This window comes from Sardina pilchardus, chromosome 17 (genome assembly GCF_963854185.1).
Source record: "Sardina pilchardus chromosome 17, fSarPil1.1, whole genome shotgun sequence".
Lineage (NCBI taxonomy): Eukaryota > Metazoa > Chordata > Actinopteri > Clupeiformes > Clupeidae > Sardina > Sardina pilchardus.
In genome coordinates this window covers 4,112,333-4,183,736 of record NC_085010.1, presented here as the reverse complement: position 1 = coordinate 4,183,736, position 71,404 = coordinate 4,112,333, and the positions used below count along the sequence as shown (strand labels likewise).

Here is a 71,404-nt window from a genome sequence, read left to right as displayed (position 1 = left end):
CAATCTACACGCAGAAAGTGACTACAGCAAAGAACACAAATAGGCACCTGCCTGTCAGATAAGACTCCCATGAAAAGATAATGAGACAAACAGGCCCTTGGTTCACAAACATGCAAACATTCATGTGAACATGTGAGTGTACACACACACACACACACACACACACACACACAAATATGAACACATGTTGAGTATGGGGAAATGTGAAAGAGTGAGTCTATATATAACCATCAGTAACTGCCCACTCACATCTCTCCAAACCCACACTTAAGCATTCACTCTAACAGCAACACAGTAGAAATAATAATAACTAAAGAAGATTAAGCACTACTAGGCTTAACCATATGAGATGATGAGAAATTGGAATAAGAGGAGATGGCAGGGCAAGGAGGAACGGGCAGTGAGTGTCAGGGTGGCGAACAACAGAACCAGAACAGTGAGGTGAGCTGAAGTGATACATTAGGGAGAGAGAGAGAGATTATTTATTTTCCTTTAACCTCTTGTATGTAATTAAGCTTTGGCAATAATGTTTCTGAAACTTTCATGCCAATAAAGATATATTGAATTGAATTGAGAGAGAGAGAGAGAGAGCAGTAGGAGGAGCAACACAGAGGATTAAATGCCTTGAACACAGCAAAGAAGGTCTATTCTGTCACTGGTCTGATTTCATTCAAAAATCAGTCATGATGTGGTCTCAGACTGCTGGTACTGCCAGAGTGTTTACTGACTTAAATATCTCCTTCTCTGTATAAGTGCTCTCTAATGATAAGGTAAAGCATTTCAGCCTGAGTCTGTTTAATTTAAGTTTTCCTGTGAGAAGGGAGACCTTGCAAGGAGGGTTCCATTACCAAGTTGCGACACAAGTCCACGCAAGCCATCTAGTGGTCAAACAGCAGCATCACAGCCAGTTGAAATCTGCAATAGGCCTACTTCTAATCCCAGAGACTATATCGCCTGATTTACATTCACAGGAATATTCCTTCTCTAATTAGTTATTTTTTTAAAAATTGTTATTATCCATATGAAGTTAAGATATTGTGTTTACATTGACATGTATTCATTTGGCAGAAGTTTTAGCACATTCATATAGCACACTGTATTTTCCGTGAGGCATCATCTACTCCACAGACAGATAGGTTTGTTTACAACGACACAGAGACACACTCTGCTGATCAGAATTCCATAAGGAGTGAAGTCCCCACAGAGTAAAATGACGTAATTTGTTTGGAGAGCAGGAAGTATTTCCTGTCTATATTTGGCCAACGGATCGAGCTCTGAAGGAGCTGAATAGCAGAAAGGACCCCTGATACACATACCCAGTAGCAAGCTCTCAGCATCTCAAAAGAACAGAAGGATGCCCACTGTCTCACTGTCATGTCTTCAAATTGAGAAGGCAACTTGCCTCAATATAACCATAAAGAAACAACTACTGTAAGAGCAAAGAAGCCATAATGAAAAGTCACAACCAGAAACACAAGAGATATCACAACAGATTATATGAGCAAGAAAGCAATCCATTTTTATGTTCTCAAATTCATTTTCTTTCGTGTTCTGCATGTCAACTACTGATGATAGCAATGTTTTACATTTAAATGCCTTTTTTAGGCCTTAAAACACAAATTCGATACTTGCAGGGAGGCCTCACCCTTACATTTGACCTCTGTTGCCTTGATGGACTCATACAGAGCCTCTGTGCGAGTCCAGCATCAAGGCAGAAATGGAATGAATAGATAAATATGTTTTTTCCATGGTTATGGATATTTGTGTTCTGTAGGAAGGTAGGGAGAATGATAATATACAAGTAATTTACAACATTGCCGCACCGACAACGTATCAAAGTAAGATGAGTTGTTGAGTTACCAACACAAACAAATATTGTCGACCCTCCTCACACAAACAGACCATTTTAACTGATGCATTGGCGAAGTGGGCTGTGAGACTCAGAGAGGAGCAGTGCTGCCATCTCCTGTTAAAGGCGAGTGTTACTTGAATGCAAAAACAATCCAAATGCTAACTTAAACTAGATTAGCATTTTGGATTGTTTTGGCATTCAAGTGCCTTGCAGAAGTGGCAATGACGCAGACAAAGCTAGGTTTCTACAATTAATTGCAATAATAACTTCATTGCTTTTACAATGAATATAAGCAACACGAGTAATTCCCTCTCCGAGTTCTTCACTGACGGGAGACACCAGCCCAAATAAGGGTTTGCTAAGAAGCACACTTCCTGTTTCAATTTCTGGATGGGACACGGGGAAACAAATCAAAACTAGAAAATGTAATAGAGCTCCCCAGTCCCGCCCCTCCTCCGAGAGAGGTGCTTGTCCGGAAGTAAAATTCTCATTCATTTCTCCCATTGACTTCTGGAAAAATTCGGATATAAAGAGTTTTAGACCATGCCTTAGGCTAACCAGCTACGATGTGACTCATAAGCATATAACTTATAATTTCGAGTGAAAAAATGAACAGAAAATGTAAAAAAAGCGAAAGGTACAAGACTGTGTACATATCTTAAATTCCGAGATAGAGAACTCAAATCCCAGGATGCTTTGCAAACATACACACATTTCCAACATTTGCAGCCTAAAGATAGTTTAACATGGTTCCATATTAATCTGAGAAAAGAAGATGATTACTTCCTACCGTTTCCATTGAGTAAATTCAACCTTCAAGATGAGAAAACCGTTATTTTTCGGAAGACCACACATCGGTCCTGATCAGCCCTGCAGCCATTTTAAGTTTTGAAGTTCCAGCGAGACGAAGCTGGACGATAGGCGCGGGAAAAGCTGAGTACAGTTTGTTTGGCATTGCCATGGCAACGGCGATCTCTACCAATCAAAGGCTCTGCTTTCACCAGTTTTACACGTTAGGGTGTCGGGTAGTGTAGTACTCTCTCGTTAAATCGTGAATAAAGCATTGTTTTCTCAAAACAAGGTTGATGCCCCCATTAACTTTTGACATCTATATGAGCAGGTATAATCGCTTAGTCACATCGTAGCTGGTTTTAAGTCTACCATGGACGGTTACGATGTTATGGCTTATTCTCCAATTGTCAATGGAGAAATTGTATTGGATTTTTACTTCCGGACAAGGCTGTGGGCGGGACTGGGGAGCTCTATTCCATGGAAGGAATTAGCCTGGCACGCCCTCCCAGTGATGTAACACCTTCGGCTTTTGCTGTCGCTGGTCTGGTCAACTGCTAATCGGGAAGGATTTCTGAGTTCCCGAAATCTACGGAACTGCCCCCTTTGGTCGAGAACCAATCAACTTTGAGCAGCTCCAACGGCTCTGGGTAGAGGCGTGTTCTGTCAAGGCAGAGGAAAGAGTGTTGTTATTGGTTTAAACTCGGCAAACGCTTTCTGACATCTACCAGTAGCAAATCGAGGCACTTAAAGGAGGCGTGTCAACCAGTGCTTGGAGAAACCGTGTTAGCACAGGCTCTTGGTCAGACTAAAGTCTCGCAGAGCCTTTGAAAGTCGATGGTAATCAGGCTAGGAAGGAAGGCTAGCTTACATAAGCCCTTTTTCCATAAGAATTTCAAGCGAATTAACTCATAAATCGATGTGATTTTGAGCGATATAAGAAGCACCAAAACGGTTTTCCATTCAATAGAACGATTCTAGCGAATCAAAATCGTGTCATCAGAGCCCTGTTAATGCGCATTTTTCTTGTGCGCTAGGTGGTTTTCCATCAACAGTCGAATGGAACACTTTCTAGCGAACTTATCAAAGGTAGCGAATGGTACACTATTGTGATGTGAACGTCTTTGTATGTGTAACAGGGTGGTCAGGGCAACCACCCCAAATCTGTAGCCTGACTACGCCACCCTGGGGCCTAGCGCCTCAGGGAATGTTTAGCTGCTCGGGACCTTTACGAAACAGAGCTGCACAGGTTCTTAAAAGCATATTTGGAGACATGAATTCCTTAAATAAACAATTTATTGAACACAAAAGACAGACATTCAACAGAGACAGACAGAGCTGGCCTGAGGGGGCAGGCTAATATCAACGGTGACCAGTTTATATCAAACACAGCAATTCTCCAGTATGAAAGTGTTAAGTAGTGCAACTCTCCACAGCAAGCAACTCTCAGTACACACACTCTAGTTCCCCAGCAGGTGACTAGGCCCCCCCCCCCATTAACACTCTGCCTGCTCACAAAAGAAAGACAATGGACAAAGACAATCAAACCAAAAGTAACAGACAAAATAGTAAATCAAACATCAAACAAAACTAAAGGAAGACAAGACAGCAGCCTGACCAACTGTAGCAGTCCGGAGAGGCAGGCAACATCACCCCTGCCGTGGTCCGGACAGGCAGGGCACCCAGCTACAGTACATAAAACGATAAACGATAAACATTAACCACAATGACAAAACTAATACAAACAGAAACACTTGAAAAGATGGCATACCTGGTGGAAGGCTCTGGTGTGCTCGCACACACCTTCTCGCAGCAGAGCCTACACTGTTGCTAACCATCCAAGCTCTTAAATAGGCTGCAGAGCCAGTTAACCAATTAAGGGTTATTGCCCCGCCCCTCGTTAGCAAGGCAGGCCAGAGGGAAGACACAGGGCCAACAGTCAGTCTACCCTACTACATTCTTCCCCCCCAAGATGTATCGTCGTCCCGACGATACATCGTTTAAACGAGCACCTAAGGGGTTGGTAAGGGCTCTCTCAGGCACAAGTGCACATACAATAAAATGAAGCAGGTATTGGCAGTAAGGTGAACCCCAGTGCTGCCACTCAACCCCATGACGGGGACGGGTCTGGTCACTGGACCAAACCCCAGATACAGGGGACCCCGCGGCCAGCGCGGCTACCCAAACACTCCAGCGGCATGCAGCCTGGCCTATGGGCCAGTTCTGCTACCCAGATTCAGGGGACCCAGTGTCTCAAGCACTGCTACCCAACCATTTTGGGGACCCAGTGTTTCAAGCACTGCTACCCAACACACAGAACAAGGACACACAGCATGGCCAGTAGGCCAATGCTGGAATAAGGAGAGCCAGGGGCCCCTCAGAAAACCCCGCTAATGGGACCCACCCCATGACCCAGTGATTCTCTGAGGGCATACCCCCGGTTACCTATTAAAATTGGTAAAATCATGACAAACGAATACCCTGACATCCCCCCATAAGTCCATAAGTCATGCTCATCCCACTCCAACATGAATCCTCCCGATCGTGGGTAATGGTCCCTCTATGGGTCGATCCTGACCAACCTACGGAGGCGCCGTCCGCCGGACTGGTCCAAAAGGAGGCACAGAGGATCACCACGGTGAGGGTAGGGACTTGGGATGTTGGAGGCTGGACTTCGGGGGTTCCTGGTACGTGATCTTCTGGTCAGCTGCTGTCTTGTCTTGGAATTAAGGAAAACAAAGAACACAAGCACAACACGAATCTAACAAAACAAAAAAAGAAAAGGAATTCATGTCTTTAGCATCCTGCCGACTACGCCAGAATGTAACAGGGTGGTCAGGGCAACCACCCCAAATCTGTAGCCTGACTACGCCACCCTGGGGCCTAGCGCCTCAGGGAATGTTTAGCTGCTCGGGACCTTTACGAAACAGAGCTGCACAGGTTCTTAAAAGCATATTTGGAGACATGAATTCCTTAAATAAACAATTTATTGAACACAAAAGACAGACATTCAACAGAGACAGACAGAGCTGGCCTGAGGGGGCAGGCTAATATCAACGGTGACCAGTTTATATCAAACACAGCAATTCTCCAGTATGAAAGTGTTAAGTAGTGCAACTCTCCACAGCAAGCAACTCTCAGTACACACACTCTAGTTCCCCAGCAGGTGACTAGGCCCCCCCCCCCATTAACACTCTGCCTGCTCACAAAAGAAAGACAATGGACAAAGACAATCAAACCAAAAGTAACAGACAAAATAGTAAATCAAACATCAAACAAAACTAAAGGAAGACAAGACAGCAGCCTGACCAACTGTAGCAGTCCGGAGAGGCAGGCAACATCACCCCTGCCGTGGTCCGGACAGGCAGGGCACCCAGCTACAGTACATAAAACGATAAACGATAAACATTAACCACAATGACAAAACTAATACAAACAGAAACACTTGAAAAGATGGCATACCTGGTGGAAGGCTCTGGTGTGCTCGCACACACCTTCTCGCAGCAGAGCCTACACTGTTGCTAACCATCCAAGCTCTTAAATAGGCTGCAGAGCCAGTTAACCAATTAAGGGTTATTGCCCCGCCCCTCGTTAGCAAGGCAGGCCAGAGGGAAGACACAGGGCCAACAGTCAGTCTACCCTACTACATATGCGCGAGACAAAGTTCAAATTTTAGCGCTAACGTTGTGAACATTCTTAGTAGGCGTCACAGTAACTTATATCGCTCCAAACCTTTTCCATCACATGTATATCGATTTAACTCTCCTTAATCCACCTCTAGCGAGCATATTAACGTAGCGCGTCGAATTGAGTGTTAAAGCGATATAAGTTCTTTTCCATCACGTGTCGCACTAACTTTTTGATTCGCATCGTTTTTAAGCGAATTAACTTTTTAATGTAAAAAGGACTATAGACTACATATCTACACTTTAATGCAGGTAAAAAGTATACATAGACACCATTGGAATACGGAATACAATCTCAAACAACGCCATGAACGATGATGCAGCAAGAGGTAGGATATCTAGCAAATGTAGCCTAACGTTAGCTTAGGCCAATAGGACTCGGGCACACGCCTTGCATTCTAGGAATATTGCCGCCATTTTGGTAGCGCATCGAACGTAATATCCATTCATTCATATGCAGACAAGAAGCAGAAATGTAGTATTAGTGATTCTTTTCCTCTTGCGATCATGGGTGGCGCTGTTACACCCCACTACACAGCAACATACGACCAAGAAGGCAAAAACTAAGTAACAGGAACACACTAATAGGCGGGAGTAAATCCATAGCAATCCATAGTAAACTAAGGAGTGAGGCTGCCAATATGGCTGTGCCCGCGAAGTTTTCACGTCATGATCCCGAGCCCTATGGTAGGATATTTTATGTAGGCTACACAAACATATTACAGGATTAGCTAGCCTATCTATGTTCTTCGAAGTGTTTCCAAGTGTATGATTATCCTATTAGGAATGGACAATAAGCTGTTAACAAAGATGTTTAATTTGTGAATGATACCGAAAGCTTTAAATGATTGCCTGGCTGGCTGTCAGTGCTAAAACGAGTACTAGCTTGCTAACAAACAAACGTGAAAATGATAGCAAGTTTGTAGGCCTAGGCTACTAGAAACGACTGTGAGAAGAAGGCTTAAACCTAAATGGTGCAACTGGCATGTTGATTGTCGTTAGCTAAATACGTTAACGTTAGGTTAGGTCTTTAGCTATTGATAACGTTACCTAGAGCTAACCGGTTACTTTAATGATATAAGCAAATCAAGTAAGGAGTAGGCTACGGCAGGAGACAAGACAATATCCGTCCGGGTTTACCACAGCTGTGGCATGGTAGATGTGTGTTTTCACAGCTGTAACAGTTTAATGAGCACTACGTAACAATCCATCTTTGCCGCCAAAGCGTCTCAATGTTAACTCTATGGAGTGTTTAACTTTTTTATCGTAAATATCTCAAAAAGTATAAAGTTCACAAATGTGAAAAATATAATCGTCAAATCTCCATTACAAGACCTTTGTAGGAGTGTTTGAATGACGTGAAACGGTTAAGTGGTTTTAGCGTCATTGACCGTTGATTTTGGTCGGAAGATATAATAATAATAAAGAGAAGAAGAACAGTGATAACAGTAGTACATACATGCAATGTAATAAAAGCCCGAGAATCCCTACTCACGGTCATAGCTCACGGTCGGTGGCAGATTAGTAGCCTACAACAGGGTTGCCAACTCTCACGCATTCGGCGTGACACTCACGATTTCAGCATCAATCTCACGCTCGTACGCAGACGCAAGCAATGTCACGCCAAAATCCATTCTTATTTTTCTTCAACCCGTTCATCATCAGTGGGTGACTAGACCACAGCAGAGCATTGTGTAGGCAGAAGACGAATTTAAGGCATGTATAGGCTCTTTAGATCAGCAGCAGGGATAGGTCTAATATCTGTCTACAACGTTCTCAGCGCAGAGAAATTATCTGCGGATAAAATGTGCACCATTAGTCCATTAGTCTCTATCGGATTGCTCACGAAGTTCTAGTCACACTGATATGAATGACACTTGACAGAGCACACTCATTCGATGGTATTACATAGGCCTACTAGTTGCTGTGATAGACGGATCACGAGAAAATCAACGTGAATTCAGGCTACATTGATATAATTAATTTATAAGCCATTACTGATTAATCCCGCTTTTAAATACACATCTCAACTTGTTCTCCAACTTCAGGCTGTATGTGCCCCAAAATAATGAACTAGGCTACTGCTCTTCCACTTGTTTTTAATTTTTTGGACTACATAGAATTACACAGAAAACAAGCATTTGGCTACTTCCACTTAAAGAGACCCTATGCAACTTTCTGCAGGAGACGATCGCTCCTTGTTTACATCTGGAAGTCTGAGACGAAGAACCACGCTTGCAATTTATATATTTTTAAATATAGCCTACATGTATAAATATACACGCTAAAGCTGTCGGGGAAGCTCTGCAGAGAAAATGCAAGCATAAAACGAGCGAAAACGAAACCGAAACCAGAGATGAAATCGCCAATCCTGCATAGTTTCTCTTTAATTAATAACTTAGACTAGCCGAAAAGCATGACTGAAGCCTATCACTCTCTTAAAGTGACAGGCATTACATTTGACTTACAGTGTGATGACAATAAAGATAAATGTAAGTGAATATGACAATTGTGTAATATGTCAAAATCAAAAATCAATAGTCAACTTACTATGTATTTTAGCTAATTACGCAGATCATCAATAATGTAAACTTAATATGAATTTCAAAATGTTTGAAATACAAACATATGATATGAAACCACCTTTTCACTGAGTGTGTTGGGGGGAGGGCTTGTAATGTCTTTGATCTTTGTGGGGGGGCTCCCAAATCAAATCAAGAAAATATCATTTCTATATGTACATTTCTATATGTTGTATTACATGTTGTATTAAAGAAAAGATAGAAAATAATTATTTGTGTGTGCTGTAAAGTGGTTAGAATAAATGAAATCGGAATCGGCTAAAATCGGTATTGGCCAGTCAAATTCTATGAAAAATCGGAATCGTCCAAAAAATTGCAATCGGTGCATCTCTACTACTCAGTTTAGGACTTCGTCAGTACAGTCATTGTCACTCTGTCCGCTACACAAGACCTGCTCCTCCAACTCATCTACCTGCATCAAGGCCAGTATGGACAGTACGGAAGATAGTAGCAAGAGTATGATTGGGAAGAAAAGGAAAATAATGATGTGCAGAGTAGAATTTCATCAGACAGTGGTGATTCAGAGTCTAGTGAGGCAGAATGCTCTGATTCGGACTAATCTTCTATTATTTTAAACTTTACATTTTTGCCTCTCGGATGGTGGACATCTTGGGTTTTGGGGTCAGAACAATGTGCTAATGTCAAAATTATGTCAAAATCACAATCCTTATGGTCAATATACCACAAAAGGTGCTCTGGTTAAAAAGTTAATTTGTATATCAAAAATTATGTTTTCGCTCTGCAGTGTTGGGTAAATTACTTTTAAAAAGTAACTGGTTACTTTACTTTAGTTACTGCTTTGAACTGTAATTGGATTACTTTACTCATTCCTAATTTTAAAAAGTAACTCACTACTCATTACTTCACTTTTTTCCCCACTCATCCTGTATGCAAAAAAATGCACGCTCAAACAAGACAGCCTATTCTTTCATTTAACTTCATTTTTAAACCTTGTACAAAGTGAACATGGTTCAAGGTGTAACTTCGCCGTGTGTAAAATGATAAAAAAAAACACTTATAATGTGAAAAGTGCTACTACATAGGCCTATATAAAGTCTAAGGCATTTGAAACTGCCAATCATTTGAAGGCAAAACTAATTGACGTCTTCCCCGTATATAATGTTGGTTTCCCGTAAAGAAGTAGCCTATAGTTAGCATGTCGGTTGGAGGGAAGCTAACTTTCGACGTCGCATTTCCCGTAATGTTTGGATAAGAAGCTCAGTGAATTGGCTGTTACAGCTCAGTCCAGCCTGCACGAAAACCATGTCGGAAAGTCATTCGCAAGATCAGTGAAAAAGCGTGTAGCCTACGGTAGCCTACTGTTTGATAGGGTAAAGCGAGTTACAGCAATGTGCAGGATGGCTACGTCACAAAGTGAGTACGAGTCTGTGCAGTACTATGGAAAGTAAACAGAATTAATTGTTTCAGCCTCCTCCCATTGAGAACAACGGAGTCTGTTTGTCCATTTCTTTTAGGTCTATGCCAAGATGTCTAAATCTCAAAATGAGATGTATAGGATGAAGTCAAATCAGTCGACAAGACATATTTGCCAGAGAATGGTCACGGAATTACTAATACTATATGCTATTTTTTTGTGATTTTCTGCATATTGTCCGCCATTTTGAATTTTGGCCCTAAAAATGCTGAAAAAAATTGGAGACAGGTTGTTTTGTATTCAATGGGGTCCTAGCAAGTAAAAAAAACACTAGTTGCAAAAATCTATATGAATCGTTCCTAAAATAACACAATTCCCCTCACTAACAATCAAAACTTGACATTAAAGGGTGCAATTAAAGTGTAACTGAACCTTAAAATTTGTTTTTTGAGCTGTTGATTGATTGAAATTACTCATAAGTGGTGACCTACACTATTACCAGGGTTAATATTGAGAAAAAACGTGTTTCCCGAGAAAAGTAACATTTCGTATGATTTTGTATTGGAGATAAAGCTCTCCGCGCCCTCTACAGGTTGAAACTTGCCATGGCATTTTGGTCCAAAATGCTATTGGAATGCTGACGTAGTCCTGCACTTTTCTGCCGAGACTACGTCACCGAGTCGTTACAAATTAGGAATGAAACGCCCCAACACCTGCTGCCCTGATTAGCCTACCTGTGATAAGCCATGTCTGCAGCACTCATTCCCAGATTAACATGAAATCACCATGGTTGATTGGCTGCAGCAGTGCTGCACTACCTTCCAAATTTCAGAACGTCCTGCCCATTTTGAAAGCCTTTTTCAGAAATGTGAAGTGGGTGGAGTTATAGGGTGAAGTTGATCTTAAAGGGGACAGATTATACCTCTTTTTAAACCATTTAGAATGGGTCTATGGGCTATACAAAACATGTTCGTGAAGTTCTTTGCACAAAATCACTCTCACATAAAAAGATTTCACCAGCTCTATTCTTGCCAGTTTCAGTCTCTCCCACATTGAGCCGTTTAAGGGCTCTCTCAGTTTTATGCAAATAAGCTGTTGCTGGTCACGCCACTCAATTTGAATGTTTGAATGTCTGACCTTACATCCATACTCCATTCCTTGAATCCAAGAATATGTCCACTCCTAAATGTACCTGGTCCACAGAAGCTGTGCAGCTGTGTGTTCCCAAGTCCACACGTTCTCGGTCCTATGGGAAGGCACAAAAAACACCTACAGAGGGAGAGAAATAGAAAGATGGTAGAGCAGTGTCTCTTAAAGGTATACTATGCAGGATTGGCGATTTCATCGCCGGTTTCGCTTTCACTTTTCGTTTTCGCTCGTTTTATGCTTGTATATTTCTCTGCAGAGCTTCCCCTACAGCTTTAGCGTGTATATTTTACAAAACACCTCATTCGGTCAGTCTGCCGTGCCTTTTCATGAGACTTTACATGACACTTCCTGGAGTAGAGCATGGGTGCGTGCCCGAGGTCTCCTGAAGTTGCAAGTGTGGTTCTACCGCTACAGACCACTAGGGCGGCCGAAAAAAACACCGTTCGACCGGTAATGACTCATATATAACAGTATGGAACGAATTGATTAACTCAAAAACGTTGCATAATTTACCTTTAAGGGAAGAGCAAAGGAGATCATGCAACCATACAAAATATTTAAACATATTTTTAATCATATTATATCTAGCCCCTTAAGTGTAACTCTTAAACTTAATCAGTACCTCAAGTCTACCCCAGCTAAAGGTTACCCCAACCAGCCAATTAAATCGACCCTAAACAGCCCTTTACGTTTACCCCAATCAGCCCCTTAAGTCTACCCCACATAGCCCCTTACGTTTACCCTAATCAGCCCATTAACTTTGCCCTACATAGCCCCTTACATTACCCTAACAATCCCCTTAAATCTACCCGCCCATCCCCCAAAAGTTCACCCCAACCAGCCCCTTAAATCTACCCCACCCATCCCCTAAAGTTTACTCCAACCAGCTCCTTCAATCTACTCCATACATCCCTTAAAGTTTACCCCAACCATCACCTTAAATCTATCTCACCCATCCCCAACAGTTTACTCCAACCAACCCCTTAAATCTACCCCACCCAGCCCCTTAAGTTTACCCCAACCAGCCCCTTAAATCTACCACACCCATCCCCTAAAGTTTACCCCAACCAGACCCTTAAATCTACCCCACCCATCCCCTAAAGTTTACTCCAATCAGCCCCTTCTACCCCACCCATCCCCTAAAGTTTACCCCAACCATTCCCTTAAATCTACCTCACACATTACCTAAAGTTTACCCCAACCATCCCCTTAAATCTACCCCACCCATCCCCTACAGTTTACTCCAACCAGCCCCTTAAATCTACCCCAACCATCCCCTAAAGTTTACCCCAACCATCCCCTACAGTTTACTCCAACCAGCCCGTAAGGTTTAGCCCAATTAGCACCTTAAGTGTACCCAATCAGCCCCTAATGTTTACCCCAAATCAGCGCCTAAAGCTTAGCTCAATCAGCCCCTTAAACTTATACCAATCAGCCTCTAAAGTTTAGCCCAATCAGCCCCTTACCTTTATACCAATCAGGCTTTAAAGTTTATCCCAATGAGCACCTAAAATCTACCCCAATAAGCACCTTAAGTTTACGCCAATAAGCACCTGAAGTCTTTTTTTTTTTTTTTAAAGCATATTTTTGGGGAGTTTTATTATTATTTGATAGGATTGTGGAGAGTGCCAGGAGGCGAATAGGAGAGAAAGCCAGGCTGGGATCCAGAAAGGACCACGGTGCGGGAGTCGAACCCAGGTCTCCGGTGCACGATGCAGTTGCCCTAATCATCATATTTACCCCAATCAGCCCCTAAGGTTTACCCCAATCAGCCCTATACATTTACCCCAAACCATCCCTTAAATTTGCACTAATCAACCACTAAAATGAACCCCAACCAGCCCCTAAGATTTACCCCAATCAGCCCCTAAAATTGACCCCAAACAGCCCCTAAATTTGCACTAATCAGCCCTTTAGTTTCACCCAAATCACAAAATTAGGTGGCAGTCATCCTGTTCAGCAGCTGGTCTACACGCTGCTCCAGGCAGCTGAAGAGCCCGTCTGAGAGGTCCTGCGGTCGGCTGTACACACTCCGCTTCCTCCATCAGGAAACCCAGCACGTCAGCCTGTGGTCAGACCGGAGACATAAAGAGAGCACATTTAGTCCAAAAGGCTACTGATACATAAACTACATCCAGGAGGTGGTTGGTGAAGAGGCTATTTACCCGCAGCAGCTCCCAGCATTGTAATGCCTGAGGTAGCCATGCCTCGGAGGGGCGGGGCATGAAGGCATGGATCATTTTCACTAGATGATCCAGGAACCCCCCCTGAACCCGCTACAGAAGGGAAGAGAGAGAGTGGTGTAAATTAGGTAGGACTGTGTAATGACTATATGGGCAACAGAGACCGAGGTTGCACAAAACTCACAGGGGCCAGCCTGGCACAAGTCCCCTGAAGCTCCCCAAAGAACACCATCTCAAAGATGACGTCCAGCAGGTTGACATGGTGGATCTAAAACCAAAAGAAATCAATGAATTTATACCTGAGGACATTAGCTTAGGTGAGCTAATGAGTACAGCAACCTGACATACCTGCACCTCCAGAAGCTCAGTCTCAATGGTCTGAGCACTACCAGGAGTCTGGACAAAGGCCACTAGCTGGTCAAAGGCCTGTTGAAATGCACCAGCATCCTGGAAGAAAGTGAAAAGAGGGGGAGGGAAGAGAACACCTGTTCAGTGAATTCTGGTCTTGCCTGGCATACATTTCACTCAGTCACACAATTGACTAAATGCAACCTAAGAATGCTACCTGTCCGTTGAGAGCAGCCATAGTGCGCAAAATCATCTTCCCTGCCACGGTGATGAAGTTAGCATACTGCTCCTCGGCGAGCAAGACCTGATCAAAGCATTAAAACATACAAACAAACAAGACGTTTAAATGGTGAGACCTCAGACCTCATGTGCAAGAAATTGGCGACCAAGACAAAGGACTGATCAAAATGATCAATGTCTGTCAAGGATTAGTACTTACAGCAAACGCTTGTCTCAGGCGTATTAAGCCTCAGAGAGAAGTCCTCCAGACCAGAGGGCAGGAAGAACTGGCTGTAATAACAAATTCAAAAACACTGTCACATTGAGACTGATATTATGTCACTTTGTGTTTCAGATTTTCCACTGGGAAAGACTGCTAGCTAAAAAAGCAAACAGTATCCAAGTTCATGTTTTTAACTCTTTCAAACTCTTTAAATTTAATGTAGTCTGACCAGTGTTAAATGAGAATGATTAATATCCTAGAAATAATACCACAGAGGTAGATAACGGTTGGAAATATAAAAATATAATTTATTTTACATGTATTTCATGGAGAACAGTTTGAGAGCACATGCAACATTTAGTAAGCATTCCCCAGTTAGCTAGATCCACCACAGCTTCTAATCATTCACTTTCTGAGACAGAGCAGGGGGTTTACAACCAAAAAAACACTCACATCAAACCAAAAGATCAAATACACTCCAGGCCTCACAGTGCCAAACAAAAGATTCCAACTCAAGCACATGTGTCACAAACATAAGCCCTGCTCCACCTCCCAACAACCCCATACATACACTAGTCGCTGGGTTAGACACAGACACTTATAGGGAATGGTTGGACAAAACAAAACAAACAAACAAACAAAATAAACCTGCTAACCAGCACAGCAATTCAGTCACGTAATACACACCAGCTGATTCATATATCAGCAATTACCACGGCTGCTGGCTAGCAGAAAGGAAAATACAAGCATATACACACAGTTACACATAATCGAAAGAAAAGACAAAAAACCCAAAAGGAACAGCGATTGCCACACCCAAGCCTCTATGCGGCCTTCCTCCCAGAAGCAATGGCCAAAGATCCCCGTAGTCTCTACAACAGACAAAAGTAGCATCACCAGCATATTCTTACAAAGGTTAATATATAGAAACTAAATAAAAGAAATTCTCATTACCTGCAGACGCTGAAATTACTCATACATACCACCGGACAAAGTACATCTGCTTACATCTGTTACAAGATAAAACAACTTTTAAGAACAGTCACAATCTCTCCAAACAGAGAACAAAAGAGGCCTAGTACATACCTCCCAGCGTGGAGAAAACTCACAACCTCCTTTGGCTGGTTACACACCTGGTCTGAGGAGCAGCAGCACACAGGTGCTGACAATCAGTGGCACTCCCCATTCCTTCCCTTCCCCACTTTATATAGGGAAGGGCCATAATGAGCGCTCATCCCCTCTAGTGGCCATCAAAAATAGTGACCCAAGTGCCACATTTTAACCCCCCAAAATGAATCGGCGCCCCGTCGATGAACTAGAGGAATGGACACAATTGGACAGTTCCCCAACTACTACCCATACCCAACTTATTCACCCTCACTTAGGCCCAACCCATCCCCCATAGTAGATACCACAGGCATAGGGAGCCTAAATGGATTTGAATGTTGACCCGCCGTGTCCCGTCCGGATCGTCTCAATGGGGGTCTTTCCTCTGATTGTGGGTCAGCTTCAGGCACACCTCCAGGACTGGTAGGGGCAGAGTAAGCGACAGACTCATAAGGGTGCTCAAGCACTGCGACAGTTGGCTCACCTTCATCCTCCTCTGGTTCCCAGGTAGATGGTTCGCTGTTTAGCAAGGGGTTCGGTGGCAATGGCAGCAGTGCTGCTCTCATCTCAGTCCTGTGCACTCGCTTCACGGGACCCTCCCGAGACACTGGTACAACAGAATACACCACTCCTCGATCTTCGGGAGCACACATCACTTTATACAGACAGGGGTTCCAAACATCTTGTATTTTATTCCTACCAAGAGAACGATGGTCTTTCAAGTAAACCAGCTCACCTTCTTTAAATCCTTTGTCGTTCACTTTAGAGGAATACTTCTGGTCCCGTTGTGACACCCTTTCTTGCAGCCGCTCTCGAACTTGGGCATATGCCTGCTGCAGACGATCTTGGTGCTCCTGCACCCAGGAATCAGGAGCTTCTTGTTGAGGAACGCAAACACCCCCTAACAAAAAATCAACTGGTAATCGTGGCTCACATCCAAACATCAAAAAATATGGCGTCATACCAGTTGATTGATGCACAGTAGTGTTATAAGCATATACTAAATGCGGAAGATACTGGGGCCACCGCCTTTTCTTCTCTGGGGGGAGGGTGCGGAGAAGATCGTGTAATGTCCTATTAAACCGCTCACACTGCCCATTTCCCTGAGGATGATAGGCAGTGGTGCGGCTTTTCCCCATCCCATAGGTCCGACACAATTGCTGTATCAGGCTACTTTCAAAGTTTCTACCCTGATCCGAATGCAGTCGACAGGGTGCCCCATACACACTAAACCAATGACGCACAAGAACATCTGCAACAGTGCAGGCCTTTTGGTCTCGAGTGGGAATGGCCTGTGTAAATTTGGAGAAGACGTCAGTGAGCACCAGTATATTTTCCCTACCATCACTTGCTGGCTCGAGGATGGTGAAGTCCATTGCTAAGATTTCATGAGGTCTCGTAGCTTGAAGTGTCCCGAGGTAGGTCCTTATTTTAGGCTGGACAGCCTTGGCCAGGATGCACCGTCTGCACTCCTTACACCACCTCTCCACATCCTTCCACATACCTGGCCAATAACAGCGACTCTTCACCAGCTCCGCCGTTCTGTCAACCCCCTGGTGGCCGTGTGCATCATGCAGGCTGGATATTACCTCCTTCTGGAGACACTGGGGTAACAGCAACTGAGCCACCTCCTGATGACCATCTGGAGTGTAGATTAGCCGATACAGGCATCCCTCTCTCTCCACCAGCCGAGGCCATTGCCGGGCGAGCTCTCTCACCGCTCGACCGGCTCCATCCAAATCTCTAGGGCCTGGTGGATGGCCCTCCTTCCACGCAGTACAGATGGGGCCAATGATGGGGTCCAGGGCCTGCAACAAAGCTAAATCTGTCTGTGAACATTCTGGAAAAGCTGATATCTCTGCCCCAATCACCTCAACCTGTTCATGCGGGGGCCATACCCATCCTTCCCGTAGACATGGTGGAACCTCAGTCCCAGGAAAGGTCTTCGCAATGACTTGCCGTGACAGACCATCAGCGTTTCCATTGACCCGTCCAGGACGATATTTTATGGTGAAGTTGAAAGAGGACAGCTGTGACAACCATCTCTGCTCCAGTGCAGCAACCTTAGAGGTCTGCAAGTGACACAAGGGGTTATTATCTGTGTATACAGTGAAAAAATTGCCCAGCAAATATTCCCTGAACTTCTCACAGACGGCCCATTTCAAGGCAAGACACTCCAACTTCATTGAACTGTAATTGTCCATATTTCTTTCCCCTTTCCTCAAACTACGGCTTGCAAAAGCAATTGGGCGCAACTTACCCTCTTGCTCTTGAGAGAGGACTGCTCCGAGCCCATGGAAACTAGCATCTATTTCCAGTACAAAGGGCTTCTGGAAATTTGCATATGCTAAAACAGGTGCAGTTACAAGTCTTTCTTTCAGGGCTTGGAAAGCCTCTTCACATTGACCATCCCACAAGCCGTCCAGAGAAAGATGAGGAGTCTTACCCCTTCGACGGGTGCTGCACAGTTTGGCCACTAGGGCATGGAGAGGTGCCGCTAATTTTGCAAAGCCTTCAACAAATCTACGGTAGTAGCTTGCAAATCCAAGGAAAGCGCGGAGTTCTGCCAGATGTTCAGGTTGCCGCCACTCCCGCACTGCAGCTACTTTCTCTGGATCTGTGGCCACGCCATCGTTGGACACCACATGACCAAGATATTTCACCCGCTTCTGAAAGAAGTTGCATTTGCTCAGTTTCACCTTTAGGTCTTGCTGTTGGAGTCTAGAAAACACTTCTTCCAATCGCTGCAGGTGTTCCTGGACAGTGTTAGAAAAAACAATGACATCATCCAAGTACAGTAAAACAGATTGAAAACGTTTATCGCCAAACATGCGCTCCATTAACCGCTGGAAGGTTGCTGGTGCATTGCAAAGACCGAAAGGCATTCGTATGAACTCAAAGAGGCCAAACGGGGTACAAAAAGCAGTTTTAGCACGATCTTTCTCAGCAACCTCCACTTGGTTGTAGCCACTAGCCAGGTCAATGGTAGAAAACCACTTTGCTCCCGTTAAGGCATCAAGGGACTCTTCAATCCTCGGGAGTGGGTACGCATCTTTCCTCGTCCTGCCATTGAGCTGCCTGTAATCCACACACATCCGAAGGCTGCCATCTTTTTTTTGTACCAGTACTATGGGGGATGCGTATGGACTACTGCTTTCCCTAATGACCTTACTGGCTAGGAGCTGTTGGATGTGGGCTCTTACTGCATCATACTGAGAGGGGGGAATCCTCCGATAGGGTTGTCGCACAGGCACTTCATTAGTTAAAGGAATTTCATGCTGCACTAGGCTGGAACAGCCCAAGTCTCCGTCATGCTTAGAAAATAAAGACTGATACTTGCGTAAGAGACTTAGTGCCTGTTCCCTCTCGGACATGGGAAGACCTGACAACTCTGGAAAGGACATCTGACCTTCATTTGGGGGGGTATACGCCACTGTCTGAGCAGACACATATGCCGTAAAAGTATCTTCGGGACAAAGTTCTAACTGTGGCCCTGATTTTGTCAAAGACTTAACGGTCTGGACTGTCCCTACAATCCGGCGGTGCGTTAACCATACATCCTCAGTACCCACATTAGTGATGGGAGCATGCACCAGTCCTTTCTCTGCATACACTAAACAAGGAGACAACAACAACCCCTCAGGAAGGGGATTCTCCTCTGGTCCTAAGGGTTCCAAGAGGAACTCCACTGGATGTGTGGAACCCTGCGGGCAGGTAACAGGAACCATAGTGAGTGTACCAGCTGTAATCTTAACGGAACGCTTGCCCTGCACCCTCACCTTATGTGCTTTTTGGGACTGCAAGATGGCTTCTGTTTTTTGGCAACAGCGGAGGGCTTTTTTCCAGGCCGGGGTCGCCGATAACACCTGAGGGGCCTGAAACAACTCTAACCCATACTTCCCAAACAAAACAGAATAACAATTTTTAATTACATTCATACCTAAAACACCTGGTACTTTAATTTTCTGCTCTCGTAAGGCAAGGATGGAATCTTTAACCACCAGTACTCCACAGTTAGGAAGACACACATCAAATACAGTGACATTAATGTCTACATATCCCACACAAGGAATATCCAAACCATTTGCAGCTTTGAGACCCAACCACCCGCAAGATTGAACCCCACCACTGCAAAGACCCAGGTGTTGTTTAAAAAAACTTTCCGTAATAGTTGTGACCATTGATCCTGTATCAAGTAAACATGGAACATCAACATTAGCCATCTTTATTGATAAAACAGGACAAGACCCGATCAAATTATCAATTGGTTTTGCAACCCGTGTTGAGCCTTGAGGCCCCACCTCCAATGAGTGGCTCTGCTCACTGGGGGGACCTAGTTTCCCGAATGATTATTTGTCTCCTCTGGCATTTGAGACCTGAGGCTAGGTGGGTGGGTGTTTGATGTACAATAGCGTGCGATGTGACCACTCTTATTACACTTAATGCATATAGGCTGTCCATCTGGTGCCCGACGGAATCTACTATAGCGTGCCTGCCTAGGCGCCATTGCTTGGGAGCCATCTGGTCTTAAGGTTTTAAGAACCATGTCTAATTGAGCTTGTTGTTTCATTATTATATCCTTCAACTCTGCAACCTCTGATTTAATTACAGTGTTTTCTTCACAGGTAAAGACCGCTTGAGCCTCACAAGCAAGGGAGGGGGGGCGGGCTGATCTACTTTTATGGGGAAGCCCCTCCTCCACCCAACGTATGGCCTCCTTCCGCAGCTCTAATAAACTCCGTTCTGGATGATCCCTCACCACCCTCTTAAGCTCACGACGAAGTGTGTGATCATTAACATTTTCACAAAATTGGTCACGTAATACATTTTCAGCATTAGGTACAGCATTTGCATTAGCCTTTTTCACTTTGTCCATCAAATCTAACAGAGCATGAGAGAACTCTTGCAGTGATTCGCCCTCCTTCTGCTTTCTGTCAAAGAACTTTTGTTGTAATGTTACGTAAGAATGGGAGGGCCTATACATTTCCCGCAATACCTTAAAAATCTCCTCTGCATCTTCCTTCACCCTACTAGGTCTAAACCGTATTTCAGCACGTGCCTCCCCCTCAAGGTGGTCATACACAAACATTGCTTTATCCACGTCAGTCATGTGTCTACCTCTAATACAGCTTTCTACTTCCTCTACCCAGTCATCTATTGACAGAGATGTAGGACTGGCTTTACCAGAGAACATGGAACATTTTCGCTCTCGTGGAATATAAATAGCTTGCAAATGTCTTTGTCCTGGTCTTGCAGGTTGACTAGGATCAGAGGGGTCTGAAGGGCCAGGTTCATTACCTTTCAGTCTTTCGTTCTCAGTTCTTAACCTCTGTAGTTGCTCCCGAAGGTCCTGTAGCTCTTCCGTCATGGTTTCCCTTTGTTGTCTCACCAGGAAGCTTAACTGAACACAGAGTAGAGCAGAGCAGGTTATAGATCCACTTCGCTTCGCCTCGCAGGTGTTGTCGTTTGCAACAACCGCTGTTCCTTTTTAAAACAATATCAAAACCATTCCCCAAAAAACTAAATGTTGCTCTCAAACCGTGCTGCCGATTACGCCAATTGTAGTCTGACCAGTGTTAAATGAGAATGATTAATATCCTAGAAATAATACCACAGAGGTAGATAACGGTTGGAAATATAAAAATATAATTTATTTTACATGTATTTCATGGAGAACAGTTTGAGAGCACATGCAACATTTAGTAAGCATTCCCCAGTTAGCTAGATCCACCACAGCTTCTAATCATTCACTTTCTGAGACAGAGCAGGGGGTTTACAACCAAAAAAACACTCACATCAAACCAAAAGATCAAATACACTCCAGGCCTCACAGTGCCAAACAAAAGATTCCAACTCAAGCACATGTGTCACAAACATAAGCCCTGCTCCACCTCCCAACAACCCCATACATACACTAGTCGCTGGGTTAGACACAGACACTTATAGGGAATGGTTGGACAAAACAAAACAAACAAACAAACAAAATAAACCTGCTAACCAGCACAGCAATTCAGTCACGTAATACACACCAGCTGATTCATATATCAGCAATTACCACGGCTGCTGGCTAGCAGAAAGGAAAATACAAGCATATACACACAGTTACACATAATCGAAAGAAAAGACAAAAAACCCAAAAGGAACAGCGATTGCCACACCCAAGCCTCTATGCGGCCTTCCTCCCAGAAGCAATGGCCAAAGATCCCCGTAGTCTCTACAACAGACAAAAGTAGCATCACCAGCATATTCTTACAAAGGTTAATATATAGAAACTAAATAAAAGAAATTCTCATTACCTGCAGACGCTGAAATTACTCATACATACCACCGGACAAAGTACATCTGCTTACATCTGTTACAAGATAAAACAACTTTTAAGAACAGTCACAATCTCTCCAAACAGAGAACAAAAGAGGCCTAGTACATACCTCCCAGCGTGGAGAAAACTCACAACCTCCTTTGGCTGGTTACACACCTGGTCTGAGGAGCAGCAGCACACAGGTGCTGACAATCAGTGGCACTCCCCATTCCTTCCCTTCCCCACTTTATATAGGGAAGGGCCATAATGAGCGCTCATCCCCTCTAGTGGCCATCAAAAATAGTGACCCAAGTGCCACATTAAGAAATCCCATTCTGCTAATTCATACCACGTGATTTGTGGGCTTTGTTGTGTTTTTCCAATTCACAAGCGCCATACTTACTAGAGGGAGGGAACCTGCATGGCCTCAGGCAGCAGGTTGCTGTCTCCATCCCCCTACCAGAGCAAACAGTCAAAACACATGAGAATGACAGGATGAAATCACTAGGAAGAACAGCTTATCACCGGAAAACTCTGCAGGTTTAAGTTGGGGAATAGCCCTAGCATGAACGCTTCATATTACCTGAGCAGAGCTCAGAGTACCAGAGGAGTAAGCAGCACTTCCAGCAGCACCAGAACCACATGCATCACCACGGACAGCGTCAGGACCATGGATGTCACCCTGTCCAGCCGCACCAGGACCAGCGGCGTCAGGGCCACAGGTAGCATGAAGATTAGCAGCATCAGCATCGCAGACAGGACCAAAGCCAGGCATGCCAGGACCACTGGCAGCGTCATGACATGGGGTGTCAGGTCCGACAGCAGTGTTGGGCCCGGGGGCGTCAGTGCCAGAGGCAGCATCAGGTCCGGCAGCAGTGTTGGGCCCGGGGGCGTCAGTGCCAGAGGCAGCATCAGGTCCGGCAGCAGTGTTGGTACCGGGGCTGTCAGGGCCAGAGGCAGCGTCAGGTCCGGGACCAAAAGCAGGCTCGGGAGTAGGGAAGTTAGGAGCAGGGACAAGAATGGTTTTGGTCCGCTCTGTGGTGGACACCCTTCCATTTCCAGAGATGGTCATTTCCTGGAATGACTGGGAAATCTCAACCATCTGTAGAAGACCATTCACCATGTGATAATGATAATAAATAAGATTTAGTAAAGAATTGATGGCTGACAGCAAGAAAAGTACCTGGACTCCATCCAACTCCAGGTGAAGGTTGGCCTCTGTCTCGAGACGGGATGAGACCTGGTTGATCCCACCACAGTACCGCTAGAAAAAGAAAACAACAGTCTGCATACCAACTGAATAACGGTCTATATACTCACTCATATATTACATGTTAAAGGGGGTGAAGATCCATGAATATAGAAACACCTCCAAGTATCTATACCCTGATGTAGGTGACGAACTTCGCAGAAGTGTACTGGAAACGGCTTCCCTAGAAATTAAAGGGTGACGTGAAAATGTGTTAACCATTGACGAGTTAGAGATAACTGACAATCAAAGAAACCAGCAAGTCGTTGCTAATTAGAATACCTCTGGGGTTTCCATGTAAAAAGTGTTGGTCAGGTGCCACCACTGCTGCTTCACAGAGTCCTGCAGCGTCTCCATACAGGAGAGTTTCACCTCCACCCTCTACACGAAAGAAACACACTGGTGAACTGATGAACAGAAGTGGAGAGGTACAATACACCGAAGAAGTCACTCAGATTGTAAAACCTAGTCTAAACAATGCTAAAATATCTTCATTGTTTGCTTGTTTACCCTCGGACCACAGGAGAACCACTCCGCGTGCTCAAAGCCCACTGTCCAGCGGGTGTTCTGGATTTCCTGAGTCTGCAATACCATAACGTAATATACATAATTAATATGCCAGTACAAATTATTTTTTTGAACTTGAAAAGCCAAAAGCAGTGGAGAGCAGAGTCACTACAGGAGAGACCCGTAATGACATGAAAAAGTAGCTACCATGAATGGCAGCACGTGGCATGCTGAACATCCTGAAGACCCTGCAGCAAGGAGGTAAGGAGGTAAGGACTCATTGTGTATAGCCTACTTTTAGTATAATGTTCTATCAAACAAAGTGACTGCACCCTAAATAATTATATGCTCACCATCTGGGATCCCATCCCGAGGAAGACAACTACAAGACAATAATAAAACCTTTGTTGAGACCAACATTAGAGAGATGATAACACACCTTCATAATCATATGGATTAAAGCAGCTACATTAGAAATCAGCTAAAAGTCTTACTGTCAGTCCAATCGGGAGTGTCAGCCTCAGCGGTCTCCCAGGTAGCCTGGGTTCCCACCTCGGCTTTGAGGGCATCCCCTCCAGCCTAATCAAGGTGCTTGATTGTATACACCTGTGGAAAGGGACCTGATGAAACCCATGAATACTTCTTCTTCTTCTGTAGTATTTGGTGGCTGGACATGCCGGAGGATACCCAGCAACGCTTCGTCTGACATCACGTGAAAAGGGCTAATTACCGCCCATCGTCTACCAATCTCGATCGATGCCCACGCTAGTCTCAGCAATTTTCTGGTCATTTTAAGAGAAACTTGGATGTCTCCCGCAGCTGATGACTTCAAAAAAATGTGTGTATTGGTTTTAGTTTAAAGGTATACTATGCAACGTTTTTCAGTTAATCAATTCGTTCCATACTGTTATATATGATTAAATAAGTCATTACCGGTCGAACGGTGTTTTTTTTGGCCGCTCTAGTGGTCTGTAGCGGTAAAACCACACTTGCAACTTCAGGAGACACCGGGCACGCACCCATGCTCTACTCCAGGAAGTGTCATGTTAAGTCTCATGAAAAGGCACGGCAGACTGACCGATTGAGGAGTTTTGTCAAATATACACGCTAAAGCTGTAGGGGAAGCTCTGCAGAGAAATATGCAAGCATAAAACGAGCGAAAATGAAAAGTGAAAGCGAAACCGGCGATGAAATCGCCAATCCTGCATAGTATACCTTTAATCTTACCCAAATTATCTCAGAACCCAGGAGTCTATGCCCACGACCTAAGAAGAAAATTCACAGGTGTTCATCCCTGTGCATGTCTGTCTTGCATTTTACAAGGCCACATCGAGACATTAGGCGCTAGCCAGTATAGGCGCTAGGCTACATGCCTAGCCTAAATTCATGTTGATTTTCTCGCGAACCCTTACAGCAACTAGTTCTTAACTAGAAATGCAATTCCAAGGAATTACCAGTGCATGAAAATGCCAAAAAAATGTATAGATAGATAATGTAGATATGGTTACTAAGGTGTAGCTAGGGTAAACATGGTGGTTGCATAGTTTAAAAAGAGTTGATAGTGTTAAAGGGATATTCCGCCATTTTTGGAAATACGCTCATTTTCCACCTCCCCTCGAGCAAAACAATCGATATTTACCTTGTTCCCGTTCATCCAGCCATTCTGTGAGTCTGGCGATACAACTTTTAGCTTCAGCCTAGCATAGATCATTGAATCGGATTAGACCATTAGCTTCTCGCCTGCTAGCTTCATGTTTAAAAGTGACTAAGATTTCTGGTAATTTTTCCATTTAAAACGTGTCTCCTCTCAAGTTAGAAAGTGCAATAAGACCAACTGAAAATGAAACCTGGCGTTTTTCTAGGGGCCGGACCATTGGTCCGACATCCCATTAGTCCGACATCCCATTCGTCCGAAAATGAACCATTCAATAGAGATACCATTAGTCCGACATCTCATTACTCCGAAAAAAAGACAACCATTGGTCCGACGTCCCATTAGTCCGACCATACACAGTAGAGATGCATGGATGACTTGAAACTGAAAGATGCAAAATTCGCAGAAAAGAGGAGACATCTTTTTTTGCAGCATTGTGTGTCTAACAACAGGTGGAAATGTGCTGTTGTAACAATCAACCGTTTACCTTCGGCTGTGTTAATTAAACGCAGAAGGGTTTTTTTGAATGACTAAATATGAATGGCAATAAACAGATAATTCTGAGAATGAAGTAGGCTACAACGTAGACTACACATCTGAGTGCGTCTCTTGATTATAACAATGAAACAATGTCGCTTTCTTCGGTTTAACAGTAAAGGAAGACACACACCAAACAATAACCCAGGTCGTGCACAGCGGCGCTTTATATTCACACACAATTAAATGTCCCAAACAATCCCAAGCGTTGCAATTCCCCCTTTCATTCAGTCCCGAAAATAAACCTAAAAGTCCAAACTAAACGAAAGATGTCCTGTATTTTGCCAGGACCGCGCACAAGAGTCAATAATCCAATCCAGGAAAACTAAAGGGCCGCTGCCGACAAAACGTCCCGCAGCAATCAATAATGCTCAGAAAAAAGGGAAAACGCGATTGCTGTCTCTCTGCTAGACCAAGCAATATGAAAACACAGAAAAGCAATCGATCTCACCAAATCTGGTGAATGCACCAGCAGTCCCCGAATTCGGCTTTTTCTCTTCGTGCGCCCTCTGTTTGGTAACGCAACGGTCCAAACTGCGCACAGCGTTTAACTAATGTGAAAGTACGTTTCCTCGGTATTGTTGTTAGTTTCAAACTCGAAGGAAAACGTTTACAAACACTCGTTGCCGCAGCACTGAGTAGGCTAGGCCTACTGGCGCCACAGATTCAAAATCTCACACGCACTTGCTACCCTCTTCAGACCGCCCCCATCATAGCGCATTCGGGTAAGGTGCGCGGGTGCGCGTGCATATAAAAAAAATACATAGAAATAAGTAGGCTACATATACATACAATGATATTACATGAGAACAGAGTTATTATATGCAATTAAACAATGTAATATTTAAGAAATGGCACCTAAACCAATGTGGCAGTGTGTTGTGCGACATTTTGGGAAGCCAGGACTATGCACAAATTAAAACGAGTTTCTGGAGTGAAACTTTGAATTTAGTCAGACCTGTGTGATAGAAGAATATGGCAAGGCTCTATTTCTAGCTCATATCGAGAAGAACGCACGATGGAAATAACTGTGACTAACTGTGGATAACTTGTAGCCTAGAACATAAAGGTAAGAGTTCATTGTCCTATACGTTTAGCTATGTTGGAATGTAGGCTAATTTGTGGTTTTGTATACGACTGAAACACGTTTGCTTCGATGTTCGTTTGCAAAAATATAAAACACATCTCATGCTAGATGAAGTTCATCGCGGGATGTGAGCCTGGGTCACCTGCATGACAGTCACGCACCCATCCACTAGCCTATGTCCCTGCTATTGAAATCATACTACAAATAGCGTCACATCACTCTAACTGTAAACAGTGGTAGACGGAGTTTTTAGGAAATAGACCAAAGTCTGGATTTGTTTATGTATTGTATGGTCGGACTAATGAGATGTCGGACCAATGGGCTTCTTTTTTTCGGACCAATGGGATGTCGGACTAATGGGATCTCTGGTCAATGGTTCATTTTCGGACTAATGAGATGTCGGACTTATGGGATGTCGGACCAATGATACGGAACCGTTTTTCTAGGCTGATTTGACATGGAACTACACTCTCATCTGGCGTAATAATCAAGGCAACTTGCAAATGTACCATAGGCGCAGTGATATCTTACGCAACATCTGAAAATAGTCCCCATAGACAACAAGCAGTAGTAGTGCCAGTAGCTGCAAGTTGCCTTGATTATTACGCCAGATGAGAGTGTAGTTCCATGTCAAATCAGCCTAGAAAAACGCCAGGTTTCATTTTCAGTTGGTCTTATTGCACTTTCTAACTTGAGAGGAGACACGTTTTAAATGGGAAAATTACCAGAAATCTTAGTCACTTTTAAACATGAAGCTAGCAGGCGAGAAGCTAATGGTCTAATCTGATTCAATGATCTATGCTAGGCTGAAGCTAAAACTTGTATCGCCAGACTCACAGAATGGCTGGATGAACGGGAACAAGGTAAATATCGATTGTTTTGCTCGAGGGAAGGTGGAAAATGAGCGTATTTCAAAAAATGGCGGAATATCCCTTTAAGGTAGACATTTTAAAGCTTACATTCCTGTTCTAACTTAACTAATGATTTCTAACAGGTATTCTAAAATGTCAACTATGCTAACAATGATAACCAGTTGATTGGTTTACTTGGCTAATGATTTCTAACAGTTATTGTAAAAATGCTACCCAGCTAACAATTTCTGGTTAGGAGAACGTTTTTAGAACGTTTTTTCCCTGGTTAGGAAAACGTTGCCTGAAAGTTGCGAAAGTTGCCACAAGGTTCCCCAGGAAAGTTTTCTTGACGAAAATACTACGTTTTTTTCTGGTTGTTTATTTTGGTTAGCAGAACGTTCTCTTACCCTTTAGGGAACTTTACTATATTTGGTTGCATTAACGTTCCCCTAACCTCCCAGCAACAAAGTGTAAAGGGGGAAAAAATATGTAGAATAATCGTGACATTCTTGCATGGCTCCCTGCACACTCGCCGTCTGCGACGACAGCCTATCTGTAACCTGGGAGAACGAACGTCTCTGATGGCTAAGGCAATGATTATATATAGTATATGAATCTTCACTTACCATTAGCTGCTTGCTGAACTGCTACGAATACGGCCCGTTAACATGACTAAGTGTCAGCTAAGTATTTAAATGCGGTTAGGTCTAATACTTTCTCGTCTACGGTGTCTTTTCCTATAATAAACGATTAGTCAGATCAAAACATAAGCAGAGCAGGCACTGTTTCAACATTCAAAACTGGCTGTTTTTATTGCATCGTATGCCATTAAAAGTCCTCGGTTCAGAATTATGATGGATTTTGGTTTATTTTGTTTTAAATTGGGACTGGGAATTGTGGGATAGGCTGTGAACAGCACAGTAACATAGGCTATAACTTGGACTACGTGTTAATATAAAACAATTCTCCCCCGGGAACATTGCTGTTTAAGATGCAGTCTCAACGTTTGAGAATTCATTGGAGTCCTCATCATCATATTTTCATAACAAATAAAGCTTTAAAAACATGAATGCATTTCAGGTGCCACTCTAATCGATTATGGATTAATCCAAAACTATTTGTCAGATTAGTTAGCATGAAATCGTTGTGTGCCTGCCTGGGACTATGGCTAGCTAGCTCTTCCACCCGGTTTACCCTGTACAGTGTTTTTTAAAGGCCTGTTGGACTTAATCGAACAAGTGCATGGAGAACGATGTGAAGAATGTGATCGATACCATACAGCCAGCCTACGTGAGTAACTTTATCTCTGTGTTATCCAAATGTCTTAAAGTTAGCGAGGTTGAGTCTGCTAAAACACCAACACCCCAGAACTCACAGACCCGAGATGAAAGTTTCTCAACCTAGCTTCTCGCGATGGCCCCTTTTAGTCGGCAGGCCAAGACCCTGAAAAAAACTTTTGATGGCATTTTTTGTTAAAAGTTGGCAACCATGCTAGAAGTTATTAGTAGGGTCTGAGGTTCCAGAATCCAGTGGTTGCCAAAATCATATTTATAATTTAAGGTCAAATTTGAAGGTCAAAAAGTTGGAAACAATAGATTTTAATGGTTTGTCTTTTGGGGGGGCTCTATTTTCATGACATCCTTTTTAAAAGTTGGCAACCATGCTAGAAGTTATTAGTAGGGTCTGAGGTTCCAGAATCCAGTGGTTGCCAACATCATTTTTATAATTTCAGGTCAAATTTGAAGGTCAAAAGGTCGAAAACAATAGATTTCATGGTTTGTCTTTTTGGGGGGCTCTATTTTCATGATATCCTTTTTTTAAAAGTTGGCAACCATGCTAGAAGTTATTAATAGGGCCTGAGGTTCCAGAATCCAGTGCTTGCCAAAATCATTTTTATAATTTAAGGTCAAATTTGAAGGTCAAAAGGTCGAAAACAATAGATTTCATGATTCGTCTTTTTTGGGGAGCTCTATTTTCTTGACATCCTTTTTAAAAAGTTGGCAACCATGCTGGAAGTTATTAGTAGGGTCTGAGGTTCCACAGTCCAGTGGTTGCCAAAATCATATTTATATTTCAAGGTCAAATTTGAAGGTCAAAAGGTCAAAAACAGTAGATTTTATGGTTAGTCTTTTTGGGGGCTTTATTTTCATGGCATTCTTTTTTGAAAAGTTTGAAAGATTATTTTGATAAATGTTTATTTTTATTGATAAATAATTTGGATATATAGACTTGATATGGCCATTACTCCTTTAAGCTATGAATAACACAAAACGTTCTCTACAGAATATATTGCTAATGAATAACAAGAATGCTTCTTTATTTCAAGGCAAAATGTCAATGTCAATTCAAATGTCAATTCAGACTGTCTGAATGTTTTTGTAATATATGCAATGTTTTGCAATGTGCAATTTTTGTTGCTGTATTACCAAAAGGCTGTCTCGTCCTGATCATGTTCCATCCCTACATTGTTGAGACATCCATCAGCATCACAACCGCATGCAGGTGTGCAAGGCTGTCCATTCTTAAGGCAAGTGCAGGCATGTGTACGGCACTTGGTTCTACAACCACAAGTTATCAGCTCCAAGCAACTACTTGGAACAGGAGGTTCCTGAGTCACACAACCACCAAGTGTTGGTCTACAACCTTCCAACCACCTGTCTCCTCAGGGATTTCACTAATGGCAGGGTCAGACTATAGGCTACAATGTTTTTGTCGCTCACAATTGTTGTTTACGATCTACCATGTCACACTATATGATTTTAGAACCATGAAAACCTCTCCGCGTCTTGGTCGGGAGAGTGGCCACATACACCGAAAGCATCGATCGCGTCATACGACTCCCATCAAATTTCTGACAAGCCAGTCTTTTGGTCGGGCTGTTTTAGAACGTTGTGAACGACACATCGCAAGTCGTGAAGCATGTCACATTATAAGATTCCCTCCGCGTTTGATGTCATGCCCAATCATTTGAAATCGGATACGACGCTGTAAAACTTGTCGGTCACGACAAATGGCCAAAATCGGGCTGATATCGTGTAATCTGACCAGGCCATAACATCTGCGTTGTCAGATTGCAGCCATACCTTTGCCTGGTGATTTGCACATGCAAGATGCAATGACGATGCATCACTTGTTGGAGGTAACATTTCCATTGCCTTTTTGCCTTTCTGAAACAAGTCATGTCTAGCCCTGTCAATACCCAAAGATGTGCATGGTGCTTTGTACAGATGGCACAAAAACTCCTCAACGTCACCTTGAGGCCCATCCCAACCAACACCATGTAACAGTTCTGGGTGTTGCAAATACACAGTCCAACATGACTTCTTCCCATGTCCAGCAAATGAGGAGACAGTATCGCAACCAGTTAGGGCATGGAAGCCGAGTACATTATCCACAACTACCCGAGGTAGTTCTCATTGATAAGGTGGACTGGGTAGCACTCATATTCCTTGGAAGTCCCACTCATCATCCACACCTTGCAGACTTGGTCCCTAGTGAAGTGAAGAGGCAGAAGGAGGAGATCTGTTTCACGGCACTTCACAATGATGATTTCGTACGGCATTAATTACTTCCAGCATATGTAGGATGATGCGTGTGTCAGCCTCCTCATGGTTTGCCTGTAGACCATGAATAATTCCACGTGGAAAGTGTGCAATACAGTCTCTACTCTCGGTTTTTATTTCCTAATGATGTCATTATTTCTTGTCATCCGCAAAACTGAAGATTGTTTTATGTAACTAATCACCTAACCGTGTGTTCACATCAGAAGCAACCAGAGTGACGAAAGTCATTATTTCTCTGCAAATAGGGTGGTCATAGCAAATTCGGTGACAAGGCAAGTTTTATTGATATAGTGCATTTCATACAGGGGAGCTCAATGTGCCTCAAATAAAACAAAATAATAAAGCGAAACGAATTGGGTGACCAGATCGAAAAAGTTAAAAGTCTGAATATGCTGATGAACTATGATGTAGCTCGGCGAAAACCAATTGGAATGTGCACATTTTCGAATGCCCTAGGCTGACAGGCCAGAGCCGCTCTATGATAAGCTAAATCAAACATCCCAATATAAGTCATGAGTGGATAAAACAAATTCATGTTGAAGCGGACTCATGTTGACTCTTCTTCAGTGAGCCCGGCGACCTGGTCGCTTCTGATGTGAGTGTTAAAATCTAAATTCTTTTCACATTTACCTATCATTGTGGCAAGTACCATCTGGAACCTCAGACCCCACTGTTCTAGCATGGTTGGTAACATTTAAAAAGAATGCCATTAAAAAAACCGGTCCCCAAAAAGACGAACCATAACATTTATTTATTGTTTTTGAGCTTTTGATCTTTAAATTTGACCTTAAATTGTGAACATGATGTTGGCAACCACTGGATTCTGGAACCTCAGACCCTACTGACAACTTCTAGCATGGTTGCCACTTTTTAAAAAGAATGCTATGAAAATAGAGCCCCCCAAAAAGATGAACCATAAAATGTATTGTTTTTGAGCTTTTGACCTTCAAATTGGACCTTAAATTCTAAATATGATTTTGCCAACCACTGGATCCTGGAACCTCAGACCCTACTGTTAACTTCTAGCATGGTTGCCAACATTTAAAAAAAAGAATGGCATGAAAAAAGAGGTCCCCAAAAAGACAAACCATAACATGTATTTTATTGTTTTTGAGGTTCTGACCTTCAAATTTGACCTTAAATTCTGAATATGATTTTGGCAACCACTGGATTCTGGAACCTCAGACCCTACTGATAACTTCTAGCATGGTTGCCAACTTTTTAAAAAGAATGCTATGAAAATAGAGCCCCTCAAATAGACAAACCATAAAATGCATTGTTTTTGACCTTTTGACCTTCAAATTGTACCTTAAATTATTAATATAATTTTGGCAACCACTGGATTCTGGAACCTCAGAGCCCTCTAATAACTTCTAGCATGGTTGCCAACTTTTTAAAAAGAATGCTATATGAAAATAGAGCCCCCAAAAAAGACGAACCATAAAATGTATTGTTTTGGAGCTTTTGACCTTCAAATTTGACCTTAAATTCTAAATATGATTTTGGCAACCACTGGATCCTGGAACCTCAGACCCTACTGTTAACTTCTAGCATGGTTGCCAACATTTAAAAAAAAAAAGAATGGCATGAGAAAAGAGGTCCCCAAAATGACAAACCATAACATGTATTTATTGTTTTTGAGGTTCTGACCTTCAAATTTGACCTTAAATTCTGAATTTGATTTTGGCAACCACTGGATTCTGGAACCTCAGACCCTATTGTTAACTTCTAGCATGGTTGCCAACATTTAAAAAAGAATGCCATGAAAAAAAGAAGTCCCCAAAAAGACAATCCATAACATTTATTATTATTTTTGAGCTTTTGACCTTCAAATTTGACCTTAAATTCTAAATATGACGTTGGCAACCACTGGATTCTGGAACCTCAGACCCTACTGATAACTTCTAGCATGGTTGCCAACTTTTTAAAAAGAATGCTATGAAAATAGAGCCCCCCAAATAGACGAACCATAAAATGCATTGTTTTTGACCTTTTGACCAACAAATTTGACCTTAAATTATGAATATGATTTTGGCAACCGCTGGATTCTGGAACCTCAGAGCCCTCTAATAACTTCTAGCATGGTTGCCAACTTTTAACAAAAAATGCCATCAAAAGTGTTTTCTAAGCACATTTCCTGATGTTGGCCTGCCGACTATTTAGCTGAGTCAGCTGACGGGCTGGCTTTGGTCGGCCGAATATCAATCCAACAGAGGGGGGAAGAATAGAATAGGGCTATATGTCGATTTTGCAACAAATTATTCCGACTTTGCAGTGTGGCTGCTGGCCGTGTTCAATTGGAAACTCATAGAAACTCTGGGGCGATTTTCATCAATCAACCCCACGCACATAACCAGAGAATACCGATATGGTTATACAAAGATACCTAAAAACAACTAAGTAGCAACGTTGTGTGAAAAGAGAAATGCAACCAGAATATAACGTTTTTTTCTTTAGTTGTAATAACGTTCGGGAAACTTTGATAACCTGGAGCTAACGTTCTCTCCAGGGTATTAGAAGGTTACTGATAAACTAACCACAGGAGAACCAGCGGCTAACGTTATTTGCTTGCTGGGATTCAACCAGAATATAACGTTTTTTTCTTTAGTTGTAAAAACGTTAGGGGAACGTTATTTGTTTTGACAACCTGGAGATAACGTTCTCTAAACGTTATTAGTAGGTTGCTGAAAAACGAACCATAGGGGAACCAAAAGCTAACGTTAGTGAAAGTTAGCAGAACGTTAATTGTTTGCTGGGTAGCTATGTTAGCAATGCTAACCAGGTTGATAAGCTAACTTAGCTGATGATTTCTAGCAGTAATGTTAACTATGCTAACCACGTTGATTAGCTAACTTAGCTAATAATTTTTAGCAGTTATGTTAAAAATGCTAACTATGCTAACTAGCTAACTTGCTACTGAGGACTTTTATTTTGAAACATTTGTTGATAGGTATCCATGGCTGCCACTATCAGGAATAAAGAAGTTACTGTAGTAAAATCATGTTGGTTGCTATGGAAACGGTCATAAACGCTTAATTTTGATGGTTGCTATGTTGGTTGCTAGGTACATGGAGGTCTCATGTAGTTGACTGGAGGCATAGTTGATGATAACTGACAGTTGGAATGGTTGAACAGTTAAATAGTGGAGTAGTTTCAATGGTTAAATGATTTAATAGTGTATTATTGCAGTGAGGACTTATTTTGAAACGGTTGTGGAAAGAGGAAACAGGTTAACCTGGCATAAGATATTTAATGTATAGTTTAAAAAGTATAAAAGTTACAACGTTGAAAAATGCATAGCAGCCTTCTCCTATTGAAGACCTACGTTACAACGTTTGAATGAAGTTTCTAAGTTAAACGGTTCAAGAGAAATAGCGAAAGTACAAAGTGGTAAGCGGAATAATAATAAGAAGCCTAGGAAGAACAGTACAGTGCATTTTCATGCACTGTAATAAAAAGCTAATATCGTGCTCTGTCAACAAGTAAGTTATCCAGTTGAAGGGAATAATTACACTGAATAGCATACTTATAGATAAATTCATTATGAAAAGTGATTAGTTCTTGTGCTCTATCATGAGAAAAAATAAGCACTCAAGTTTATTTAATATAGCGCACATTTCATTCAGGAAGGTCTGAAGTAGGCCCCTCCGTTTGACTCCAAATATATAGCCAGATAATGAAAGAAACAGCCACATTTCATAACCAAATAATGAAATAAACAGCCATATGACTATATTTACTAAAATAATGTTCATCATTCATATCGTCCATATCGTCTATAGCCTTCAATCGCCATAAATAACACAGTGGAGAAAATACGGTCGAATATTGAATTGTTTATCGTTTATTTATCAACATGATCACAACCAGCGAAATCGCAAGCAGACTGTTATTTTGATAAGCTTCGTCATACTTTGTTTCGGCCGAAAGCCGGAAGTAAACCGGAAACGTCCCAGCCAGCTGAAGGCGGGATTCCTTTTCTCTTTTGGTCACTGCGTGCACAGTCTGGCGGGAGATTCCAGCATGGCGGTGCAACCAAAGCAGAATCTGTCCATGGACAGTGCATCCGAATCGGGTTTCTTAAGCTTTTTTTTCTCTATGCCGGAAAAACCAGACACTACATTTAGGATTTTCGATCGCAACGATTACTACACTGTGCATGGGAAAGATGCCACCTTTGCAGCAAAAGAGGTTTTCAAGACTAATCAAGTCATCAAAAACCTCGGATCAGGTCTGTAACTGGTAGCAGCTAACGAGACTGATAATCTTGCCTTGATTCAAGGTTTTTCTGTAGTTGGTTAGTTAATTACCGGCTAAACTCGTTGCAAATCTGATTAATATCTCATGTTATGTGCCTTTGTTCTGGCTGTGGTTGTCAGGCTAATTAACATTTACCTACAGTATGTGTTAGCTGAACACAGGCCCTGGTATGCTTTCAAGCAACTTGTGTTGTGTGTGCAGGGAGCAAGAAACTTGAGAGCGTGGTCCTCAGTAAAATGAACTTCGAGTCGTTTGTGAGAGATTTGCTGCTCGTTCGTCAGTACCGCGTCGAAGTCTACAGGAACAAGGCTGGCGGCAAGAGTACCAAAGAGCACGATTGGCAAGTGGAATACAAGGTAAATCATTCGGGACTCGGAACAGGTCTTTCTCGTATGCAAACCTTACTCCCACCGCGCCATGATTTCTGTTCTTATGATCATACCATCAGAGAAGGACTTTATGTTTACTGCGCAGCTGCTTGTTAAAACATGCTGTCTAGAATCATCCCCACAATGAATGTACTTGATTGGCATTTGGCAGAGCGTTAGTAATAGTCTTTTGGACAGTCATTATTTTATTGTGCTTGTCAAGTGCATTATGTTTGATCATGACATTGCTTGAACAGGCATCACCTGGAAATCTGGCCCAGTTTGAGGAGATTCTGTTTGGTGGTGGTGGTGCTCCGGGGGAAGGTGTTGCTGGAGTGGTTGGGGTGCGTGTTGGCTCTGGGCCTGATGGCCAGCGTGTGGTCGGCGTGGGTTATGTCGACTCCACCCTCAGGAAAGTAGGTGTTTGTGAGTTCCCCGACAACGACCAGTTCTCCAACTTGGAGGCCCTGCTGGTACAGATGGGACCAAAGGAGTGTGTGCTGCCAATGGGGGACGCAGGCGGAGACACAGGCAAGCTTCGACAGGTCAGTCTCAGCACACTACTATGATTGATGGCTCATTCATACGGGTAGTCAACAATATGAATCACTCCCATCATGGGATATCTCCTCTGGACTTTTTTTCATTTGTTTACGAATAAGACTCATAATAATAAATTCATAATTCTCATTATGAATAACTCATAATGAATGAGGTGTGCTTATGTAAAATGCTCAGTGATGTTTATTTGTTGGAGTTGGAGAGCATTTGGGTATAATTCTGATGTTCGTTTATGTGGCTGCTTGATTGTATCTGCATTTTTTCTCCTATTTTTTGTAAGGTTGTCCAGCGAGGAGGAATTCTGTTGTCGGATAGAAAGAAGTCCGAGTTTACCACAAAGGACATTGTACAGGATTTGGACAGACTTTTGAGAGCTCGCAAGGGTGAGACTGTCTCCAGTGCTGCCCTGCCTGAGATGGAGAAACAGGTGTGAGCCCAACATTATTAATTGCAACACAATACAGCAAGGTTGGCAGTGCACATACTGTCTTACATGCAGCCGTGTTGCTCCCAGAAATCAGGAATATGTATGTGTGTCCCCTGCAGATTGCCATGTCCTGCCTGGCAGCAGTCATCAAGTTCCTGGAGCTTCTGTCTGACGAAGCAAACTTCAACTCCTTCCAGATCACAACCTTTGACCTAAACCAGTACATGCGCCTGGACAACGCTGCTGTGAACGCGCTCAACCTTTTCCCTGTAAGAATAAGACGCTGACATGGGGTTACATGACTGTGCTGATTATCTAGTAACTTGGTCTCCCCAGAATGTGATGAGATGTGTCTCTTTAACGTCTATTACTGTGTTTAACATGCTTTAGGGGTCGGACACCACTGTAGGCTCCCACTCCCTCTCAGGGCTTCTGAACAGGTGCAGGACCCCACAGGGCCAACGCCTGGTGAACCAGTGGATCAAGCAGCCTCTGATTGACAAGAATAAGATTGAGGAGAGGTGAGCCATGCTTTGTTTGCCTTGATCTGTTCAATGGAGAAGATATTCTGTTTAAGTCTGACTTAAAGTCTGACCATCTTACTTTGAACTGGAGACTTTTTATATATGCAAATCTTCTATTAAGTCTTAATAAGTGTGTGTGTGTGTGTGTGTGTGTGTGTGTGTGTGTGTGTCAGGCTGAATCTTGTGGAAAGCTTTGTGGAGGACTCTGAACTGAGGCAGAGCTGTCAGGAGGACTTGCTCCGGCGCTTCCCTGACCTCAACCGCCTAGCCAAGAAGTTCCAGAGGCACAGTGCCACCCTGCAGGACTGTTACCGTGCCTACCAGGCCGTGGGTCAGCTCCCCGCGCTGGTCCTGGCCCTGCAACGCTACAGTGGTGAGCAGGACCCGCCCCCTTTTAGTCCGCTTGACCATGAAAGTAATCACTGCATAGTCTCCTCTTTATCTCTCTCCCTGGGTGCGCGAGGGAGAAGGGAAAATATGTGAGTGAGAAAATGGAGATGAATGCCTTTCGCCTCTTATCCCTTCCATCTCTCTGCTCATGCTTTTAGGGAAACACGAGGTGCTGTTGAATGCCGTTTTTATCACTCCACTCAATGACCTCATCTCCGATTTCTCCAAGTTCCAGGAGATGATTGAAACCACGCTGGACATGAATCAGGTTAGCAGTGGAATTGCATACTGGAGCTATTAGGCCATAAAAGTGTTTAGCTTGATCTGATTTACTCCGCTACAGTTTTACTGTGATCGGCACAATAGGCTTCAGTTTTGTAACTGTTGTCAGCGTCTGTGGTGACTTGCTCTTCCTGCAGCTGTACCTGTTAATGCAACTGTGGAGTAACAGCTTGCTAGCCGGGTTGTTGAGAAGCAAGTCCTCACCATGTCGTTGACTTTCTCTGCAGATTGAGCACCATGAGTTCCTGGTGAAGCCCTCGTTTGACCCCACACTAAGCGAGCTCCGGGAGAACATGGACAGGCTGGAGAAGGGCATGCAGTCAGCGCTGACCAGTGGGGCCAGGGAACTGGGTGTGTGGCGCTGACCTTTGCTTACACTCTCATGCATCAGACAGAATAATGAAAATGCTTACAGTAATTTTCTGCATATAAGCCGCATTGTGTATAAGTCGCAGGACAGTGTTTTATGCAGATTAAAAGAAACAAAACCATATTGATACCATATTAATTGTCCCCGTGGATTAACCTCATAGCTGAAGAAAATTAGCTAAATCAATGTGTAAGCCACGGCTAATAGTCAGGAAATGATGGTACTGACATTGAATGGAACAGAAAGGTATTGAATTATTCAGACCAGCCAATAAGAAACAAACATTTTAGCTAACCCTCGAAAGCCTGTTCCAACTGGTGTGGTCTTTTCCCTCGTCATCTGAAGGAGGCCATAATAATATCTGTTACAGGCCTAGATGGAGGAAAGACTATGAAGTTGGAGTCCAATGCCCAGATTGGCTACTTTTTCAGAGTAACCTGTAAGGAAGAAAAGAGTCTGAGGAACAACAAGAAGTTCACCACACTGGACGTACAGAAGAATGGTGTGCGCTTCACTAACAGGTCCGAGGCCCCCTCTCAGATATTAGCCATAATCCATTTAGATTGAAAAAGTACAAGAACATGATCTATGAATCTATCTATCTATTTATTTATTTATTTATTTATTTATTTATTTATTTAAGAGAGGGACAATGTACAATAATCAACATGTCCCAATGGAACATGTAAATGCACCAAATTTAGTCAAAGACTATTTTCCATCTGCAGTCTGCGGTCATGAAAAGACATGTTTGTACATTGAGGAGGACCGCAAATTTTCCATGATGTAGTCAGAGAAGTTGAGAAAATGAATTTGGCAGCAAAATCAAAATTATTCTACCAACTCGAATAATTCTTTTAATTCATCTCTCATAAGCACTTGTCCTATAAGCACTTGTCCTACACTCTTGAGATTTCAACTGACATTTTTAAAATGGGCAAATCACAAAGTGTATAAATCAAACTAACTGTGTGCATATACATATGCTATAGTGGGACATGATGAGGAGGATACATTACTGTAGTCCCATTGGTCGGTACCTGTATAAACACTTGTATACACCATGCATTTGATCGGTAATAGGAAGTGAGTAGGACCGAATTGTGTTCTGTTAGCAAAAAGATGTGAGCTTGAGCCATAAATATTTCTCCCTGCTGTGCCATCTGTTGACCACAAATGACCAAGCAGATGACCGATCTAAACTGAGTTGTGATGTGTGTGTGCTCTGCAGCAAACTGAGCTCACTGAATGAAGAGTACACTAAGAACAGAGAGGAGTATGAAGAGGCCCAGAATGCCATTGTGAAGGAGATCCTCAGCATTGCCTCAGGCAAGTCCCCACACATGATGAGCTACACGTATGCCATCAGTTTACACTGGTAGTGATCACACCAGAGCCTGCCTCAGTGTTGTAGTCTGTGTTTGCCGTTTTTAGATCGTTTTGGTAAGCTTAATTAAGAACTCTCCATCTGATAAATGTCTCGCAGGTTACATGGACCCGCTGCACACCCTGAATGAGGTGACTGCCCAGCTGGACGCAGTGGTGAGTTTTGCGCTGGTGTCCAATGCTGCCCCGGTGCCGTATGTGCGTCCACGTATACTGGACAAGGGCTCGGGTCGACTGTTCCTCAAGGGCTCCCGCCATCCCTGCGTGGAGGCACAGGATGACGTGGCCTTCATCCCCAACGACGTGTCCTTCACCCGCGCCCAGGAGACCTTCCACATCATCACAGGTACAGCCAGTCACTTCAAGAACAGCACCGATGTGCACATAAGTCAGTCTGATCTATGGTTTCAGGGTTTCCAGTTCCACTTGATTCCCTGTGTAAGAATCTCATCTCGTCTATTGCTCTTCACAATAACAGCGAAAACATTCTTCCAAATCATCTGCTACAGTTTTCACATTCTCCTGATCCAAATACTTTGAAAACTAGTAAAAACATGTATATTCTGTATTAAATATCAAGCATTGTTTTTGGTATTATAGCTGGTGGCATAAAGATGCATAAAGATAGATGAAGTACAACATGGATGCATCGATTGTCAATGAGTCAAGTGTAACAAAGTGGATAAAGTTGTGATTTGTGTTGTTGACTGACAGGTCCTAACATGGGAGGCAAGTCTACCTACATCCGGCAGGTGGGCGTGATTGTGCTGATGGCGCAGATCGGCTGCTTTGTGCCGTGTGAGGAGGCGGAGGTGAGCGTGGTGGACTGCGTGTTGGCACGCGTGGGTGCCGGAGACAGTCAGATCAAGGGCGTGTCCACCTTCATGGCTGAAATGCTGGAAACAGCAGCCATACTTCGGTAGGCAATTATTCACCTGTTCTTCAGCCTCTCTGCCTCATACTAATCAATGGTACCGGTAATACCACGATCATAATAAGTTTCTCCACTGCTACCGTCTCCACTTGTGCTGGATACGAACGTCTCATTACTCGGCTTGCAATTGGTCAGCTGTCAAATTGTGTGACGTAGGGCATGTTTTTCTAAGAAGCTGAACTTTTTAAAAAGACGCTTTGAGCAGCAGAAAAAAAAACACCTGAAAAATGACTTTTCTGAAAACACTGTCTACTCAAGTCTAAAAGTCTGCAAAAAAGAACACTAGTCTGAACACACTCTAAATCTGTACCGGGGATGTGTACTTTTTGTATTTTTGGGTGTATACATTGATGTTACCTAGTACCTTAGTTTAAACAGTTTAGTGATCGATGTTATGCATGCCCCAGTATGCAATGCATCACTAAATGTTGCCATGGTTTCCCTCAGCTCAGCCACAGAAGACTCCCTGATCATCATTGATGAGCTGGGCCGAGGCACGTCCACCTATGATGGCTTTGGCCTGGCCTGGGCCATCTCGGAGTTCATCGCCACTGAGCTACGCTCCTTCTGCCTGTTTGCTACGCACTTCCACGAGCTGACCGCGCTGGCCCAGCAGCTTCCTACCGTCCACAACCTGCACGTCACTGCACTGACCTCCCACGACACCCTCACCATGCTCTACAGGGTCAAGAAAGGTGAGGGGACAATTGCCTTGATGTCAGATCAGATGTCAGATCAGAACTGAGAATAAGATCTTGCCATATCAAAAGCTGAGCTTGACCATCTCTTGCTGATTTTCGTCAGGCGTGTGCGATCAGAGCTTTGGGATCCATGTGGCGGAACTGGCCAACTTCCCTCCACATGTGATAGCCAGCGCGCGGGAGAAAGCCCTGGAGCTGGAGGAGTTCCAGGACCTCGCTCCTCATGGGACTGAAGGGGAAAGCGACTCTGAGGGACCTGAGGCCAAGAGACGCTGCCTTCAGAAGCAGGTGAGAACGGCTACCACTAGTGGTGCAGAGGTCTGTTTCTTTTGAATGGCCCGAAGGGTTTCTTTCATGTTGTAGCCTTTTTAGCAATGCACACATGGCAGAAATATACTGGTCCAATGCAAATGCGAACATCCATTTAAGTGTCACCAAAGAATACTTTGTCTGTTGTTGCAGATTTGTCTTACTGAGGTAGTGAAATTTGTGACCTTGTAGAGAATATGATGAGTGTGATTTAAGAATACATATATCTTTGCACAAAATCTGAGCATTTTGTGAAATGTACACCTAAGTGAAAATGCAAGCATCAACATTCATTGAGTGACCAAGGGGAGAGCATGTAATGGTTTACAAGGAATTACAGGAGTAGGGGATGGAGAGAAGTGTGATTTAATGTCTTTGGATAGTACACAATGTACCATTCATTCAACCTTTATTTATTCTCGGAGAGTCATTGAGGGTAGCCCTCATTTTCAATGAAGCCGAGATTACAGAAACAATGGAGGAACAAGAGATGTTCAAATAAGATAATGATGGCAAAATATACATTACATTATAGGAGGAGGAAGGGGGGAAAAAAACAATACATGAAATAATAATAATAAAATAATAACAACAATAATAATAACAATAATAATAAAAGACATTTACTTAAAGCAGGTACAAATTGACATAGGAAGGTTTGTGATCACAGATTTGAATTGATTATATGGAATTATAGAGTTCATTTTTAAATTGCACTGAAGATTATTCCAGGAAGTAGGGGCACCATAACAAAAGGCTGACTTGCCCATGAACCATGTGGCTGTCGTAATTATTTACCACTATGCAGTACAACTAGTTAACAATTTAAACAACAAAAAAAAAAGGTTTGTTTGAAAACCATTTTCGATGTCAATGAATGACCGCTAGCCGTCCTATTTTCAGGAGGGGGAGAGTCTGATCGAGGGATTCCTGGCGCAGGTGAAGGCCCTGCCCCTGAAGGGCTTGACTCAGGAGGCTGTCAAGCAACGGCTCTCTGAACTCAAGGCTGAGCTCACAGCTCACAATAACAGCTTTGTCAACGAGATCGTCAATCGGGCTTCTGGCAGCAAGCTGGTCTCCACCTGAGGATCAGGTGCTCCTGCCTTCCCATGTTTGTTCCCACCTGTACAGCAGTTACGTTCAACCTATAATCTACATTAGATAAAACATTAGTGAGCTGTTTTAGGAATGTCTTAATTGTCTTTTTCCATGTTTGTGTATGTACTTTTTTCGCTGAGTAAAAATATTTTCTGCACAACCTAATGTTGGTTTGTGTGATACTTCATGACAGTTTTGCAGTGTTACTCAACCCTCCCACTCCTGCAGTCCTGGGTTTTGTAAAGTCATGTTGAACTGAACCCACGGGTTTCATTTGGGATTTAGGTCAGGATGGCCATGCCAAAAGCTTGATTTCTTCTCTGTGTGTGTTCATTTCACCATTTTTGAGTGGATTTTCATGTGTGGTTTGGATTGTCTTGTTGGAAGATCTATCCATGACCAAACTTCTTGGCAGAGCTTGGTCAGCTTGGTTTTGATTTAAAATCAGCTGGGAATGCTGAGAATCCATAATGCCACACAGAAGAACTGCACTTCCAAGGCCTTTCATAGTGGAACAGCCCCACAGTCTCAACTCCACTGCCACATGTAATGCATGGTGGCTTGGAGTTTTCTCTTTATTTCTATCCCAAACCCACTTTGAATATTTGGAGTCAGCGATACATTTTGTTTTGTGTGACCACAGCACCCTGTCCCAGTTAAAGTTCCTGTAGCATCTAGCAAGCCCCAAGCAGAGGATTATGGTAGAGTTAAGATTCGAAATTCTTCGCACCAAACACTTTTGGTTGTGATACTAAATAAATAAATAAATAAATAAATAAATACAAATAAAATGACTCCTTTATGGTAACCCTCCAGTTTGTTGGCATGGATGCGATATGTTGTGGTGGGTATGGATGGTGACCCAAGGATGCTACCAAGCTTCAGAGACCTCTGATTCTTGCCTTAGCTTCTGACAAAGTAGCCCTGCTTCTTCTACAAGGCTGGTTCATGACTTGAGTCATCTTAACGATTGCCCTGATTACACGGTCACGATCAAACACCATCATTCTAATCTGACTACATATCTCTGTGATGGTTCGTGCTAGAAATTAAATAAACATATCTAGAAACACAGAAGAAAACAAGCTGTCAAATTATGCTTTGGTCATGCGAGTACTCTGAGACAAAGGGTTTCAAACTTGTTTAACTTTGTAGAACGTTTTACTATTACTGTTTCAAATATATCAAACATTTAACGTGGCCTATTAGTCTTGTGGATCAAATCATCATATTTTATATGAAGCTTCTTTAGGACCTACTAAATGATTTTGGCATAAGAGCCCATCACAGAATAATCACATTTTCATGTAAAGCACGAAAACATGTTTGATCATAAGCAATCACCACAGGTGAATAAGGTAAATTCCCAGGGAAAACCACCACATCATTTCCACCTGTCTTGTTGACGTTGACAGAAGGACCATGTCTGGCCTCAGTGTGGTCATTGTGATGGCCTCTCGGAACCTGAGCCGCCTCTCCAGGTTAACCCTCAGCTGCCAGTCATGGGCAGTTACTAGGAGACCTGACGAAGCCTTTTTCTGTAGTCTGGGCTTCTCTCCAGCACCTGGTTGTGGAGCCACCGATAGCAGTCTTCTCCCAGGGCTTTCAGGCAGCAGCTGAGAATGTGCTCCAGGGTCCCAGCCTCAGAACACAAGGAGCAAGCGGGCGTCTCAACTTTACCACAGCAGAAGAGGTTGGACGTAGTTGAACATACATCATAAACTGGTTGTACGAGGACCTTGATGTGCTAAGGTTCGGCTCGCCATAAGTCAGACGAAGATAGTGTACAGTCCATTGCCTGGTTCCAACGTGTCCAAGCTCCCTGCTGTCTCATCCCCACTACTCTGGTGGCCCACTCCTCCATACCTGCCCTCATCTCCTGCTGGACCTCCCTGAGAGACACTGAATCCATCCCCCCAGCTCTTGCCCTATTGTTTTGATGGATGCCTAGAATCTTCACCAGCTTCTCTGAGACCAATGGTATCTAATGAGAAGCGGAACTGGTCAGCCACCTTTCCTTTCCTTGGCACCTCGGACCTGGATTTTCTTGGTTTGAAGCTCATCGGAGTCCATGAGATGAGCTTCTCCAGGCCTTTCAGAAGTCACCTGCAACCTGGGACTGGTGGTGTGGTTACTGTTAGATCATCCATAAATGCCCAGATTGGTGGTTGTCGGACATCAGACTTGGACAGGGGGCCTCTGCACTCCACCTCTGCTGACTTGGCCAGGTAAAAATGCTCACACTGTACACCCAGTGATAATCTCCAGTCTGTGTCATTCTTCCCATCACTATCGCTGCTATTTTACCTGACAGGGAGAGTGAGAGTGGAGTGCAGGGAAAAAAACAAAACAAATAAATTATAATAATTTATTTATGTGAGATAAATCACACCGCTCCGTCCAGCATTTTGTTTTTGTTAGTTGTTTATGTCTTGATATCTGCATGTGCAGCGCCTTGGGTTTGCACTTTGTGCTTACAAAATGTGTTTTATAAATATGTGACTTGACCTGACTTGAAGTAACTGCCCTAAATGTGACTCAAATTGACCAACATATTCTGCTCCAGGTGTGACTCTCAAACTGATCAAATTGACCAACAAATTCTGCCCCAGGTGTGACTCTCACACCGTTTAGAAATTGTAATACAATGAAATGCACCAAAACAACTAAGAAAAACTGTAACATGAAACAATTAGCTAACAACACACGTTTTGATAGGCCAATGTAGGATGATTTGTTTGGCTTCTTTGACAGTTTGATCTTTGTAGCCCAAACTGCCACCTTGTGTCATATGTGTTGCCCATGCATTGAGATACTTCTACCTGTGTTATGGTTGGAAATAACGTAGCCTAATTGATGTAGTGTATTTATGTGTGTTGTAGCCTATGTCTTAGAATAAGTGATGTGTGCTCCTAGCCTGGGTGTTCCCATCCTGCCTTGCGCAGTGATTTGATTCCCGCTGCTAAGGCAGTCTGGAAACTACCCCCCTAATTTTTGCCTGAGTTAAGGGACCAATCACAGAACGGGAGAAAGCAAGACGATGATGAGCTATGCACAGACGCATTTGATAGCTTTTATCTCCTCACGCCTGGATTATTGTAACAGTCTTTTCACTTGCCTCACTCAAAAGTCCTTACACAGGCTTCAAATAGTCCAAAACTCTGCTGCCAGGCTCCTAAATAGAACTAGTCGGTATGAACACATCACTCCTGTTCTAGCATCACTGCTGGCTCCCAATATGCTGGAGAATTGATTTTAAATTGTTGCTTGTTACATTTAAAGCTCTTCATGGCCTTTCCCCTGGTTACATTTCTGATATGCTAGTGCCCTATAGCCCTACACGAGCATTAAGGTCTGCTGGCAAAGGTTTATTGACCATTCCTGAGTCACGGCTTGCAACTAAAGGGGACAGATCTTTTTCTGTCTTAGCCCCTAAGCTTTGGAATGCACTGCCTGAGCAAATAAGGTTAGCTGATACTGTCCCATCTTTTAAGTCCCTCCTTAAAACTCACCTATACCGTAAAGCTTTTAAGGAGTTTATTTAAGTTTAATTTTTGTTTATGTCTTGGTTTGGTTTGGTTTTGCCTTGTGTAGTGTTTTGATTATTGCATTTTTTCTGTTGTTCATTCAAAAAAAGAAGAAAAAAACCTTTTTATTTTTTGTTTATTCTTGCCAATGTTGTTATGGTATTATTTGTATTGTTTTTAGTCACTTCATTTTTGTGTTGTTTTTCTGTTCTGTTTATTATTTCATATGTAAAGCACTTTGAAACTATGTTTAGAAAAGCGCTCTATAAATAAAGATTATTATTATTATTATTATTATTATTATTATTATTATTATTAGTGAATGCCCTTAAGTCAGTAGAATGTTGGAAATTGAATGTTCTAAAGTAGGCCTATATCATTGAATTCAACAAGGATTCAAGGGTGTTTATTTCTCACATGCATATGATTACTAATGTAAAGAATGCAGTACAATAGTCAGTTCCTTTACATTACATTGCATTACATTACATTACATTACAGTTTTACATTGTTCCAGGAAAAAATATTCTGTTAAAATGCTCAAAACTTAATTTCTGGGTCACAACCAACATTCCATGTCTGTAAAAACACTTTTGCTCCCTGGGTAACTGGAATTTTGAGATTTTTAGACCACCTAGGCTACCTCATTAATTATTTTTCTGTGTATGAAGGATCTTTTAATCGAAGACCGACGGTTTCAATTTTGAAGAATGAAGAGAATCATAGGGCAGACTTGTCAATAAGTGTCCTGTCTTTCGTAGTATGGTGAAAACCCATAGTGAAAACCAGACAGTCTTTCGCAGCCTGAAAATAAACTTCAGATGTTTCCCTCTGCTGCCTATAGCCAATCAGATCATATGAGTTAGATTGGTGGGAGGAGCAGTAAAACATGAGGGGACACCAAAACTAAACTGGGATAAATGCACATTTGGTGTGGAAATAAAATATTATCTGTGAAATAAGATACTTGCAAAGTTTCTGTCGGTCATGAGCGTAAATTGCACATGTCTTGAACAACTACAACCACCAACACAGCTGGTCCTATGAATGCCACAAAACTAGCAAAATGCCCACCCACATTCCCTGGAGGGCTGTGTTTAATTTTATTCAACTATGAGTGTAGTTGCTTCGTCCATTTCACCTATTAAAATATGATCTGTGATTAAACAGAGTTGTTTTTATTAGATTAATTGTACATTAGTCTTAAACTTTTCCGAGTCAACAACACTAAATGAAAGGGTAGCTAAAATGTACGTCAGTCTTCAGTACTTGAAGAAAGCATTCCAAGTTGGAGCTGTAAGGGGAGACAGGATCATACTATTCCATTGGTGGATACGGCTCCCTTGTGATTTTTTTTCTCCTTTCTGTCCCCGTGTGAGTTAATGGCTCCTCCTGCTAAAGAGAGAGACGGAGCCCGTCCAGAGGAGCAAAGGGGGGAGCTGTCCGAAAAACACAAATAACACCCCGCAAAAGATCTGATCACTATCGCAATAGTCTTTATGTTTCTGAAAAAAAGACAACCGATTTGGATCTAGGGGTCCAAAAAGGCAGGAACGAACGTTGGAGCAAAGCATTCTATTTTTTAAATTACCAACTCACCAAATGAACTCCGTCAGGGCAACCAACAGAAGACCCAGGCGAGTATCGAGGCCGCGCCCGGTGCAGCCGGAACGGAACAACGGTGAAAGAGGTACGACGTGTCATTACAAACAGATGCATAGATACATTCTACTGCTTCGTTATACAAAAATATTGGATCATTTTCCAGATTTTTCTCGTCCTTGTAAAGGAGGTAGGGAACCCCAAAGATCTCGTTTCGTAGCCTTCATGCCAGGCCGCGCTTTGTTTGGCTTGACTGACCACAATCACAGCTATGCTAATGTTCGGTGAAGTCAGTTTATGTACAGCTGAGGCAGTTTAGTACCATTCAGATGAAATGTGTAACGTACACAATTAACAACATAGTAGTGGCTTGCTATACACTTGTTGTTATAGAGCTGTTGTGCCTTTTTGTTGTGTACACAGACTACTAGTTTGCGTTGCGTAGAAGCTAATAGCTATCTAACGTTAGCTAACGGGACTGCCATTTTTGGGGTGTAGTTTAGCTTGCTAACTACCTAGCCTGAACGTAACATTAGATATGATGGTGTTAACGCAAGCTACTATTTAATCAACGTTTGCCCGCCTCAGCCTTTTGATTAGACAGTGGTTACTGTGGAATGTTATTTTCTTGTAGGTGTTGTTATTAACACGTCTGTCACAGCCTTGTAGTTCCTTGCGGTTTAGAGGCATGTAACGTCAGTCTGTAAGTTTGTAAGATCTCTAAAACAGCTAGCTTGTTAGCTTTTGGTCCTACACACAATTGCTAACGGGCCAGCTACTGTGGGACTAGCTGCTAACTGATCTGGCTACGCAGTTGTGTATCCATCTGCCTAAACCACGGTAGGAACATACTTTGCTACCATAAGCAGGGTATGCCCGGTTTTCCCAACATGGAATAGTGGGGTTTGGAAACGGTTTTGCACGGTCTTAGTATGTAGGCAGCATAAACACTACGCAAATGCTAGTTTTACTCAGCAGCCTTTGCTTATGGTTTCCGTGTTCTTATATGAATCTATTCTATGCGAACGTTAAGCCAAGGTTTTCCTCTGTTGCGGATGTGCATTTGCGTTGATCAATCAGAAACCTTTTGTCTTCACATCTCAATTGTTAGGGATCGTTGGGCACAGCAGTCGCCAGCAGATAACATAATGTATCAGTTGCAAATGTCATGATTCCAAATCTGTATCCTAGTTAGGAACATCAAGAATGCTTACCCTTTTTAACATTTAACATCACTCATTGGTCCAACAATGATTAACGTTAACATTTGGATGTCAACATTGCCCATGGAGGCACTCTCTGAACATCCACTTTTCTGTTGCTAACATCAGATCTACACATTTATTTCGGCCAGCTAACACTTTGCCGGTTCCTCAGTTTACAAGTTTAGGTTATTTTTGTCATAGGGCTCTTGGCCTCAAACAAAGGAGAATCTCTCTGATAATTAGGCAAATTGGCCCCAAATGTCCTCTTCACATTCATATTCACGTGTGATTTTACATTACAGATATAATCCATGAATCACTGTAACTAACCAGTGATGTCTGTAGGCCCCCTTTGTTTTTGTGAGAAGCAGTGGGGGCACTAATGCCTTGTCATGTCACACCACTTCATGTTAAACTGTTTGAGAGTGTTTGGGGTGCTGGTTTCTCACCTACATAAACATAATCCTTGTTGAGGGATTTAAAGAGCCTTGTATAGCCTGAACACAATCTAAGTGATACACTTGTATAAAGTCTTCTAAAAGCTGACTCCGATGCAAGTGCGTTTTTGATAACCTTGTGAAATGGCACCTAGATTGATGAAACAAACAAAATGTCATTGCCAGAATCAATTAACTCTTCAAAATTGACCAAGGGTGTACTATGCCCCTAACATTACATGATTTCACCTTTTGGTGGTGCATCAAGCAGAACCAAGATGGATGTTTTGTGATGGATTTTTTTGTAGTTGAAAATGTAGCGACAGTGTGAATGTCTCACGTGTCACCTCTAACTGTTGTCTCCAGGTGCCAATATGCAGTAGAGAAGGACAGACAGTAGCCTACAGGTGATCAGTACAACAGGTAATCACAGGTAGGTAGGGAGGTGGTGGTCAGGTGGTAGGGCCTGCTTCTGTTGAGCAGTCCATGTCCAGGCTACAGAGGAAGCTAGCTGAGCATAATAATCTGAGGGTCTTCAAGCATTATCCACTCAGAGAGGTAGGATTACTAGTTGAACAGCTCCTGAGCAAACATAGTGCTTTCTAAGCCTCTTTATGTAATGGTAGTAGTGCAGTTACGTTCAAAATACATGCATTTGAACGTTCATTACAGTTTTTCATTGCCATATGCATATAAATCAAAGAGGCCTTCCGGTGACCATATATGCAAGGCGTCTTTGTACTTTGTGACATTGCGAGGAAAACAGTGAGCAAACTATCAGAAAGTTCTAACTGATCTGATCCGTGTTAATCTTGTCAAACTAGTATTTGATCGACATGGGGCGTAGGGAAGTCTGCCCAAGCTACACGAGTCTTTTGGAGGACCTGGACTATTAATGTCCTGTGGGTGTCTTTAGACAGCCGGTCAGTGTGTATGAATGTGTGCCCTCAGCCCGATGGCTTGAGCTATTTTTACTGTACCCATCACTGTAGCTGCTAATCCATTTGTGCCTGTTTATCCAAGACACCCACCTGCTTGAAGTGGGAGTTATTCATTTTTGTGTGTGACCCATGGATTAGTCCATAAACATTTTTGTCCATTCAGCTAAAAGGCAGACCTGAAATTGTATTCATTAGAGAATGATTTTTTTGCTCTTTTTTTTCGATGCAGAATTTTTGGAGGAACTCACTGTGTCTGTGCAAGGCAGTATGTGTCGTTAAGGCTCCGACTACACGGGCTAATAAAGCGCTGGTCTCTTTCTCTGTGCAGATGAGGACGTGCCTGCAGATATGGTCGCAGAAGAATCCGGTCCAGGAGCTCAGAACAGTCCGTATCAACTCCGCAGAAAGTCCTTATTGCCCAAGAGATCAGCGTGCCCCACTAAGAGCAGTATGGAGGTAGGAAGACGCCACTGTGGCCCATTAGTCTCTTTCTCCAGCATGAAGCCCATCACAGGCTCTTTTAACCCTCTTGTGTGTCTGTCCAGGGTGCCTCCACGTCCACGACAGAAACATTCGGCCACAGAGCGAAGCGAGCTCGTGTGTCTGGGAAGTCCCAGGACCTACCTGGTGAGTCAGTCGCACCAGGTCCTTTTCCGTAATAATGTTTGCCATTTTGAGCCAGTCACACACTCGGACATTCACTAGATGCTGCACCTATCAGCCCATTTACACAACTACAGTCATCATTGGTGTATATCAGTAGGCTCTGTTCTGATGTACAGACGGTGCTTTTTGAGGTTAGGATCTACATTTGTCACCTGGAGCATGACCACTGCTATTCTCTTCTAGCGGCCCCAGCAGAACAGTACCTCCAGGAGAAGCTGCCAGATGAGGTGGTCCTGAAGATATTCTCCTACCTGCTGGAACAGGACCTGTGCCAGGCGGCATGTGTGTGCAAACGGTTCAGCGAGCTGGCCAATGACCCCATCCTCTGGTGAGTCCTCTCTCTCAGTCCTCAAGGGAAACCTCAACCAACTGGACTGGTATGAGCTTGAAGTCCCATTGCTGAGATGAGTGACTGGGTGGTAGGGCAGACTTTTTCAGTGCTGAAGTCCTCTCTGCTTCCTCATGTCTTATAGGAAGAGGCTTTACATGGAGGTGTTTGAGTACACGCGTCCCATGATGCATCCGGAGCCAGGGAAGTTTTACCAAATCAACCCTGAAGAGTACGAGCAGCCCAACCCCTGGAAGGAGAGCTTTCAGCAGCTGGTACGCTCGCCTGACTCAGAGTGCAGATTCTCTCCTTTGCCCTGCTTTACTCATATGTTTGTGATTACTAATGGGGGGGGGGGGGGGGGGGGGGGAGCCTCACAGACTCTAAACTCTGCGGAGGAATCCTGATGTAAATAAGAAGCTTGTTTCTCTGGCTCTGCTGATGGTGCAGATGCAGGCTTCATGGTGAACACTCTGCTTATGTTTTGTTGTGCTTTCAGTACAAGGGTGCACATGTGAAGCCGGGCTTTGCGGAGCATTTCTACAGCAATCCAGCCAGGTACAAAGGGAGAGAAAATATGTTGGTAAGCAGCCTCATATTTTATGTTCCTAAACTGTACAGCTTTGCTTGCCTGCAGTCACACAAATGGTCTGATATGGTTAAGAGCTATGGCATTATTTATGAGCTGATATGGCAATATGGCACTTAACCATCCAGATTAGACAACTTCTAACTGTTCAATCCTACATTTTGCAACAAGGACAATTCCATTTTAGGGATGCTATAAACAAGCACAATTGAGTCTTGAATAAAGAATAGAAGTGATATGTAGGTGATGTCTATCATAGGAAAGCACTGGACTAAGACTAACCGAATCCTCTTTGTTTGCAGTATTATGACACCATTGAGGATGCGCTGGGTGGAGTCCAAGAGGCACACTTTGATGGCCTCATCTTCGTGCACTCAGGCATCTACACTGATGAGTGGATCTACATAGAGTCCCCCATAACCATGATAGGAGCAGGTACGCATTCAGGCTATTAAGTTCATCAGTCAGTGTGCTGTTTTAGTCCCACTGTTCACTTATTGAGTCCAAGGCTGTTCCTTTAGTATAATTAATAGTGAATTTTAATCTCTCTGCCTTTTTTGTACACATGTTATTGTAATTCCCTGACATTGACGGTTGAGCAATTGCTGTCTGTAGATCTGTTTGTAAATGTGAAAGTGCCAGTAAGTACAATGAGTGAATACAAATATTTATACAAATCTCAATTTTCGTGGTGTACAGCCTGTTAATACGGTCATAATACTTAGAATAACACACACTTCCTCTGAGTCACACCTTTCTTAACAATGCTGGGGGAAATACCAGCTTGCCTGCAGCCGGCAGGCATACGAGGCCAAGACGTACTGACCTGCATAGTTTGAATAACCAGTGACATGTGAGGTTAATGACCTTTATGCCTTTTTTATCCTGAAGAAAATATTTCAAGCACCACTGTGCCCTGTGGTATTACACCGTGTCCTAACTGCCTGCGATGCAAGCGAGAGTTGGTGACCAAATCAGCTTGAGTACTTTGTTTTCAATTGGAATGTCCCAACTGGACACGGCGTGGGACACAGTGCCGGGCGATGTGCAGTGACGTTTTGAGCAGAGCTTTCGTCGGATGTCTCGTTTCTATTTTCTTTCTGTAGCTTGCGTTGTTCTGGTATTTTGAACGAGAAATATGACCGACTAGAACCGCATGTTTAATGTATTCAGAGAGAGCGCTCAATGCTGTGCCACAGTCAGATGCTCACATGCAAATGGGATAAGCTGTTAGTTAAGTTTAAATGTGTGTCTGTTTCTTTTTAGCTCCAGGTAAAGTAGCTGATAAAGTGGTGATTGAGAACACCAGGGATTCCACCTTTGTGTTCATGGAGGGGTCAGAAGATGCTTATGTTGGCTACATGACCATCAAGGTAAGTAGTGTGTGAGCTTACAGCATATGCCCTTCCTGCCAATATGCGAGTGTTCTTCCCCATGTAGGAATCCTTTTGAAACTATTTGACTGATTCCTTGATTTGATTCCTGTCTTCTTGTTCACAGTTTAATCCAGACGATAAGTCAGCCCAGCACCATAACGCCCACCACTGCCTGGAGATCACGGTCAACTGCAGTCCCAACATTGACCACTGTATCATTCGCAGCACCTGTACAGGTAGGCTAACCGAACGTTTAGATGACCTCGGTGGGTGATGATAGTGGGGAACATTACGCACATTGAAGAATGGGTTTTTTTGAGTGCCTGTCCTTCCTTATTTTCCCTCTCTCTCTTTCCCTCTCCCTCTCTCTCCCCCCTAGTTGGCTCAGCTGTATGTGTCTCTGGCCAGGGGGCATGTCCCACCATTAAGCACTGCAACATCAGTGACTGTGAGAACGTCGGCCTGTACATCACAGACCATGCACAGGTGAGTCCTCATTGCTGTCCATTTCTAACACACATCAGCACATCCTCAAGGAACACCTCCTTCTTGACCTTTCACCTCAGCATGTACCACATGAACCTCTGTTAGCTTTGCTACTTTAGATTGTGTAAACAACAGCTGACCCTTCATAACACTTATTCGCAAATATTTTATAATTGAACAGTAGAATTGTGAAGTTGATTTGAAGATCCCTTGCGTCTAGACTGTTGACATTTGACATGTGTCCCCCAGACATTTTGGCATGACTCTGATGGTGTCTGAGTTGGATTCTTTGTACTGCTAATTCCAACATCAGACTATCGTAACATTCCCCAGAAATAATGGCCGTGACAGTTGGTGGTGTCTTTGGAGTTGACGGCACTTGAGCCAGCTCTCCTACTGGGCTGACCCAATTCCCTCAGGCTTCTCAGTGAATGCTACCAGCCTCCACTAGTGCTGTGTCATCTCAGCATTTCCAACTTCTCTTGTAATCTGAATGTAATCTGCTCCTAGACACCAGAGAGCAGCGCTGTAGTGCTTAGACAAACCTCTGCTTAGTGGTCAAGATGGTGTCCCAAGTAGGTTGTGTGCAGTGAGGAAAATATACTTTTGGAGACCACATTTATGACCTAAAATACTGTAACCATAACTTGTAATGTATTATTTAGTTATTACATTTTTGATTGGTGAGTGCTTACTCTCAAAACAGGCATTTGGACATTGTTACAAGTCCAGCAGTAAATGTGAGTCGTGTTCAGTGTTATGAGTCTGATTTTCTCCATTCTGTGTCCTGTTCTTGTAGGGCATATATGAAGACAATGAGATCTCCAACAATGCCCTTGCTGGCATCTGGGTGAAAAACCATGGGAACCCCATCATCAGGCGGAATCACATTCATCATGGTCGGGATGTAGGCGTCTTCACATTCGACCATGGCATGGTGAGTTCTGAGCCCTCCATGTGGATGTAATGTTATGTCTTATCTCTTGTTGCATCTCTGAGGGATTGATTGTTGTTAAACACCTGAACCCTTAAGTCTAACAATGGTCTTACTTTTTTCAAAATGTTCAGTAATAGCATGGCTCCATGTGTGTAAAGTGTTGAGGTTTATGCTACTTGTACACTTTAAGGCTACTTATTTTCATGTGAGTGATATGTAAATGATTGAGAGGCCATATCAAGCAGAACAGGATTATCTGTCTCTGCCTCTCTTCCTACTCCTCACTGAGTTGGAGTTGTGTGTCTTTGTCTCCCTCTGCAGGGCTACTTCGAGAGCTGCAACATCCACAGGAATCGTATTGCTGGCTTTGAGGTGAAGGCCTACGCTAATCCCACCGTGGTGCGCTGTGAGATCCACCACGGCCAGACGGGCGGCATTTACGTGCACGAGAAGGGCCGGGGCCAGTTCATCGAGAACAAGATCTACGCCAACAACTTCGCTGGCGTTTGGATAACGTCCAACAGCGACCCCACCATCAGGTCAGGGCAGACACTTCTAGATGCCTTCGGCTGCCCAGTTTTCCTTCCTGCCTTTTAATTTGTCCTTGATTTTCTTCCTGTTCTAGCTGTAAGGTCTATGGGGCCATTAATTGATATTCTGTTGCGAGGCCAGCGGCGCTTTGATGATGAAACGTCTTTTGATGCATCTCAAAGAAGTCATGTCTTTCTCGATGCAGGGGGAATTCCATCTACAACGGGAACCAAGGAGGCGTGTACATATTTGGCGATGGGAGAGGCCTCATCGAAATGAATGACATCTATGGCAATGCACTAGCAGGCATCCAGATCCGAACCAATAGCTGCCCCATCGTCAGGCACAACAAAATACACGACGGCCAGCATGGAGGCATATACGTGGTGAGTGTGTCTAGATGTAAACCTATCTGCACACTGAGGTGTAGTAAAGATATATCGCAACACACCATGGACATGGACACAACAGAAATGTGTGATGTTTGTGGCAGTCGGAGTTGATCAGAGGAGCTAAACCTGCATGTGTGATGTGTGTGGTTTTAGCATGAGAAGGGCCAGGGCGTGATCGAGGAGAACGAGGTGTACAGTAACACGCTTGCCGGCGTGTGGGTGACCACGGGGAGCACGCCAGTCCTCCGCAGGAACAGGATACACAGCGGCAAACAGGTAAATCCCTCCCACTTCTCTGGCCACTCTGTCCCCATGTTTGGGTTTCAGAATGCAGGACTAAAGGGATCAACGACTGCTCACGATGGTGTCATTTCTCATTGGTTGTGTTTCTCCTCTTGGTTGTTTTATTCACATACATTTTTCATATAATGATAAAAGCATCCACACTGGATCCTGATGGGCTGTCAGCTTTTTATCGTTATCAAATTCACCCTGAAATGTATTCCCGATTATTGTTCTTCATGTCGTTATCTTTATAGTTGATATGTGGACGTCGTCATTCATATTAACAAGAACTATATATTGCCGTTATCGTTATAGTCATCGTTCTTGGTGTGAACAGCCCTTTATTCTTGTCATTTGGTAATGAGTTTATGTTTTTCTTTAGGTCGGTGTGTACTTCTATGACAATGGCCATGGAGTGCTGGAGGACAATGACATCTACAACCACATGTACTCTGGAGTGCAGATCAGGTACCTGACCCCTGCCTCTCTGAAAAGCTGTGCTGAAACCCACTCTCTGTTAAGTGTGATAGAGGTGGCTAATGGAGTGTACCTTTTTGTGTGCAGGACTGGCAGTAACCCTAAAATTAGGCGCAACAAGATCTGGGGTGGGCAGAATGGTGGCATCCTTGTCTACAATTCTGGTAAGTGAACAGGTCTTACACAATGGCTGCATATACAATCACTGCACTCACAAAACCTGCACTGCACTGCACAAAACCAACCAAACTGTGTTGTCCCTATCTGGACACAGAAATGTGTTAAAATACAACACATGCAGTGTAACAACTAACAAAAGCAATGTGCTGGAAACAACACAAACGGTGTTGCTCCTGTTCTGGACACAAGTTGTTTTCAACACATTTGTTTTAAGAGTGTGGTTACAGACATGTCATTAATATCACTGTGTGCTACATGGCGATTAATCAATCGGCAAACATCAATTGATGTGAATGAATCATCATGGACATCATGCAGTTTAGACCTACCATGTTGCTGGTTTCCAAAAGTCATGCTAGCTCCCTTGACATAATGCCTTGGAAGCCACACAGTAATGCAGCTATTTGAACTTGAGTTGTTCATGTACAGTACATTTGGTACAGTGTATTTGTTTGTTTGCTTGTTTGTTTTTTGACCTGCTAGTATTAAAAGGGTTATATCCTGTGTACACTGTTCCGTTTCCTTTTTTATTCAATGTTGCAGTGACAATATTTGTGCTGATCGCCATTTGACATTTGAAGACAATGCCTCTCAAACAACACTTGTCATTGTGCTCCTCTGTAGGCCTGGGATTCATCGAGGACAATGAGATCTTTGACAATGCTATGGCTGGGGTCTGGATCAAGACGGACAGCAATCCTACACTGCGCAGAAACAAGATCCATGATGGCCGAGACGGAGGGATCTGCATTTTCAATGGTGGAAGGGGTAAGATGTGCATGAGTTATATACAGCTGTGTTTGATGTAAATGTATGTGCAATTGTGTATGTGCACATACATTTATGCATGTGTGTGTGTGTCTGTGTTTGTGCGAGGCTGCTTTTGTGCATGTGCGTTGTTTGAATGACCGTATGCATGGTTTGAATGTATGTTTTTCCTAATGAGATCCCCCTCTGGCATTGGCAGGCTTGCTGGAGGAGAATGACATCTTCCGGAACGCACAGGCTGGCGTGCTGATCAGCACCAACAGCCACCCTGTCCTGCGCAAGAACCGCATCTTCGACGGCTTTGCTGCAGGTCAGTGGCTGCTCTTCCTGCTGCCGTTGGTCCAGGGTGACCGTGGAGAGCACCAGCATTAGCTCAGTTGAGCAGCACTTATCACACCGACACATCTTGCTCGTTTACTTGTGAAGTGTCTTAGACCAAGGTTTGTGGTAACTTGAGTTTCAGTGTGCAATCACTCTTAAAATCATACCATCTAATTTCTGCTATTTGTGTTTTGCTCCCTTGCAAGGCATTGAAATAACAAACCATGCCACCGCCACCTTGGAGGGTAATCAGATTTTCAACAACCGCTTTGGCGGTCTGTTTCTTGCATCCGGCGTCAATGTCACCATGAAAGGTATGAGCAGAACATCTCACCTGACTAAAGCTGAAAATGAAATTTGAGTTTGAATTTTCACATAATCTCATGTTTAATCATGCATGAAGCAATGTGTGATCATTTATATTTAACTATATTAAAATAATTTAGTCATGAAAGAGTTAAGCTGCTCTGGTTAAGTTAAAGTATTCAACATAATTGAAATGGTAGACTGGGCGGAACACCAGTCGTCAGGCAAGCAGGGCTGACGGCATAAGATCTTTCTAATTACTTTGTTGTGCTGATGGCGAGAGTGCTCTTTTCTTCAGAAGCTAACCTTTTGTCCTCAAATTTGAGAACTTACCCATTTAAATTGCATTACACAAATTACATAGGTTAGAACACATGTATCCATGCGTTTCAAGACATTTTTACTTTTGCTGTTGGAACAAAAGTTCAAATCCACTGGTACACGTTCAAACAGGACTTTGTAAAAGCGCCCATTTTTCCCCTCAAAGGAGTCATGCATCCACATGTTGTCCTCCCTGCAGATAATAAAATAATGAACAATCAGGATGCTATAGAGAAGGCAGTGAGCAGAGGCCAGTGCCTGTACAAGATCTCCAGTTACACCAGCTACCCCATGCACGACTTCTACAGGTGAGCACTCAAGCAGTCATCTGGATCAACACGCAATCATGTGTTTGTAAGACGGCAGCGTTAAACAGGATTGTATGCCTTTGTGCCTTTTTGTTTTCCTCTCAGGTGTCACACTTGTAATACGACGGACAGAAATGCTATCTGCGTGAACTGCATTAAGAAGTGTCACCAAGGACACGATGTAGAGTTTATACGGCACGATAGGTGAGTCTCCATCCGTCTCCTCATTGCCTGCCCCCCATACTAACGGAGTGTAGTTTACTGCTATGGCAAGATGTAGCAGCTTTGTGCAGCTGGTAGGTGGAGTAAGATGCTCTAGATTTTGCCAGCTATTTTCATAGTCTGTCAGTTGAACTGACAAAAGCAGGACAATATGGGAGTCTGCAGCTCCACAGCAGTGGCAGTGTCAGTGTGCAGTGCGCGCTATCTTATCTTCCTGCCTAATCCCTGTAGACCCAGCCTAATTCTGTCCGTAATCTGAAAACTTTCCAGGTTTTTCTGCGACTGCGGTGCGGGAACGTTGTCCAATCCATGCACATTGGCGGGAGAGCCCACGCACGACACAGACACTCTGTACGACTCAGCGCCCCCTATTGAGTCCAACACGTTACAGCACAACTGAGCCCTGCCCCCCCTCGGCCCCCGCTGGCCCCCCCTTGGCCTGGCCGCCACCGGCCTGCCCACTGGACATGAGCTTCTGCTGCCCAGAAGGACTCTGTAATGACTGTCACACTGGGGAGGGGGGGAACCCTTGCAAGAGCTGTAGGAGGGAGCCAGACTACGGGGGAAGCTGTGCCCTCAATGTCCCAGCGCTGGTGTAAGAGACCACACCGGTGCTCACTGCAACGCACATGGACGTCCAGGCACTTGCCTGACCTTTCAGCTCCATAAAGTGGCCTTCGGAGGCAACTGAAGGTGGGGAAGAGCCGCTCAAGGGGGGGGGGGGGGGAGAAAGCAGGACGTGGACTCAGGACTTGGTGGGGAGGGGGGGAGGGGGGGATAGCGGAGGAGGATGATGTGGTTCCAGGTGTCCATTCGGGTTGGGGCATAAGAAGAGACTGTCACTGCTCCCCTCCCCACCACCACACCCTCCTGACCTCTTCAGTGTGTGAAGAATAGACTGGAGGAGGCAGCGCTGCAGTTTTGTACAGAACCCATGGCTGAAGATGCCAGATCTTCCCCCACCCCCAGTAGAAAAGGGGGTTACCTGGACAGGAGGATAAGCCATGGGGACATGGCCACCGTAGCATCTGTTTCTTAGGCAACAGAGGCGCCGGTGTTTATGTATGTTTAAAGAAAAAAATGTAATAATAAAAAATAAACAATGTGATTAGCACTTCTGCCTTTTTAATATGGTATTCTGATCAACAAATATGATTTAATGCTTTCTCATGTAGTTTTGTATTTTCCAGCAAAAAAAAATCTTACTGTATTTGAATGTCTTTTATTTTATTATATATTATAATTATTCATATTGTTATTAATATTTTTTTTTTTTGTCGTTGTTGGCACACCATAGGCTTGCTGTCATCATACTCTTGTCCCAGCAGTTAAGTTCTTTCTGTGAAAGAGGATTACTGCAAAAAGAAAAAAAAATTGGAAACTGAACACTAAAGTATGTCCTCCAGCTTCGTAGTGTTTGGAAACGGTAGGCTGTGTTTGGTTTGTGATGTAGGAGACCTGGCAGTGTGTTTGAAATGGACAGTGAAAGTGTGTGTGTGTGCGCGTGCGAGTGTGTATGCGCGTGTGTGTGGATGATTTTTATTTACGCTACCCATGTTACTCTTGTATGTTTTTCCCAACTTCCTCTCACATTGTGGTCATGTCGAATTAAAATGGGCAGTTATTCAATGTAGTGTCTTTCTTTGGAGGACTTGGAATGTTGAATCCAACATGATTTAGCCTACCTCAGAGATGGAAGAAGCCAGATGAGATGAGAAATTTTCTCTGTTAAAATGTGGCGGAAAAGGAAAGGACCTTGTAGCTGAAAGAGTTGCTACTTGTCACATTAGCTGACATTCATGTTATTTTATGTTCAATTATCAACATTTTCACAATAGTGCGTCCACATCATAATGCAAATGCTTACATAGCACATCTGTGTTTCCCTAGGTCTGAAGACCTGTCGGATTTCCGTTCTGTTTTCGTGTGTTTTGTGTTGAATGGTATGTGTTTCGAGGGTGTCCGCAAAGAAGCAATGCTGGAGGTTAAGATTAGTGATCTGAGGCCTGACCTGAGACAAATATTCCCCCTCTCCTCTCCCCTTCCTACTCCTCTGTGTGTACTGTTGTGACTGTGGCTCCTCATGCAGCCTGGACTGTATGCATGTACCAGAACATCTAGACTTAATATATTGTGAAGTATTAAATAACCATTATGTAGATGCTAGATAATTGAAAGGGGTTTAATTTCCTAGAAAAACTGGTCATTTTAAGGAAATAAACTTTATTAGATCGGTGTTGGTTGTGCTTTATTGGTATATATGTATGTGCACTGGTAATTATTAATGATTACTACGCATCTTTTCAAATTGGGTGATTAATTTACCTGCAGTGTACCTCTATTGGATGATTTATTATGCTCCCCCTTGCCAGCTGTTTTGTGGAGCTTGGCCAATGCTACCATATTTGTTGTTCTGAGCGATTCTGAATCCATCTGGTTCTGCAGAGTAGTATGAAGTAGCGAATAAGCACCAGTTATGTTCTGTCGGTAAACAGGAGATATGAACCTTAGGCTGAGCCGATTATTTGTGTTTCCTGGAGATTTTTATTGCCGCTTCGCCAGCTCTTTATTGGTATAGCGATAACACCACCGTGCTGGTATTGACCTTGTTTATAAAGCCGGGACTTCACAAAAAACGGGTAAATATGGGTGTCCGCTACGCAAACAAGCCCAACAAGTGGCCTTTAGACAGCTATCTATGGGCATGCCAGCAGGAAAGACCGACAACTGGACATTCTGAATGTATGATGTGTAGTTTCACATGTAATTTGGCGCAGGTCTTTTTTCTGTGATCATCTATTTAAATCAGTGTTCGAAAGTACACAATATTTACAGTCCAAAACACAAAATATTTGTTCCGAGTGTGTTTCTTCTGTAACAAAGTAAAATAGCTGATGCACCCATATTATGTAAAAAAAAGAATCAGAGACCACCTCATCCAAGGACATGTACCCAGAGGCATCAGTCAGTGAGACTTAAGGCCGCATAGGATGTCCCGGGGCATGGGGAGCACGTTGAGACCCTCCCCAATGAAAGGAGTGTTTTGAATGGGCCTTTCTGAACTGAACAGCTCCGTCTGGGGAGACAGTACCTGAAACAACCATACAGTTAAGTATCTTTAATATACACACACACACACACACACTTAAAGTGGAGAGGTGGATACACAGAAGTGAAGGTCTGTACAGTCCAACAGCTTGGCCAGAGGGCTTGTTTGCACACACTCCATGGCCTTGGGGTGCTTATCTCAGCCACAGAGCTGAGTTAGCATGATGGTTTGGACATTAAACCTCACACCCTTTATGGAGAGGGTAGTGCATTAGGTCCCATTCAAATACTGAAATATCCTTCAATCCAAATGAATGATGGGAGAAATGTTAAGAGAGAAAAGCAAAAGAAATGTTGTCCCTTAACTGATCATATTCTCTGGGACATTTTGAAGCTGAAGGACTTTGCTCTGAAGCTGCAGCAAAGTACTGTTGAATAGTCCAGACCACAGTGGACCTCTCCTATGGCCCCTGAGTTACAGCCAGGCCAGATGTTGCCCAAAGGGCAGTGAATGAGTCAAAACTCTCCATGGAGCTGCCAAAGGCACCTCTAACTACATAGATCTGAGATGGGAGGTGATGTTGGTTACCCAAGAAAATGAGGAGAGAACTGAAGTGGGATTTATTCTAATAAACTACACTATCCACTACAAAATCACCCACCCTGTGATTGATGCATCATATTAAGGCATATTTATTTAATATACACTAAAGCACCTTCTGTACATTATATAGCATATTAAACATGTTGTTCCCTTTTCTTTAATTTTGGTGTGTTTGATTCTAAACCAGCAGAGACGTGTGGTATGGGCCTGTCTTCTCAACACTGGTATATGTTTGTCCAATTCCCCTTCACCCCCACTGCTGTCTTCAACCCCCTGTTTATGACGTTGTCAAACCTTGATGTTATGTAATAGGACTGGATTTGGTAGTGATGCATTTTAGGCATTAGGCATGTAAGACATTATGACTAAGTCTATTACTACTACCTTCCATTGCCATTCCAACTGACTGAGAAGTTGACCCCATATTTGATTGCGTCAAAAAAATTACATTGCATTAAAAATGCAAAATTAAAAACACGACTGACAGTAACAGACCATAATGGTCAGGTCAGCTATATAAAGATAGCTTAATCTGTGGAATCCCTGCAATGCTTTGAAACACAACACCCTTATGTAAGTGAGGACGCTTGCTTCATTGTGTAGCAGACCTACGTCACATCATGCAATTCCATTTCAGAGTCTGCCTCCAGGACTCCCTCGTCAAAATGACGCACTATGTTTGACCTGGTTTTGATGCTGCTTAACCCATCACTTCCTTGAGAATTTTATCCGCCAAACTTATTTGGATATAAACGACTTTGACGTCACTTAGGCAACTGCAGCTAAATTTAGAGAATCCAAAACTATGAAAGAAATAGTTTTAACAGAATGCAATACTCCAAGCCGTATCCAGGCCTCTGACGCCAGTAAAGACTGCACAGAATTGCGCGTTCGGCGCAACTGCTTAGCTCTGCTAAAAAAGTGCTACTGCGCTGCGGCAGTTGTCAGGGGATATCGGAGAGGAGGGGGTGTGATTGGCTGAAGTGGCCTTGTTACCTTGGCGACGGCAGGGGGGTATCGTAGCGTTACCGTGCAGCGTGATCTCTGCGCTGCGTGGATGGAGGAAGCAGCTGCAAAGCTTTTGACACAGTCGGCTGCAAACGAAAAGCAATTGCATGAACACACTGACTCTTTATCATCTTTCCTCGCGGACAGAGTCTTGGAATGCATGAATGTAAGTAAGAAACTAGCCAATTTTATTCTGACATTTTTAACACTACAAGCTATGTTGGATTTGCATTTTGAATGCCTTGAAACTATTTTAAGATCAACAAAACGTGCGCTGGTATATTTACCTAAGGACTTACGTTGACAAGTGTATACCCTCAAAGCTCTATAGTGTTCCGTTTCTTTAGTCATTGAATAATAGGTTATTATTTGCCATTACATATTTAATCGCATTTTCCACCATGTGACTGAACTTCGATGTGCTTGTGGAAGCACACGTTGTGTTTTCTGCCTGACACGAGACGCAAAGTGAGGTCTCCGTGTTAGCCGCGAGCTCGCAGCTTGACGTTCTAATTTATTACGCAGCCTATATTAATTCGAATAAGATTGGACGAAATACGCGGGTTCTTTTTACAAGTAAAACAACTTAGCTTTGACAGCGCTTTGTAGAGAGAGACCTCGGTTAGCAAGGCATTAGCCTGTTTGTTAGCCTCAATGTATAGGCTAATGTTGATCGTCAATACACATTTATAAAAATGTATATTCCTCCTGGCTACTTATGTATAATGTTTATTGACACATAACATGAAGTTCAGGTTGCGTTATTCAATAAAAATAGGTGGACTTCTACTTGATTTGTCAGCCTATTATGTCGATTTAGTTTGAGGAACTTCTTTTTCCCATGGTCGGTCAGAGTCTCACTGCAAACTCGACAGCGCTTTTCAACAATGTATCCGTAAAGGTTAAAAGTGAAGGTTAGAAAGATATCCATTTTGTTTCGAATGGAGACTGGCGAGAATCTAGGGCAACTATGTAACAAGAGAACGGAGGGTGGGGGCTGCTATTTTGTTTCCTTTTCCCCATTGATTTCATATTCTGCCACCACTCTCTGTTTCAATCACAGCTTTTTCAGTAAAGCGATTCATGCTTAACAGTATAGGGTGGTCAAAATGGAGAGTTAGAAGTGAGCCTTCGTGTGTATTTCCGGCAGAGCTGGCAGCTTATTTGTGTGAGTGACATTGACACGTGGTCAAAGGCACCGCGTAGATGAGCGATGGCCGATGGAAAGGGACGAGTAGGCGACTTGTTTCCGTCGTTCTGCTCTGACTGTCACATGATCATGTCATTTAGTTCTGGTTTCATGCCTCTGACTGTTTACCACTCACGACGAGGGCACGGCCGACATGTCACTTCGTGGTCAGAGCTGTAATTTGCTCTCACTTTCTGTTCCTTGTAGGCGAATTGGAGTAAGGGGTATTTTCCAATAATTAAAATTCATAATCACCACTTCATTTTCTAACGTTGTGATTGAAGCTACCAGCTTGTTTTTGTATGAATTATTGACAACTATGACACCTGCCATAAAAAGTGTTAATGCAGTATTGGAACCAAGATTGTAGCCTAGTTATTTTGATCTTTCACTTTCTTATTGAGTGCCAGTTTAGCATAATTTAACCCTGAGCCAGCTGTGTGTATTTATTTCCAGCCTCTCTTGAGGTCTTCTGTAGGACAGGGCGAACAATCCCCTGCTCAGTGCTCTCCTGACACTTGGCAGGGAAATTAATTAGTCTCATTATAACCCTCACTGTGGCAGATATGATCTGGTGTGTGTGTGTGTGTGTGCGCGTGAGCAAGCACACGTGCATGTGAAGATAGTTGCCACTGAAAGAAAGTGTCGTGCAGCACCTGCCTCTTGTAATAAGCAAATCATTGGGCTCCTTGGGACCCTGATATTAATCAGCCATTGACAGCCTCTTCACTGCCCTCTGAATTTTGATGTCCCAGGTCGGACTGGAGTGTTGCATAGAAATTGATTATTTGAGATTGGCACGTGAGTCAATACAGTCTCACATTCATTTGGCAAATTTTCTACATTTCGACTCTTTTATGTTCTACGTGGCCCCACCCTCACACCCCAAAAGCTCTCACAATAGCTCCAGCTGCATATGCTTTTTCTGCTTTTGGGCCTCCTGTGTGGGGCCCCCAGTGGCATAGCTAGTGGCCCCAGGAGGCTGCTACATGGTGGTTGCCATAGTGACGTGGGGACACGAGGGACTGGTAATGTAATGACAGTGGCAACTGTGGATTTGAGCTGCAAATGGCCTGGATTTCAGTCCCCTGTCCTCCCTCCTTCGGTCACGTTTCCTCTGTCTTGTTCTCTTCTCTGTTATCTCCTTCTATTCTCACTGCGAAACAGTTGGTTGTTCTCTCCTCCAGTGACATTGCGCTACATTCATCTGACTGTTGTTCCCAATACTGGTAACTCACAAGCAGGAGGATAAAATCGGTGTTTTTCTGAAACCAGTTGGGGACCACTGGAGGCGGAAAGCACAACAATGGCAGGAAATACATGGGAGTGACTAGCATCCAATGCTCCTTGCTGCTACGCTACCAGGAAGCCATGCTGTTGGGGAACCTTGCACACTTTGTGTGCTCACATATCAAGCAGTAAATAGGAGTTTTCATTTTGTCCCAGAATTTGTATTAATTCTTCTGGCTAAATGAGTGTACGTTTTGTACTGAGTAGAGGTTTGAAATGGCAGTAGATTCTGCGGTTGTAGGCTTTGAGATCCCAGCTCTCACAAGCTTTTCATGAGCAGATTTAAGAAGCTTGGGTGTTTAAACGTGACCACATACCTACACACAATGAAACCAACAAGAGATTCTTTGTTACCATGAGTATAAGTGTTAGCCAGACTGGACAGGTCAGTGATGTACAATGATGCTGGTATGTGATTGTAAAAATTATGATAGTGGAAAATGGAAAGTGTTTAATAGTGATTCCATCTCTCCTTGGTCCCTTCCTTGACAGTGTAATATGGTTGGACTTTGGTGTCCCAACCTAATTGAATAGACTCTAGCCAGTCTACTGAGGTAAATGGCCAGTCATATTGCACAGAAAGAGATAGACAACTTTCCAGGTTCAAAAAAGACTGGATGAGGAAGCTGGATGAGGAAATCTAGGGTTTGTTGTCTGGTCAGACCAGAGACAAGAGTTACAGAGGAATTAGAAAGAAATAGATGCTCTCCAGTTAGACATTAATCAGATCAAATGTGTAGAGGAATTGTCATAGACTGCAAAGTCTCATTTAGCAGGTTCATATACACATATTGCAAATTACAAGGATACTGTTCAGTTTCTTACAGTCACTCTGAAGATATGTCGTTTTTGTTTTTTGAAGGAATATAGGCTAGGCCTACGTCTCTAAAATTCGTTGTCATCTTCACAGTATCTGTTATTATCTCTGGGTTAATTTTTTTTACAGTATTGGGACATTTAAAAGAATTGGACTTTCAGATCAGACTTTCAGCAGAAACACTTGCAAAGTGCTGTTCCATAATTGGAAACAGGACTGTTTGAAGGAGACAGCGTTCTCTTTGTCCTTTAATTGTAATGTAGCCTATATGCCAGTTATATTACCTAGTTATTTATATTGCTGGATATAGTAGCATAATTGTGCTTCCTGATGAAAAGTTTGTCCCCAGTGTAGGTTGGAAAAAGTATATTGAGAATGTTTATGTGTAATTTGCTATCAGAGGCAGCATATCTGTAGACGGTGTGTGCTTCATTGTTTGCTAGTTAATGTCAGGGGTCCTCCTCAGTCTCCACCACCTCATGTCTCGCATACTGGCACCCTGGCTGTGGTGAAGACGAGGGCTGTTCCCATGCAGGGAAAACTTGCGCCAACGGAGGAAAAGTCTGCTCACTGGTGATGAGGGGGATATGTTGTGGAAAGAGAATCTATTTTTAGAAAATGCTCCTTGCTATAAATTCCCCCTCACATTGTTAAACGGCAGGCATCTGGGGATTCTGTACAAATGATGTTAAGTTGCATATTTGTCAACATAAATACCAAAACATTGATACACACAAACCAGTACCCAGGTCTTTCATTTTGAGCTAATAATCGTATCAAGGTCAGAATTAATGATCGTATTATTACACATTGACCCAAAAATGTGTCGCCAGGAGAAGACTTGGGTGGATACTTGCACAGCCATGTTTAATACAAAAAGACCGTTTTAGGTATTGATTGGGTGTGGGTTTGTGTTTGTACTTTAAAAGTGCCCCACCCGCAGACAATAGTTTAATAGGCTTTTGTTTGTGTGTTTGAAGTGGTTAAATGCTGTTAGCTGTGTGTGTGTGTGTGTGTGTGTGTGTGTGTGTGTGTGTGTGTGTGTGTGTGTGTGTGTGTGTGTGTGTGTGTGTGTGTGTGTGTGTGTGTGTGTGTGTGTGTGTGTGTGTGTGTGTGTGTGTGTGTGTGTGTGTGTGTGTGTGTGTGTGTGTAGGGGCGGAGGGGTGTGTGTGAACAGAGAGATAGCAGCATGCTAATGATCGGGCAGTAGAGGCGCTCTGCTTTGGCTTGCTAATGGAGGTTAATGAGGCCCTTGCCATTGTTTGGAGTCTTTTTGTTTTGGTGTCTTTGGGGGACTGTAAAAGCACCGGCAGGTTTATCACCCTGTGGAAGAGGGCAAGCTTTTGTTTACTCTGGCTGTGCAAATATTTTACAGAAATTCTTAGGATTGAGATCACATACTGTACAGCTTTATTACTTGAAGATGTTCCAGAAACAAACTGTATTTCATCCAGTGAGTTCATTGACGTTCCAAAGGAAGATGGCATATTTATTTTGCACCTTGATGTCTGATTTTCTTTGGTCTGCCACTGGAATGCTGTGGTGTTCAGTGGTGTGGTGTTTTGCTTTTGTGTTCTTCCTGTGTAAAAATTGAATACTGAGGGATTGGATTTCAGTGCAATCCCCATGAGAACAGGAAGTCTGAAAGAGGAAGATGCTCTCTTCTGTCGCTGCACTTTCCTGAGAAACCTGAAGAGAGGGATGGTCAGGAGAGAGGAAGAGAGAGAGGAAGAGATTCAGAGAAGCACTTAAGGTGATTATTTATTTATTGATGGGCTGTATGGTTGCCAGGGCAGTGGCAGATTTTAGCCCGTATATGGCTAGTTGGAGCGACAGCCCTGCTGCACTTCATAGCGATGATTTATTTATTGATATTCAGCAGGATTCTGCTGCCGCTGCTCCATTAGAGGGGGCCGCTGGGCTTCCGTGGTGGTTTCAGTGAGACGTCATCATCGCCACGCAGAGACAGACCTCTCTCTACCTCAGACACTCAGCCCAGAGACAGACCTCTCTACCTCAGACACTCAGCCCAGAGACAGACCTCTCTACCTCACTCAGCCCAGAGACAGACCTCTCTCTACCTCAGACACTCAGCCCAGAGACAGACCTCTCTCTACCTCAGACACTCAGCCCAGAGACAGACCTCTCTACCTCACTCAGCCCAGAGACAGACCTCTCTCTACCTCAGACACTCAGCCCAGACAGACCTCTCTCTACCTCAGACACTCAGCCCAGAGACAGACCTCTCTATCTCACTCAGCCCAGAGACAGACCTCTCTCTACCTCAGACACTCAGCCCAGAGACAGACCTCTCTCTACCTCACTCAGCCCAGAGACAGACCTCTCTCTACCTCAGACACTCAGCCCAGAGACAGACCTCTCTCTACCTCAGACACTCAGCCCAGAGACAGACCTCTCTACCTCACTCAGCCCAGAGACAGACCTCTCTCTACCTCAGACACTCAGCCCAGAGACAGACCTCTCTCTACCTCAGACACTCAGCCCAGAGACAGACCTCTCTACCTCACTCAGCCCAGAGACAGACCTCTCTCTACCTCAGACACTCAGCCCAGACAGACCTCTCTCTACCTCAGACACTCAGCCCAGAGACAGACCTCTCTATCTCACTCAGCCCAGAGACAGACCTCTCTCTACCTCAGACACTCAGCCCAGAGACAGACCTCTCTATCTCACTCAGCCCATAGACAGACCTTTCTCTCTAACCTCAGACACACAATCCTATCTGTCTGTCTATCAGGGGAGTTGAAGGCACCTAATGGCCCTTGTAGGCCATTTGGCAACATTGTTTGGCCATCTCACACCAGTCTTTGATATTGAGTGTAGTGTATTAAATCTAAGGGTACTGGTGATACTCCCACTTGTATTTGTCTGGGTATTTAAGAGAGCTTCATATCAAGGTGGTAATAGTAGTCATATATGACTTTATATCAGGTCACTGTGTGTGGATGGTGATTGCATGTTCACGGTGTGCTGAATGTGAGTAGCCTGCATGCTGCTTACAGGCTGCCCACTCCTCTGGCATCTGACGGGCCGTGGTGCGAGCTGGTTCCACACAGAGCAAGATCAGAGCTGTCTCAGGCACTTGACTGGACACCCAAGAGGCCCTTCACTAACTGCTGAGAGCTTCAGAAAGGCCCTTCATCTTGTGAGCCCTCAGAGGAGAGAGGCGTGGGGAGGAGGCCGAGAGCTAATGTGGAGGGAGGCTGTTGCCTGCCAGTGGGCTGTCATTAGCTAAATGAATGGTTAGAGGGAAACACATTCAAGACACGTCTAGTAGTGCTTATAAAGGTAGCTGTTAGCCTTTTACCTGCTGACTGAAAGCACATTTATTTTCCCTTTTCCATAAAGGCCTATGACAGAAGTGGTTTAACTGTGGTTGAAAATGTAGGCTATATGTTGCGCTAGTATTGTATAAACTGATAACGGAAGGAACCCACTCAACAACCCCTGTGAAAAGCTGTCTTTGTTGTTGTTGTTAAGTATTAGTATGGTGGTTGTGGGCAGGTTGTTGGAAATGATTACTTGCATGTGACATTGTGAGGTTTGGCTGCTGTGGGAAGTCCCCTCACCAAAGAGATTGAAAAACTGCTGTTTGTTTATGACTAGACTAAAGTCTTTTTTCTCTCTCTCTCCGTTCTCTGTTCCTGTTCTCTCTCCGCAGACCCTCCGGGGTTGATGGGCCCGGTCGTCGGCATGTCTCCGGATAAGAAAGCAGGGTCACCAGGGTCGCAGGGCGGGGCGTGCGGCGCCGGCACGCTCCCCGAGGCCGAGAGCGCCTCCAGCCCGCTGGCCACCAGCCTGGACCGGCTGGGCCGCGGAGGAGCGGCGGGGGGAGCGGTGGCCGAAGGCGAGGCCACCGAGGACGAGGAGCTGACCAACCTCAACTGGCTCCACGAGAACCTCCTGCAGAACTTCAGCCTGGGCGGCCCCGAGGACATCGAGGGCTCGGCGGACGAACGCGCCCTCTCCTCCTCGTCCGCGTCGTCCGTCTCGTCCACCTCGGGGGGCCAGGCCACGGAGAGGGACCCGCTCAAGTCCAAGCCGCCCTTCTCCTTCTCGCTGCTCATCTTCATGGCCATCGAGCACTCGCCCAGCAAGTCGCTCCCGGTGAAGGAGATCTACAGCTGGATCCTGCAGCACTTCCCCTACTTCGCCAGCGCACCCACCGGCTGGAAGAACTCGGTGCGCCACAACCTCTCCCTCAACAAGTGCTTCCGCAAGGTGGAGCGCAGCCTGGGCAAGGTGAGCAAGGGAGGAGTGGAAGAACAAGCAGCTCTCACACTTCAAGCTGTACGCACACACACAAACACATACACACTCGACATGCCACACACTACTCAGCCACATTAATCA

At 43.7% G+C, this 71,404-nt stretch overlaps 3 protein-coding genes and 2 long non-coding RNA genes across 10 annotated transcripts in view; 3 read left to right on the top strand and 2 right to left on the bottom strand.

Annotated features, from left to right (window-relative positions):
• Positions 1-3,879: 3,879 nt before the first annotated feature.
• LOC134062606 (uncharacterized) lies at positions 3,880-4,862 on the bottom strand. The gene is made up of 2 exons (XR_009935472.1): positions 4,413-4,862; positions 3,880-4,327 (listed from the first exon to the last, which is right to left on the bottom strand). It is a non-coding gene; the product is annotated as an uncharacterized LOC134062606 (long non-coding RNA).
• Positions 4,863-5,610: 748 nt separating this feature from the next.
• Positions 5,611-6,148, bottom strand: LOC134062633 (uncharacterized). Its single transcript, XR_009935478.1, has 2 exons — positions 6,104-6,148; positions 5,611-6,018 (listed from the first exon to the last, which is right to left on the bottom strand). It is a non-coding gene; the product is annotated as an uncharacterized LOC134062633 (long non-coding RNA).
• Positions 6,149-35,238: 29,090 nt separating this feature from the next.
• msh2 (mutS homolog 2 (E. coli)) lies at positions 35,239-43,034 on the top strand. Its single transcript, XM_062518088.1, has 16 exons — positions 35,239-35,490; positions 35,721-35,875; positions 36,145-36,432; positions 36,729-36,875; positions 36,995-37,144; positions 37,266-37,396; positions 37,573-37,772; positions 37,948-38,057; positions 38,299-38,422; positions 38,812-38,962; positions 39,673-39,770; positions 39,928-40,173; positions 40,542-40,746; positions 41,209-41,456; positions 41,566-41,750; positions 42,675-43,034. Exons 1-16 carry the CDS (start codon positions 35,283-35,285, stop codon positions 42,855-42,857), a joined length of 2,829 nt encoding a protein of 942 aa, XP_062374072.1. The 5' UTR covers positions 35,239-35,282; the 3' UTR covers positions 42,858-43,034.
• Positions 43,035-47,784: 4,750 nt separating this feature from the next.
• On the top strand, positions 47,785-60,703 carry fbxo11b (F-box protein 11b). 4 transcript variants are annotated; one of them, XM_062518092.1, is made up of 23 exons: positions 47,786-48,086; positions 50,007-50,063; positions 50,910-51,037; positions 51,127-51,208; positions 51,431-51,575; positions 51,721-51,850; positions 52,075-52,158; positions 52,467-52,599; positions 53,431-53,537; positions 53,665-53,776; positions 53,920-54,026; positions 54,826-54,963; positions 55,285-55,502; positions 55,700-55,880; positions 56,040-56,162; positions 56,554-56,639; positions 56,736-56,812; positions 57,453-57,596; positions 57,796-57,906; positions 58,124-58,231; positions 58,744-58,852; positions 58,958-59,056; positions 59,345-60,703. In XM_062518092.1, the coding sequence occupies exons 3-23, from the start codon at positions 50,930-50,932 to the stop codon at positions 59,472-59,474; spliced, it is 2,532 nt and encodes an 843-aa protein (XP_062374076.1). In that variant the 5' UTR covers positions 47,786-48,086; positions 50,007-50,063; positions 50,910-50,929; the 3' UTR covers positions 59,475-60,703. The 4 variants fall into 4 exon arrangements, with proteins under 4 accessions (XP_062374074.1, XP_062374076.1, XP_062374075.1 ...); XM_062518091.1 differs by having other exon boundaries at positions 50,007-50,073; XM_062518090.1 differs by lacking the exon at positions 50,007-50,063 and having other exon boundaries at positions 47,785-48,086; positions 51,443-51,575.
• Positions 60,704-63,405: 2,702 nt separating this feature from the next.
• Positions 63,406-71,404, top strand: part of foxn2b (forkhead box N2b) — a 13,998-nt gene continuing 5,999 nt past the window's right edge. For 2 of the 3 annotated variants that reach the window (XM_062517793.1, XM_062517790.1), the window contains exons 1-2: positions 63,406-63,900; positions 70,713-71,293. In XM_062517793.1, coding sequence (XP_062373777.1) covers positions 63,891-63,900; positions 70,713-71,293 — 591 coding nt within the window. In that variant the 5' untranslated portion in view covers positions 63,406-63,890. Of the gene's footprint in view, positions 63,901-68,646; positions 68,784-70,712; positions 71,294-71,404 lie in introns of all 3 variants that reach the window. The other variant, XM_062517791.1, reaches the window with a different exon arrangement.

Excerpts from the sequence above, each read along its gene's own strand:
- msh2 (XM_062518088.1), top strand. The coding sequence starts at position 35,283 with ATGGCGGTGCAACCAAAGCAGAATCTGTCCATGGACAGTGCATCCGAA. Across the intron at positions 41,457-41,565 it reads GCTCTACAGGGTCAAGAAAG|GCGTGTGCGATCAGAGCTTT; the intron begins GTGAGGGGACAA and ends GATTTTCGTCAG. Across the intron at positions 41,751-42,674 it reads GACGCTGCCTTCAGAAGCAG|GAGGGGGAGAGTCTGATCGA; the intron begins GTGAGAACGGCT and ends TCCTATTTTCAG.
- fbxo11b (XM_062518089.1), top strand. The coding sequence starts at position 47,999 with ATGAACTCCGTCAGGGCAACCAACAGAAGACCCAGGCGAGTATCGAGG. Across the intron at positions 51,209-51,430 it reads GAAGTCCCAGGACCTACCTG|CGGCCCCAGCAGAACAGTAC; the intron begins GTGAGTCAGTCG and ends ATTCTCTTCTAG. Across the intron at positions 54,027-54,825 it reads ACATCACAGACCATGCACAG|GGCATATATGAAGACAATGA; the intron begins GTGAGTCCTCAT and ends CTGTTCTTGTAG.